General features: G+C 41.5%; 1 protein-coding gene and 1 long non-coding RNA gene across 2 annotated transcripts; both read right to left on the reverse strand.

Moving 5' to 3' along the window:
- Positions 1–23,080: 23,080 nt before the first annotated feature.
- Positions 23,081–25,458, reverse strand: LOC141738851 (uncharacterized). Its single transcript, XR_012585503.1, has 2 exons — positions 25,330–25,458; positions 23,081–23,594 (listed from the first exon to the last, which is right to left on the reverse strand). It is a non-coding gene; the product is annotated as an uncharacterized LOC141738851 (long non-coding RNA).
- Positions 25,459–27,796: 2,338 nt separating this feature from the next.
- BTG1 (BTG anti-proliferation factor 1) lies at positions 27,797–30,733 on the reverse strand. The gene is made up of 2 exons (XM_074574884.1): positions 30,299–30,733; positions 27,797–29,086 (listed from the first exon to the last, which is right to left on the reverse strand). The coding sequence occupies exons 1-2, from the start codon at positions 30,444–30,446 to the stop codon at positions 28,722–28,724; spliced, it is 513 nt and encodes a 170-aa protein (XP_074430985.1). The 5' UTR covers positions 30,447–30,733; the 3' UTR covers positions 27,797–28,721.
- Between the last annotated feature and the right edge of the window lie 41,356 nt (positions 30,734–72,089).

A 72,089-nucleotide genomic window follows, 5' to 3' on the forward strand; every position in this document is an offset into this window, starting at 1 on the left:
GTGCGATTGCTCAGGAGTTGAACACACCTCAATCACCACAGACATACACTGTCAGTTATAAAGCATGTCATAATTAGAAAAAGAAAATTCAATAACTAGGGTCCACTAGGTGGTACGTAGCCATTCAGCACAGCATACAAAGAAATAGCAATGGTTAACAAGAAAACCAGTTTATCTATATTCTTTATCAGCCTCAGCACACATTATGTAGACACACAGACTTGGGCATGGACAAATTCAGTATTGGCTAGCACATTACACTATTATCATTCTTTGCCAAGAGCTACATTTTCAACATAACCCACTAATTGTGCATCAGTTAATTTGGGATCCCAAATATTAGGCACTTTAGCATTTACAGTCAGCAGTGTTTTGCACTTAACTGTCTCCCATTAAAGCCCCTGTTCTGAACATACTGTCCAATTCCCAAAAAACTGAAGTGCTTGCAGACACTGCTGGCTTTGGCTGTTATTGTGGCCATTCAGCTTCTTGCTCAGCTAAGGTCTTGGAGCCCAAGTTTGAGAAATTGAAACACTGTAACCTAAAATTTATAACAGAACTGAAATTTGGTATGAATAATTGGTCTTTGGGAGTTTAGCTTAATTTATGGTATATTCCACCCTTTTCTCTCTCCTCCCAACCTACCCCTGAGCCCAAAAGAAAAACAAAACACATTTTTGAAAAGTATTAGTAGGAAGAAAGTCTCACATCAGAGATTATTGTAAGTAAATTGTAGGAGACCTGGCTCCCCATTAAGGATAAGCAATCAGCAGTAAATGTAAACAGGCAGAATGCTCAATAACTGAGAAACAGTAAAACGTTGTAAATCACCCAATTCAAGACAGAAGCCACTTTATTAGCAGATCTAAAAAAGACCAAGCTACATTTTGTGGTAGATAAAGAATCCGAGAGCTAAGAACCACAATACCTTGGAAAGCTGTATGCTTGGGAAATACTGGATGCATGCATTTATCCCACTGAGCTCCTGGTGTTGCAGGGCTGAGGCCTAAATTTGGGTTTGAATTGCCCACTCTAACTCTTGCAAAGTTAAGTTTAGACAAATTGTCAGAAAGGTCAGGCTATTTTCATATGTTCTGATACTCAGATAAATCTAGACACACAAAAAAAACCCCGTGCATGAGGTGACAGTCAAAAAAGTAAAATATTTTTTATGAACTGTGGAGGATAGAGTTCTATTGTAATCCACTTGAGGTTTTGGGAGAGCAGTACATGGGTGGTTAATATTTTGCCTGACCCATTGCGAAGAACTAATAAAAGTAAAAGCTGTGCAGCTGCTCCTTCTAATCTGAGAACAAATCACAAAGGCAGGCACAAACAAAAGGCAGGTGAGCTCTCAACTGAACGATTAGGAGGAAAACAAACAGGGGGGAAAAAAAAGGTAAAGCAATCCACCCAGCCCCTTCGACAAAATTTAATCAGAAAAGCAGTTCAGAAAGAGGCCGCAAATCTACTGAAAACAAAGTTTCAAATAATAAACACCAATAAAAGTACAATATAAATAATAGCCTCAAGGCCAAAGTCTAGAGATTAGCAGAGCAATCAAGAAGAGCCAGAAACAAACAATCGTAAGTCTGCGAAGCAGTCTGTCAAGCAAACAGCTCTCAAAAACAGATTTAGAAGACAAGCTCTGTGGAAGGACCGGTCGAAGGCTGACTGATAGAGCCAATATATCCAACTGGGCTGGGATTTCTTACTGAATGTCAACCTAAAGAAACAGAAAAGACTTTTCCTAAAAAGCAACTACACATCGCCAGGACAAGGGACCGTAAGGAACAGATCAGAAGTTTGCTGCCAGAATCTTAGTATTAAATAGAGCTATTCCCACTTGGCACTGAAAATTTTGGTGACGTTGACTTATGTTTACTCTTAGGAAATATATTAGAGCTGTACTGCGGAACACAGCACGCATTAGCCTAAGCGACAACAGTCAATGCACCTTTGGCATACAGTCAATGAAAATACACATTGCAATTCAGCAGCCTTGCCCTGAGAATGGGTCTCGGTGCTTATTTGAAAAAGTATGCAAAATGTCCCTTTTTTGATTTTCTGCCCTCTCATGAATTGATGAGATTCAGAGGCTACGGCAGCTCTCAGGCAATCGTGGACTTCTATTCTGGGGATAAAAGTGTCAGCACATGACCATTTGGTCATACATGACCCTGCTCTTGCCTGCAAGAACGTAACACCCAGGACAGTAATATTTCAGAATAAGCCAGACCTTGAATCTAGACAGTTGGCAAGTTGAATTTTATAATTGCGCGTGAACATTCCAGAGTTTAACTGGAATGTTGGGACATTCAATATGGGACAGATATTTTGATGCGGGTGAACTCGGGGAATTGCTCAAAAAATAATAATTTTCTGCTAAATAATATAAGACAGGGCTGACCTCTATTTCCCCCAAATATTTATTCTGGTAAATTCAACTCTTACTCTTTTTATGATGAGACCTGATTTCAAATCTTGCATTTCACCTTCTCTGCTGAGGCGGGCTGCTGCCGCATTTGGCAGTGGCAAGCCCCAAACCTGCAAAGTTTCTGCATATCCTGAACTTTCTGGTGACAAACCGGGGCACTGAGGTTAGCAGAACTAAGGACGTGCATGAAGATGAGTGCACGTCTAATCAAGTATTTGCAGGGTCAGACCCCATTATAATATTATTAACACAGGATCATTTAACGGGGAGACCAAAAACTTTTCTTTGTGTTCGAGGAATAAATACCCTACTGTTTCAAAGCTCCTGAACAAATAGGGTTTTCATATTTGTCTGTGTCCGCTGCCTGTTTTGGATCTTTGTCATTTACCCTGCCCCACATTTAGGCCTGGGGCAGCTGAGAGAAAAGTCTGGATGTGTTTATTTTTTTATTTCCCATGGAGCCGAGCCACAAGATAGTCCTCCCTGAAAGGAAACTAACCCTGATTGCATGACTGACGGGATCGTCGTAAAAAAAAATATAGCTCATTTTAAAGTTTACCCAAGAGCAGTGTCTCTTCAAGCAGCGTGACCCTGTGGCTTCATTTAACATTTCTAGGACAGAGTCTGCAAGGTTAATGTGTTAAGACAGTAAAAACTTTCCCTTTGCCTCAGGCACATCACTTCTATTCAGCAAGGCAAATAATACCCCACCTACAGCAGCCTGCTCAGAAGCCCAAAGGCTGCACAGCAACAAGCCTCCGTTTCTTCCCCGTCGCCTTGTCTCCTTGAGACTGACATTGCCTGGGTGCTGAATAGCCTGGTGGGAAGAGTTCAATGCAGGGTTTGCACTTTCCCAGCCATTAGCCAGCTGCCACCGCATTTCATTATCTTAGGGGGTGCTTTTATACATCAAAGGCACTTCCAAACAGCGTGATGAAGTGGAAGTAACCGAGCTCGGTCCACGTCGCAAGTCGCAGTATTATTTATTGTCAGGGGGGTTTTTTGGGTTTGTTTTTGGTTGGTTTTTTTTTTTTTTTGCGCCCATCTTGTGCCATCTGGCCCGCCGACTGTAAAGGCTGGTGATGGAAAAAAGACTCAACACACCCCTCTCGGTTTCTTGGAGTGAATCCTGCTGAACAACTAGGCCTTGGAGCAACTGCCTGTTGTTATCGGGACTCTCTATTGTTTTGCACAAGGAGCCCTCTAAAAAGCAAGGGGGGAAAAAACAAAGGTAGCGCACAGGATCTCATGTGAAAACAAAGTAAGCAGAGCATGAAAAGCGGCACTGAGATGGCTTTTTCTTTGCTTTCTTTCTGACATAGCCAAGAAATAAAGAGTTGAAAAAGGTTTTCTTTCAGCCTTCTAAAGAAGCTGCCTGTGAACAAGCCAAGGTAGTGGGTTTTGCCTAAGACCGCCTCAGATCACTGTTCAGCTGTTTTAACTTACTTCAGTTTTTGTGTTATTATGGCTGTCTTCTAAGGACAAAAGCCCATATGGCTGGTGATTTATTGTACTTCGCCAGAGTTTGAAACCTGCTTTCCATTACCGGAAATCTCTAATTGATACATTCATAAAATCTTGAGAATTACATTAAAAGGTGAAAAAAGGCGAAATCTCTCTATGTGTTCACAGACTGCTAATGAGTGGCTTCAACAGGAGTTGTCAGTAGATGGATGATTAAGTTGCACTCTTATATGGTGGCTCAGTTCTACAGACCAGGGAATAAACTAAAACACATTTCTACCTCTGCTGTGCCTGCCTGCCACCAAAACGCCCTGTTGCCAGAAAAATAAAATCAACAAGAAATGCTCATACATCCATACTGACATTTTATGGCATAGATATTTTGGCTAATGGTTTATTTTACTTTCATTTAGCCATTAACTTGAGGCTTTAAAAATATAGTAGTTTGACTGTGAGCGAGACAGGGCAATTGACTGTGCCATGTCAAGGTAGTATGGCTTGAAAACATGCCCCAGACGTGCAGGTCGTCACTTGCAGAACATTGATTCTCTCTTTTACAAAATCACAACATTATTTTGCATTCTTGGTTGCTAGCTATGAAAATAAATATTTGGTATGCTGAATTCTGGTGTCTATGGGCCTGATTCCATAAACCAAGCCACGTAGGTAAAGCTTTTGCTCATATAGATTCCAAAGGTGAGTGTGCAAGAAAAAGAGTTTGCAGCATCGGGGTCAAATTGGCAGCCCTTTAGTAGGCATGATTAACTTAATTTGAGATTGCAATGAATAGGGGCTGAGATAGTACACGACTTAATTTCGTCTTGAAATCTTTTTCTGTTCTGCGCTCACTGCAGCTAACCTGTAGCTGTGAAATATCTCCCTGTAAGCTAGCAATTAGATTGCTATCCGAGATTGACTTGGAAGTAGTAGTCAGAGAATTCAAGCTACCGGCAGCCAACATCAAAACCAAAAATCCCTGACCTTGACAGTTCTTAATACAGAAGCCCTTTTCCTGCTGTTTTTGAATGAACGAAGGAACGAGAGCCAGCAAATGATATAGCAGACACTTTCTTCTGAAAAGATAAAGCAAATTTGTTTTATTTCTGTTTACAATCTGCTGCCTAAGCACAAAGGCAGGAAGCAATATTGGGAAATTCTTAAAAATATGATTTATGCTGGATAGAGTCTCTTCCTTCTCCTTTATATCACTTGGAACAAATAGCGAGCCAAGAATTTCCTGAACTTTTGCAATTTACTTGGACAATGTGTTCTCCCTTCCTTGCTACTGCATTGTGAAGAAAGCATTTATTTCTAGTAGTAGGTTTTAAATTTCACTTAAAATAAACCTGCATCTTATACGCTCTGCTCTGTCTCTACTCCTGCCATCCTGGCTTTCTTTGTAATGGGACTGAACAGGTGCTGCGACACAGCTGCATTTTCAAGCTGCACGTGGATAATCTTCTCCATTTTAGAGCACGGCAGGCATCCCTTCTTGGGTAACCAACCCCGTGCCATGCAAATGGAGGGAACGGCCACAAATAAAGAAGTCCTTTGCTCAGTTTTAGAAATATGAGCAAGCCAGATGTATTCAGTAGGTCTCCACCAGACAGATTTGTGAAGTGTCCCGAATGAGCTGCCCGGAGGAGATCTCGGGCTCATGGGACAGATATTTTGATGCGGATGAACTCGGGGAATTGCTCAAAAGCAATATGGCCAATGCACGTAGGTTTCCCATCTGCATAAGGCAATAAGATAGCACTTCTTTTGTCATTTCGATGAGCATTTATTCTCCATTCAGGACCAAATGTGTAAAACAGGGTCCCTCGATAGGCTGGATGGGCAGCGTATTGCCCCAGTGGCCCCACAAGCTGTCGTTCGGGCTGTGGCACCTGGACAAAATCCCCCTCAGGGAGAGCAAGGCAGTGTGCTGTGTCTTTCTGCAGAGAGGTGGGCAGCCAGCATGACCCCCCTCTGTGGGGTTTTGGAGGAGGAAAACGCAGCTGAGTGGGACGAATATGCAGGGCGCAGGGCAACCAGCAGCCCAGGGAGCGGAGGGAAAGTCTCCAGGAGAGGCGAGCGCTCAGTCTTGGCAGTACTTTTGTCTGGGGGAAGAGGCTAATTTCACCCTCTGATAAACCAGATTAGGGAAAAATTCACCGAGTTAGCCTGCAGACTCGGTTCCTCACCTGAGGAAAGTGGGAATGGCTTTCGTTGTCGCACTGGAGCTGAGCAGCAGCTGAGGACGTGGCCCCCAGCGCTTTTTGCCCTCCTGCGGGCTCTGCCCTGGCAGCCATGCTCTCAGCCCCTCGCTGCGGGCAGGTGCACGCTGAGGGACAGATTGCAGCTTGCCCAAACACAGCTACCCCCGGAGAGTGCCGTCCTCTCCAGCCCCCACCTCCCCCTTGCCATCCCGCGCGGCTGTCATATGGATGCTTTTCTTTGCCAGCTGGTTTGGAGCAACCCAAACTGCTCCCGTGGCACAGCTCCGGCATGGTAGGAAGGAGAAAGGAGACGGGATCCTTGCTGCTATCGGGGAAAACAGGGAAGAATTAGAAAGAGAAAATGCAAACAGCACTGCATTCAGAGTTACACGCAGCTCTTCCCTTCCAGGAGAAAGGGGTAAGGTGGAAACACACTGGGGCTCTCAGGATTGCCTGTCAATCCGTGTAGCAGCCCTGGGTGAGAGCTGGTCAACCAGGTCCTAAATCTGATGGTCAGAGGGAAAAGAGAGTACAAATGACCCATCCCATTCACCAAAACAATGATAAAAGTAGGCTCCCATGTGAAGATATGTTTCCTCTTTATCTTTAAATATCATGACAGCAAAGACTAGAGATAATAATAGTTCTCATGTTGCTTCAGATGTGGTAAACTAAAAGCAGGTTTCTTTAGCTTTGTATTTCACTAAAGGTCACCATGAAGTATGAATCTATCTTCTGAGCTACTCAGCTGTTTCCATGTAGTGTCACTGTCTGGACAACCTTCCTAACACATCAACAGCTAACGAGCAATGACAATAAGTTATGAGGCACAATTCAAGGAAACAAAAAACAAAAATGGAAGGATGTGAATTCTATGGAGCACGCAAAGAAAAATGGGTGGGATGCTCGTTTCCTCAAATTGTGTATCAACTTCATAATTTAGCTACAAATTATGCCCCATGAAAGGATGAGGGTATCATCTTACATCCCACCTTTGTGTTCTTTTTCCAGCGCGCCATTGTGGAACCAGATCTCTGCTTCTTCTGTTTGAAGAACTGTAATTTTTTTACACGTTTTTGAAACATAAAGTACAGTTGTTGAAATGATTTGGCACTGGTCTTGCAGCTCAGAAAATCAACAGATGACTTCAAAATATCTGAAAAAAAGAAATCACAGTGCAGACGTACGCTAACATGCTCAAATGACAGTGCTTAGACTATCTTTAACAAGACAACAAATTAAGGATGAATTACAATATCTTGAAAACAAAACAGATTTTTTATACAAAATCTTGCAGCATCTTTCAGTCAGGATGTCTGCATTTCTGAATGAGATACTTTTAATATATATTTTTAAAAGTTCTGGGGTTAGCTTCCTATTACTTCATTGTCTGTTTTTTCCCTTAAAAAAAATCCACTTTCCTCTTTCATTTTTTGCAACTTTACTTAAGAAATACATCTTTTTTTAACCCAGATGTTTGATTTCTACATTATCTTCTGCTTTCAATAAGATACATGCAACAGCTAAAAATGCTGTTGCACTCATATACTGTATACAGTACACAGTATACCAAATGTATGTTTGTTTTAAACACTTAGCAGTTCTCAGTGATTAGGCTAACAGAACTTTTTTTAAAGTTTTATTTTATTTAGGAAAAAAAAGGAAATCTAGGATCCATTTTAAGAAAATAATTTCTCCTCTGCTGTCAAAAGGTTTGAAACATTGGTAAAATGCAAGTTTTCCAGGACACAATGAGAAGTGACTCAGTGTAAAAACAGTGATTTACAGACCTAATTGGTGTATCTTTTACTTGACAAATATGGACTTGCAAGAGAAAACGAATGTGTTGTATCTATAAGATGGCATTTTCAAAGAAAATACTTATGTGTTTAGGAGACACTAAATTTATGTTCCTGTAGGATAGATTAATTAAATACCACCCCGCCATTACACCAAAGAACATACTTGTTTATTTTATTATACAGAACAGATACTTTCTTTAGACCAGGAAGAGCTGCAAATAGATGGCATGGTTTACAAGTATGGTTTTGTATTGAAAGACAAAATAGCAAACATATAGTATAGTATTGCAAGACAAAGCAAAATAAGTATTTTTTTCCATTGTTAGAATTTCATAAAATAGATGCAAATTCAGAGTTAATTAAATCTAGAAACAAATGAAACTGAAAGAGGATGCTCTGTACCAAAGAAAATTTAGTTTGACAATGTTAAATAGATAGCTGGGATCTGCTGGGAATACATACCTTCGTTTCATCTGATTGACCTCACATCATTGCTATGGCACATAACTATACCTGACAGGTCATTGATTTGGCAGTATGTAAAGTGGATCCTTAAGGAAATAGCTTGGCAGAGAGCAGCTTCCCATGTTTTTCACATTCCCACAGCAAAAATTCAAGTCCCTATCGTAGTATTCAACACATATCGAGAGGAAAGAAAAACGACGCTCTTACAAAAGGCTTTACACATAGAAAAGATGGTTAGTGACAGCCTCACGTGTCAATTAACAGGGCTCTGATAACAAAAATAACAGAAGAATAGTAATTTACAATTTCAGAATGAAAAAAGCAATTTTTTTACTCTTTTCAGCCTAGCTTTCAGCCCAGAACTCCAATAATCTTCACACTTTTCATGCTTAGTCCTTGATAATTTTGCCAGAAGTATGCAGCACACACACGTGCACAATAACAAAACCAAATTAGAATGCTATTTATTCTGCTGCCACAAAAGCAATTTTACTCTACTTTGTGCCACTGAATGTACCACAATGTTTTCATCACCAAGTTAAAGGGAGTATGCCTAATGGCTTATACAGTCCTACTGCACAAGAACCCTATTCAAACATTTGCTCAAGTCATGCATGGTTTTAGTCACATGCATAATAGCCTACGGACAAAAGGCACAAGAGACAAGGAGGGCTTTATGTATCGAACTGAAAGTAGTATTTCCCTGTGCTAATATTATGTAAACAACAGAGAGCTGCAGGATATCATATTAACATGATTTTTTGTGAAAGAGAAAGAATGATTAATCGATACCTAAAAACTACAGTACCTATGTCTGGAGAGAACAAACACATAAACAGAAATGATAGTGAGAGACAAACCATCGATTTAGACGTTAACATAAAAAATAACACAAAAGAATGATTTTTATATGTTTACAATAAACCAAATTATATTACTTTAACACAGATTAATCGAAAAGCTTTTGGTCAGGAAATGAAAGAGCCACCTTTCTGGTTTTTTATTAGATACATGGACACGCTCATGATTTCAGGAAGAGACATGAATAGGTAAAACATCACCATATATTGAAAGAAGAGTGTTGAGTGATAGCACAATTCAGTGCCCATTGCCTGCATAAAGCTTTATGCATTAACATGGGACAACTGCTCTGGAGTCAACACCACCCATAAGGTGTTACCCCAAGAGAAAAGAGTAGGGAGAGGGAAATCGCTAGGCAAAATCATCAGCTGATGTAAACTGACAGGACACACGCCCCCCACTCACAGCAGCCAAAGATGCTCTTCACAGTAACAAACAAAGATGACTCTAAAACTGTGAGTGAAGACAGAGTAATCTGATCATATCCATGGACTGCACATGTAACTCTTCTATGAATCTAGAGGGCAGGTCACAATCAACGGGGTTGTCTCAGATCAGATGCCTATTCAGTAACACAGGACTGGTTTCAGAATAAATTATGCCATTTTCCAAGCAAAAGGCAGAGAACCCATAGGTGATGCACTCCTATGGATCAAATTCTTGCTTCCAGCATGACAACAATATAATGTACCTCTTCTACATGGTTCAATTATTCAAGAGTGCCAATAAAATTAAATGTTTAGAAAACCCCAGTCTTTGAATCTTGCTGATACAAAATGTTGCCTTAGAAGATGGATAAAACGTGTACATAAAATACACCTATAGCATTGCCATCTATAGATTCTGAAGACCAGTATGAATGAGATGAGTACCAGTATTCTTATTTTCAGAGGGCAGCAACAGGAAGAGGGACATGAACTAGCCCTGGTCCCTCAGCAATCTGAAAATGAACCAAATTCTTTGTAGACCTAAACTTTCTAAGTCCAAGTACCATCTCAACAAGAATGTGTCACCTCCCTCAACGCCATACTGGGAGCCCAGCTGACAAAGGCCTCTCTATGGCAAAGAGCTGCATAATTCTACAAACCAGAGTAAAATGGAAGTTCATTCCACACTGGAAAAAATATTAATTTATAGAAATGGAAACTTTCATGGGAATGGCTTACTTGTGATAAAATGTTCAGAAATAAATGGTTTCTTAGATCCAGAATAACATTTTGATTTAAAATGAATGAGAGAGGTCCCTAAAATAGCTTCACAGTTTGCATCCCCGTGTACAGTGTGAGTATTTCCCAATTAATATTTCATGCTCGGGCTGTTTTCACACAGCCCTAGAAGACAGACTGGTGGCATGAGGTTAATGGAAGAAGGGCTTCAGCCTTCTGCCTCCCATTGAATGCCTCATCATCAGGCTATTAACTGGTGTTTTTATATCCGGTGTGCATGTGGACCACAGCTTCAGTGTCAGGAGGACTGAATTTTCGAGGTGATATTTTTAAAGTATTCTTCCAAGTGTTAATGCCGGATGATCCTGACTTATTCATTGCATGGGAATAAGAGGTCAAGAAAATCCTCCCCCCCTCAAAAGGAAAACCCAGATAACCAACGAAACACACAAAAAAGCCATAAGCCCTTGTCGGGCAGTAGACTACAGGATGATGCCCCCTAAGGAGGAAGCAGAGCTGCTGATCTGGCAGTTAGATACCAGCGCTGCCCTTTGCGGGGTGTTTTGCAGGATAGCTATCTGGCTGCTGCACACCCAGATACACCCTCTTCGAAGGCAACATAACTTTTCCTACGCCGTGCATTTTTTGCTTCTCCTATCTCTTACATATGGCTACAAAACCTGAGCCTTGTTAACAGATTATCTCTATTTACCACTACGTGTAGCGTGCTGCATTGTCAACATATTTTTCAGACTGGCCATCTGTGTGCACTAGCATTTCTAAAACTAAACAAAAAACTTAACATATGCGAAGTGGCAGTTCCTACAGATTAACTATATCCTCCAGAATTTGAAATATTAGAAAAGAATCAGCAATATTACCTTTAAGGTACCCTCCACAGCCTGAATTGTCACAGTTCAGTCAGTGGGGTTGTGTTTGCAACGGGTTTAAGCTCACACCGGAGCCACCCAGAAAGCCTGGCAGCCCCCAGAAACTGCCCTGCCCACCATGTTATTTTCCTTTATCCTATTTCCAATTGGGAACACTTGATCAATGGTGCCCTGGCCACCTGATACCAGGAACAGACATGAAGCGAAGTAAGGAAAACTTTGCCAGGTCTCCAGATTTCTGGTCTTTCCTCCTGTGCCGGTTTGAGCAAGGGTTACACTGCGTGTGGACCCAAGTCCTAACTCACTTATCAGGGCTGACCCTTGGATGGGCCTCAAACCACCATTTGCAGGACATAAGCCTATATATAGTGTTTGAACAGTGCAGATGGATGCGTGCTAAAGCTTGAGTCTAAGGTTTTGACCTTGGCTTCATATGTGTGACAACATACTCAGATACAAGATCAAAGGCAGCTCCTTTATTTACCATTGTACAAGGCATGCAGGTATATTAACCTTAAGATCACTCCTTTAGTACTGACAGAAACAAATCACTTACTAATAAGTGAAATTTCCCATTAGCTTTTAACACGAAGCTTGGTAGAGTGAAAATAGAGTGTCTCTGAAAGTCAGCAATGAAACTATCATAAGCATTACTGAATTGATCTTCAGGATATGAGAACTATGAAGTACATGAAAAAGTAGTTTTTTATTTTCTTTAGGGATTTAGAGAAAATCATGAGCACATCAGTGAAATTACAGCTGAGGTTTTGTTGTTGAGATTTTTTTCCCCTTTGTTTGCAAAAGAAAAAATAAACCACTTAAAAACCTCTTTCAGAGATACCAAGAGCTTTGCAAATTTGGATTAAATTGAGTGAATGAATTTGACAGGCTGAAATGAGGAAAAAAATCACAAACATAGAAAACTTTGCTTTCCACATTTGCTAGTCAAACCATGTAGGTTTCTGATTTTAGGATATTTTCATTCAGAAAGCTGCTAAAGCTTTTTACAAGCAGCAAGAATTTTAGTGGATTTTGCTTTGGGGCAATTTGAACACTTTTTTCCACTGCGTGGTTTGACTCCTAAATATATAATTTCCGTAACATTGATTCTTTAAATTGTTTATTACGACATAACACTTGTGTAACCCTGAGAAACGAGCAAATTCATGTTTACTGTGAACCTAATGCAGGAGAAGAACATACAAAGCTGGTTGCTTTCTCTGGCATTCACACCTCTCTCGGCGGTTCCTCACCACTACCCAAAAGCAGTGCGAAACTACCAAGCTGTCCATAGAAGGAGCTTTCTACTAAGCTTGGGCTCTCTGCTGATGCAAATCTAGTGTAACATCTGTGGCATTGCTCCCCAGGGCTGCTCCCAAGGCACATTTCTGCAGGAAGAGCCACAAAAAGGCACGGGATCGTGGCTTCTAAGAGGACAAAGCTGCTTCTTTCACCATCGAGATGGCAGTGCACAAGCTTTCAGCTCCCTGAATTCCCTCTAGTCAAGCACACTGATCTCTTTCAGTATTGCGGTTTAAACCCATTTTTAAATGGCTACTTCCACCACTACAGCTGCAGAACGAAGACATGTACCAACATGGGCCAAGATGACTGTTTTGTACCAAGGAACGTGGAGAGCAAAGGATGTTCAGGGCCTTTATTTCAGCCCCCTTCCCCTCACCGTGTTGCAGGAGCTATATCATATAGCCTCTTTCACATAAACTGATGGAAATCTCTATGGATCTTTTATTCAAGAAAAATAATAAAAAGTAATATATCTGGAAAAGAAAATAAGGTGATTTCTGAGCCATCAAAAGGCCTAAACAAAATGTTGACATTAAACCCAACAGCAGCTGTAAGCTTCCGAAATTGACTGCTTCCCAATCATGACAATAAAATGCAGGCAGAAATATCATATGCTTATTAATGCAACATCTGCAGGACTGCATGCAGGGATCACTTCAATTCCATGGATCTGACTGGCTTACAAAGTTGCCCAGGTTACAAGAACTTGGATTTGTTCAATAGTGATCGACAAAGTGTGAAAACATGGACGGTACAGGTAGGAGACAAAAGCCTCTCGCTCATTTAGGCTTTTTGTCTGAATTTGTGTTTAAGCAAAAAGAAATCAAATATGAGTTCTGTAACTGCTGAAATAAGAAATACACACCACACTTAAGACAGCTGGATAACCTGTGTTCCTCTCCTGTCCCCTATAGCAGACCATAATCACCAAAAAGTGATTTGGTCAACATATGCAAAATGATACTGCTTTTCAATCACATCTATTGAGTTTACATATTCCTTACTTGAGGGACCCTCTCCTCCTAGAAGCTAGAGCCCAATTTCAGTTTTCATTTCTAGTCACTAATGTACTTACGAAAATAAAAGACAAGATCAATCAAGCTTGTGTCTCTCAACACTATGATCCATTCTGAAATACTGTACTCAACATAGAGAGGTCCAAGAGCCATGAGAAATCTGATACAAGTAACTAATTTGTCACTATGACGTGGCAACTGATGCTCTTCATTTGTGAGATGCACTTGGGACTCTAACAGATATTTATGGATGCACTGAAACAACTGTCCCTTGTAGACATTCAGTCACTTTTCCTATATAAACTCTGTGCATGTTTTTGTTTCCCTTTTGTGTTTACCTTATTCTCCAGTCACTAAACTGTGAGCTCAAAATTATAACCTAAACTAAGCAAAAAAACAGGCATCAAGGCAATGAAAATGTTATTTTGGAAAAGTAACAATTTCAACAGTATCAAATAAGCAGGAAAAGCACCTTTGTCTTTCGGATTCCTTGAGCACCTCTTCCCTTCCTCCGGGCTTCCTACACCAGTTCAGGTGACCATACAAAAAGACTTCATTTTCACAGTACTATCTGTTTGCTATTTTATGTCTGCCCAGAGCAGAAGTTTTCTTACATTCCTTCACTTCCATAGTAATAGAGGGCTTGACTATGCTCAGGAAAGTGGAGTAACACCAAGTATTTCAAAAGGTACAGTTTATAGGCATATATAGATTGTTTAATCCTGCAACTTTTTTAAAGAATCAGAGCTGAAAACAACTTAGTGATCCTTGAAAACAAAGCAAGTGTCTCTAAATGTGTATTCATCATTGATGTTAATGGAAAGAGGGTTCTTCCTCTCTAAAAAAAGGCTAATCCCTAAATACTCTTGTAAAATATTTAAGATGGGTTTTGTTTTGTTTTGTTTTGTTTTGTTTTGTTTTGTTTTGTTTTGTTTTGTCGGGACAGCTGCGTAAGGCACGGCTTGGGAAGAAGGTACAAAAAATCTGCACACCTTTAATGAACCTTAGACCCATATACAAAGAATGACTACCAAGACAGCATAGTACGGCCAGTTACTGCTCAGGGAATGCAGGGAAAAGGGAGAAAATGTCCAAAATATAGAAACTTACATATTTGTGAACTTAGAACTTAAGGACAAAAAATAAGGGCTCATGATCTAAGATTTTATTAACTGTTTCAACCTCTCTTATATCACAGGCCTCCACATTTCATCCAGTTTTTCTAATGATAAACATACTAATTCATGTTTAACTTAAATATAGTTTCCAGAAAGTCACATGGTCATGTTGTAGACTTCAGGAAATGGGGCCCTTGGTTCCTGTGGTGGTCTGCTGGAAGGATCAAACCCTTTTTGTGAAAAATGTGTAATCTGCTTGAAAAAATGCCTGGATTCAGGCATTTCCCAAACTTCTCATTCTCTCCCTCTCCATAAGGCTGTAGGATTCTTGGTCACCCAGTATTTGATGTTGGGAAGGTTCTTTCATGCTGTTAAGCGGCTTCTTAGTCCTGTCCTTTTGTTATGCTAACCAGGATAGAGAGCTAAGGTCCAGCTGCCAGGAGTTCTTTCAACCCTGATGTCATTGCGGTGGTACTGCTCTGCCCTCTCCCCAGTTTCAGAATTCCTTACACCAACATTGACACCAACACGACAAGCAGTTTCCTAGCATCCATACTGCCACATTTCAAAGTAAAATTGCACCTTTCCTTCCCCCAATTGTTATACACCCAAGGGTCTCACTTTCTGCCCTAACGTCGTGGTGTTAGCTCCTGCTCTTCCTGATCTCCTGAGCTGCAAATTGATTCCCGCCACTGGACAGAGTTTCCCATTGCATAGACAGAGGACCTGTATTTCGTACTCCTAAGTGAATGGATGACTTTGAATATGTTTCAATAAGGTCAAATATAACATCAATGGATAGCTTATCAAGCAATACAGATTACTCAGTATCAGCACTTTATTGTCCTTGTTTTATGCTCCTCCAAACTGTGGCATATAGGCATTTTAAGAGCAGAGATTTTATATGAATTTTCAAAACACTAATGAAAATCCTTAACAGTGCTTTTACAGTGCTGGTCCCTGCAGAACTTGACTGGAAACATTTCCATTCAGTGACGAGTCTCCATTGACGAACTCTCTGAGAACAGCCAGTTCTACTCCATTTATTGTGTTCTATGATACATTACACAGTTCTTAACAAAGCTATTATGACTGGGAAAAATATCCAAACAAATGAAAGCTCTGTATGTTAGAGCACCAAGGGACAAATCCTCTTCTCTCTGAAATCAAGTAGAGCCTGGGAATGTTCTTTGTTCAGAGCAGGAGCAGACTCAATCTAAAAAAATTAAACCACAACTCACTCCTATATTGCCATGCGCACAGAAGAAATTAATTTCCAGCAATCAACAACATCTTTCCCTCTAATCCAAAGTAACAATAATCTGGTCTATAATCTGAATGACATTAGTCAACTGAGAAAGTTTTTAGTGGATTTAACTAAAATGATCCATTAGCATTCACAAGTATAGATAGCAAGGCAAGACTGAATAGCAACTTACTTTGAAAAACAAAACAATGCAAATCAAAATAACCCACAATTCTTTATTCCTAAGTGTATTAATTTACAAGCAGGATAAATTCCCTCCATGACCATATTAAAGAATCATCATGCAAAAAGTATGATATTGCAGGGTTTTGTGCAGTCACTGAATATCCAAATATTCAGCTGAAAGGTGGTGTTTAAACATCATTGTGCAATAAAACGCACAGCGCAAGATAAAAACAAACAGAACCCCTTGTACCATTTAAAGGAAACAGAAGTGAAAAACTGATGAAAAACAATGGAAGTCGATGGGCTTGTGTGCTGCTGTGAAGATGAGCCCAGTGCCTGGTCCTCTTCACCATCACTTAGAAGTTTTAGTTGGACAGATAAACAGGAGTAGGAGGCAGCCCTATTTACGACACATTCAATGAAAGATAAAGTGGAGTTCAGTGCACCATCTACAACAGGGACGCTTCTAAGAGTCTATCTATTGCGCTCCGCTCCTTTAGTGACCCCGGCTGCCCTTCCCTGTCATGAGTAAGCATCTTCCGAGTCATGAGACAGCCCTGCTTCACAAGATACCGATTCAATATGACTGTCCTCCTAGTTTCATGGAGCAAAAAGAAAACAAGCACTTTATGAGAGTGTTAGCAGTCTCCTAAAGAAAGAGAACATGTGGGCAGCCCCTGTTACTTCCAAAACTTATTTCAGTATTTCATAACGATAATGTTAGAGTTGCCTTGGCTCCCCAGCTGCTCTTCTGGATTTTAGAGCCCCAAAACTAGGCAGCAGCATACCCATCTTGTGCAAAAAATGGATGTCTGAGAAGACAAAGATAGCACTAAGATGGAACTGTGTAAGAAAAATCAGTTTTAATCTTATTCTGGCTTCTTACAGTTAACTGTTCAGTTAACTGTTGACACCTTCACCAGTGGGTTACAAAAAGTAAACAAGTATAAGATTTCTAGCTACTACATAAAAGTAATGTCATTGTTAGTCCCTTAAGATCTCCCAAGAAGCCGGCTGTAGTACTGGGAAAAATACCTAAATGGTGCCTGCAGTGCTTGCAAGACTGCAGAGTACCTGGGCAGCATCTATTGCCCGGTGGGGTTTGACTCAGAAAAGCATTCATGTTAAACTGGCAGAGACTCCTCTCGTCTAGCACTTCCCAGGCTGCAGTGAGAGTACGTCCCTTGCGCTTCGGTAGCCACTATCACACAACGCTTTTCTATTCCTCTGGGCCTGTGGCGCCACCTGAAAGAAGCACAGAGACCCTGTCCTACCCTGTGGTTCCTCAAACCGTTTATTGCCAGCCTGGTGCTCCTGTTTAAACCCCGCACAACTGAGCGGGGGCTATAATTCATCCAGCAGAGCTGCACCCCCAACAGCTACCACCCAAGAGCAGGAATCCATCAGGGTTCCCACACAACACGGGGCGGCTGCCTGGCAGCTGGAACAAAACCAAACCACTCCAGTGTGTTTTAGGTGTAAACCCAGAGGAGATGATACAAAAAAACATGTGTGTTTAGGTCCTGTTAGAGCACTCTTTTCTCAAGGAAGCTGCACTTAAAATGTCCAGTTTTATGCTTAGCAAGCTCAACTTGATTAGCAAGTATATTGACGTCAATCCAAAGGGAGAGCAATGATTTCAAATAATTTCATTTTACTTTGACACCAATCAGCAGAATTTGGCCTCTTGCGTTTGGGAACTGACTTTTGAAAACTGAGAGAAGCATGAGATGAGGACTGAAATAAATACCTATTTCTTCTTTACATCAAGAAAATAATACATATAAACTTGCACGTAGTACACAATTCCCTGGGGAAAAGTGTGTATGCCCATGGGCACAGAGCACAGGAAGCTGCCATGGAGCGAGCCAAACCTTGCAACTTCTCAGAAATAAATTTCCATCGTTCCAACTACTTGAGTACACATTGCCGAAATTCAGGAAACATATTGCTAATGATTTCCTCTAAGGTACTGCAATTCCAGTGGATTTCAAAATGAATGTGTGAGCAGAGTAAGCTATTCTTCATTTGTGGCATTAGGAGTTAATAAAATAGTACCTAAACAACCAATCAGGTATCTAATCAATATACTGCAACTTACAGCACATTAAAAAATCACACGTAGGACTATTCAGAAGGAGAGGGTGAAACTCATCTAACTAGATGGAGTCAGTGGTATCTGCATAAGCTCTCACTCTGTGGGAAGAAGAGATTATTCTAGAGTGCATGCTTATTCTAGAGTGCATGCTTATTCTAGAGTGCATGCTTCTAGCCTAGGACACAGAAATCACTTTGAGGATTTCCCCACGAAGGGTCTGTTTCTCTTGATCGACCACCAGGTGAGCCTAGGGACGAGGTCTCAGACTGAGGTTTGGAGATGACTGGAGAGAGTTAATATTGGGAGAGAGAAGCCAACAGGCCATGGAGAGGCAATCTCAACTGGATGGAGGGCCACTTGTAAAGGAGGTGACAAGCCTCTCTGAAAGTATTTTCTCCATCTGTGGATCAGTCTTTCCAACTCCTGATAAAAATCAGCCAAATTAATTTCAACTCAAACTGATGACACCTAGGTCACAGTTAGTTCAGAAAAGGACATTCGTTCATGGTCTGAGCATTTCATAATGAGATTTAACATGCCCTAACCAGACTTTCATTTGACTTTCCACCTTCCAGTTTCTTCAGTTCCCTCCTCTCATTGCTGTTACTCCAAAGGGCAGAACTTCAGATAAAAAGCCTAAGTATAAGAATTCTCCCCATGTTTCCAGGGAGAAGGACACAGGATGCTCTCTTGCCTTTGGTTGTGTCCACCATTTTTTGCACAAATATTATGCAATAATAATTGTTTAACCATACCAAGGTATTTATGGAAGCTTCTCACACATTTTATGCCACTCCAATCTCTTCTTTCATAGCAATAATTTAGGTTCTTGCATATTTGCATGGATGTACCTCTACTGTTGAACATTTTAAGTAACCTGATCATTCTCAAGAAGGTGAGGCAGTGTGCAGACCCACCACGGGAACAATCAACTAACCACAATGACCTCTCCCTGAATAATTTCCACTGAAAAGGGTTCTTTCTTTAGAAATTGTTAGCCAAAAAGGCCTTTTTGCAGTTTATATTACACCCCACCACCACCACAGATAGAATAACTGCCGTCTACATCACTGCATCTCCCCTGGCTGATGACCTTATGTCATCGGCAGCCCAGGCTGGATCCACACTCCTACAGCTACATCTGGATAGCAGGCTGCAGAGAAAATAATCACTTGAGAACCTAATTCCAGCAAATCAGCACTGCCCTTTATCTTGGACTTGAGCAATATATAGTAACAGTGGATGCAGTCGAACACATACCAAACTCAAGGACCATGAAGATGAAGGATAGGATTAGCCCCTGAATTGTGAATGTGCAAAGTCAGTTTCCCAAAGTACCGCTGCCCTGCTACCTAACCAGCATGTACCATCAGCGCTGCAGAGCGGCAGGCACCCCACATTCCTGTAGGTGTCTTAAAAGCAGCTGCACAATGCTTGGAAGGTTTCTAGCGAGCACGCTTAGTTCACAAGTAAAATTTGCCAGGCTTATAAGCACAGGAGCCTGGGACAATGAGATTTAGAATAAATTGAAAACTTCAAATATGCACAAGAAAGAGGTAAGCTTGGGTTTGTTGGTTTGGTTTTTTTGTTCCCCTGTAAATTCCCTCATATGTCCTCAAGGACATCATATAAATGTATACGTTGCAGCCCATGTGATCAGACACTCTCTCAAGAACTATAAACAACGGGACTATGAGTCATTATTAGGCTGGAATTACATTTGGTTCTTTCCCACTGACTCACCATATGGATTGTTTGTCTGGTCCTTTGCTCCCTCCACTCCCTTCCCTCCCCCATGGATCATACACGACCCCATCCTGAAAATGGCGGCACGCGTGTGTTTGCTTCACACACCCCGGCTCTTGCAGGGCTCCCACACGCTGGCGTTGAGCTCCCCAAGTCTCCAACACCCCCAGCCGTCTGCCAGAGGCTGCCAGCCTCCCCAGCAGATGCGACGGTGGAACCGGGGCTCCCACCCTGTCTCGGGCATTGCGGTCTGGCGTGACACAAATCTACCAACCTCGGCGACTTCTGCTAATTTTTTGAGAAAGAATCAGAAGAGCCATTTCTGCCGCCCCACCTACCAGGATGGTAATTTCTGGCAAAGCGGAGGAAAGAGTGGGTTTGGGTAGTCACACATCTTAACCCGCTGCAGCTAGGTCAGACCTAGCAATACATCAGTCAAAGCTTTCATCTTTCATTTAAAGGAAAAAGGTAAAGCTAGTTCCTAGCCTTCACAGTTGTAGAAAAAATGTGTTGAAGTTATGACTTCCAAATCTTCAAAGGCAGATTGTAAATAAAAGTGCTGACATTTATTGCTTTTAAGCAAATCACATACTGGAGTGTGACTCATGAACATTGGAACTGGCAGGCACCGAGGCAATCATGTTGAGAATGAGATCATGATGCGGTAGGTGTGCAGCATTCTCCTTTCAGCCTATTCACTATCTCTATATTCTACAGTAATAAAGAGGAAAGTTTCCTTTCAGTCAATAATAAAGATTTTAATATGCCTTCCAGTGCCCATGGAAATAATAAAAACCACATTTCTGCCTCGCTGAGAAAGCTTTTGCCACATACTTGATCTCATAAAATACCAAAGGGCATATGACGTATTCACATTGATAAGTCAAAAGGCTTCATGGTACTCATAACGGTAAAATTAAGAGTGTGCAAAGGCTAGGGTCTTACATTTTAAAAGTGCAGATCACATTGGAACGCAAATCTTCCTTTTATTGATTGTAAACTGCTTACAAAGGGATGCTCCTGTAGATAGAAGGGTGCACCAAGAAGGGGCAAGAAAAAGAAATCAACATATTTGTACTGCAGAATTAGTCATGGGGTTACATCAGTTTGATAATTCAGGAGACATTTTGTACACAAGCCGCTTGGCTTGGAATTAACTTCAGTTAACTCTACGAATAGTGATTTCAAATTTGAATGCCGCGCACACATTTTTCAACTGAGTAATTGTGGAAACTATCACTTTCAGTATTCAGAGTCAGTGTTCTGCCGTTCACGATGCAGGACTTGTCAATTCTGCAAGCAACAAGCTTTGAAGATAGTCACAGGCACATTTGGATAAACAATCAAGCAGATATATTTGTTCAGCTGTCCTTCTGAAAAGTACTTACACATATGCAACACGGTTCTTCTCAGTTACATTACAAAAGCCTCACCCCTGTTAAATATACCCAAACAACAAAGTATGATAAATATCCCCAAAAATTTAGTCTGGTACCTTTCTTACACAGAAACAGGTCCTTTGCAAACATGGAACTAAATTTATCCTTTGCTTTAATGTCATCATGATTCAGACCGATACTGACATTTCCACCACCTTATTTTTTCCCTACCGATCTGAAGTCCACAAACAGAACCACCTTACACCGACTGCAAGCTGGGGAGTTAGACAATAGGCTGTAAATAACCCAGGAAGCAAGCTGTTAGGGGTTAAAAAACCCAGATTATTATAATACAAGCTAAATTTAGAGATGGAATTGCAAAGGTTGGTTAATGTCACTAGTGTAACTTTCTAGCAGTAGGTGTACCACACCAGCAGCTTGACGTTATTTTGCGGTTATGCTATAGAACCTTTCACACTTGCAAACAAATTTCTAATTACACACTACAGAACTTGAATGTTACCAGGCAGAGGTAACTGTTCTGGTGCACCCATCTAGGAACAGGTGCTAGGCTCAACAGAAACGGACCTTTTGCTGATTGTTCAGACAACTGCCTACCAGAAACCAGAGAACTCTCTCTCTTTTGTTACAAAGTATTAGCATGGTTATACAATTAAGATTCTAAAAGCATCTTAGCTTTATTTCATTTCAGCCTGGTATTGAATTGATTAAGATGTTGCAAGCGTTCCTCTAGTCAACTACAATTTGCTTTAAAACTCTACAGGAAATCCTGAAAATTGACTAGCAAATTCAGTCGAGCTGCAAATTCAAATTCAGAAAAGGGAAAGGGAAAAACAGGAATGTATGTTCCTGACAATACCAACATATTAAGGCATAAAAAGTGAACAAGGAGGATAATTTTTAATAAGGAGGATAATTTTCCCCTGTCTGTGTGAATTTACAATCTTCAGAACACCTGCAGTCACCTGTGAATTAAATCACAGCAAGCAGGGACTTGAGGACAACCCACTGAGAAAGACGCTAAGAATTAAATATGTGTGTGTATGTATATTTATACAAGAAATGTACGTATGTGCCCCTGTGTATATGTACATATAAATAAAACTTGCTTTAAACTTCAACGCGTAGAAGGAATGCTGTCTTCAATATTCTTCTTAAAGTACAAGAAACTCGTTAATTAACCCGTGGCCAGCAGAGCTCCGAAGATACCAATTGTTACTTGTTCTTAGGTTAAAAAAGCAATAATAATTGAATTTTATAGAACACAGAACAGCAAGGGCACACTGTTGGAATTTCTTAATTGCAGCCAATGTCAGCAGATGATACTATTGGTACTAGAAATCTATCTTTTAAGGCCGTCTTGGAATTAGAAGCTGTACCCAAGTGTCCTGGTTTGAGGCAAAACAGAACCAATCTTCTTTTCAGCAATTGTAATTTTCAGTTAAGTCTCTTCTAACTCTCTGAAATTAACGGCATATTTTGCAGACAGTTTCTTATCTCCATGTTATAGCCCTTTAGGTAGGCGTTGCTGCCTGCAACCCAACCATGGAAGCTGGGCAGCATCCCCAGCCCTGCCCCTGTCGTTGGGCATTTCAGACACTGCTGCTCCTTGCATATATTCAAGGCTGCTCCAAGAACACTGAAGTTCTTCTCCCTTGCGTCCTCACAATGCCAACAGATGCATTTGTTTATCATTTTATTCAGTTATATAATCAGCACATAAAACAATCACGCTGGATTTTACCATGCCCCAGAGAAACTGCAAAGCTAGAGGCCATTTCCTGACATCCAAGAGGTAAACGCATCAAATAAAGAGACATCTCTCAAGAAAACTTTAAAAGGTTGCTGCAAGCCATGAGATGCTGAGCCGCTGATCACAGGAATTACAAGGTAAAAACACTTCCCTCTGCAAACATACGTGACACTCCCTCAGCCTGGGATTTTTCTCATCCAGTATCCTCACAGTCCTACTTCCCTTCCTCATGTGTTGTCATGGGTGACTTTCAGCGGAGAAAAACCTCAAGACTTGAAGATGCGGCATTTTCTACTTGTTTTCCTTAGTTGCGAGTCATTTCTCCTTGCCAGCTCTGCAGTCGCAGAATCGCAATACTACAAGGGCAAATCTCTGCTGTCATGCCCGCAGCCTTACTGCTCGTGTGGATTTCTTCCCAGCAGCTGGGAGGAAACGCTCTCCTTGTTTAGACAAAAATACCAAATGGTTAGGAAATAAGGAGTTAGGAAAAGCTGTATACAAGGTTCACGCTTGAGAAACGCAAGGGCGCCGAAGATGTAGCCACTAAGAAAATTCCACTGGACATTAAGTTACAATAATTTAGATCTGTTCATTTATGGTTAAGTCAGCCATTTTACTGTTGACCTACTTTGTATCAGCAATAATTTGTCACAGTGCATTCTCCAACTGCTACTGAAAGAAAGGTTGAAACCATACATTAAGAGCATAGTGTCAAAGCAACTGATGTTAATTATACCCTGCGATTCCTGTGTTGATGAAATTGTCACGGCTAACGATTAATACAGCATTTACTGTCTAAGCCCAGCTTGCTCTACGAACCCTTGAAAGCCACTGAATTAACATCCTGCTTCACAATGTTCACTTTATGCCACACTGGAATGTAAATCTGAAACATGTAAAAATAACCTCGGCTATTACACCAAGAATGTGTAAATATACATTCCTTTTTAGGAGAGCTATTTATCTCCAGTCTATACATGTTTCACTCCAAACTAAAAACAGCTTTAACGTTCTTCAGTCAAGTGGCAGCTTTTGCCAATATAAACTATTTTCCCTAAAAATTATGGCATCAAGTAGAGGAAACTTTGGAAAACGTAGAGCGCTACTTGATTTATGGAAATTCAGAAATAAGCTTTACATGGATACACAAAAAAAAAAGAAAAGCAGCAATGTTCTTCATTTTATTCATTACTAACCTGCACAATAACAAGAGATCATATTCTCCCAGCATAAGTAAGCAAGGTTAATTAGAAGGACACCTTATGCAGATTTAGTGTTCATGTTCAGTGACATCTGCTTAATTTGGTGACAGAAATGTTTACAAGCATCAGCATGAACCAACCACTCCAGGAATATTAACTGGATTCTTTATGGTTTGCACATCAGTAAACTGTTTTGTAAGGTCCAACTGCTGCAGTACAGTTCCCCCTGCTTCTAAATCATCTCTCAAGCTACTCTTTTAGTCATTTAAATGGAAGGCAGTCGAGAGCATACAGGCTTAACAATATTTATCCTTCAGAATCGTCATCACTAGCTATGTATGACACGAGACAGCACAACTTGATCTTCTGATCCAAGGAGACTCCTTTTAGTGATGAACAGGAGAGACTTTTTTATCCTATGAACTGGTTCAATACGAAAGACAACAAAAGTAGAAGCTGGTGACGGTATTTTCACATCAGAAGAGTGCCTTACATAGGTTATTTCCAAATTCTCACGTAGACTGATAGAACAAACCAATAATAAGAAAATCCTGAGGCCTGTGATACAGATCTACCAGAAAATCTTTGCAGTCAGCAGAAAATTAAATATATATATATATATATATAAAGATTAAAAAAAATTAAAATCAGCATTATTAGTAACTGAATGAAAGCCCTCAGATCTCTATTTGGACCTAAGAATGACCCTAGATGTACAGGAAGAAAAAGATCATGGTCTGAATGCCTGCTTAAGCCAGACGTACACCTCCAGAATAAGCAGGCAAAAAACCCACCACACAACTGCAAAGAGAACAGAACAACGGAGATTCTTACAGGATACACCTAATACAACTCTCTACAGGAGGATTGTTACCGAGCACGAAATACAAAAGTAAACTCGAGTGCATAGGATCTGATACCACACATAGCACAGTGGGGGAACACGCTGTGAGAAAAAGAAGCATTTGCTCACCTGGCATAAATTAGAAGGCAATTGTACACTTTGTAAAGACATTCACTGAATGGTCAACAAGTCTTAGCAGACGTCAGTCTAAGAAGAGGTGGAACATTAAAGCTGCGTACAGCTGAGCCTGCCCTCAGAACACCAACAGAGCAACAGGATTATTCAGTGCTTCACAAGGGAAGTCCACCTCATTTAACTAACGTGCACTGGGCAAGCAGGTCTTGAATGTGCTCTCTCATCTCTTATTATTTGCGTTAAAATAAAAGCCTTGCAGGTTTCATAATGGCACCTTAAATGAAATTCAAAAGCGACAAGCATTCAGCTTAGCGCACTGTTTGTTCTACCTGCACCAGAACACAGGATTGGCAACAGCCTCCTCTTACAGCCATACTCCATCTCTCTCTGGAGTCCTTCCTATGCCCTGCTGCCACAGTGTGCTAAGTACTTTCAAAATCAGACAAGGGCACATTGTGTGCACGTTGGGGTATGTTTAAATTCCAGCTGGAAGAAATCCCAACAACTCTGAGGACACAGGTTGTACCAATTACTCGTTACAGCTGCAGTTAAAAATTATGCCATGAATGAAAGCACCCTACCGTAAAAGGACTAAAATGTTAACCATCTAAGGGAGCAGGCTCATTCTTGATTCAGTGTCACATGCCAGCCTCGCAGATGGAATACTTGCTGCCTCCCAAAGCTATGCTTAACTTACCAAAAAGAAAGTACCGACAGCTGATGCTTTCATAACGTGCACAGCTCATGTCAAAGACCAACTACACAGCTACCCTTTCTGCTGCTGTTCTTACTGTGCGGCAGGAAAGAATGCAGGCAGCACCACGATACACCAAGCACGGCTCACTCAGCAGCGAGCTTCATGAAAGTTTAATACGGCTTTACAGGAAGCCAAGCTCAATGTTTTTCTTCCTTTCTATTTGGATATATTTATGCTGTCTGCGGCCGTGTAACGCAACAGAAATGTCTTTGAGTACTCCTTACTGCCTGAATAAATCTCTTGCTTACAGACTTAACAAACTGGAAAGCGTCATCTTAAAAGTAGTAGAATTTTTAAGGTACCAAGATGTGAACATGAACTTTGACTCTACGCATGAGTAACGCCTGTACTTTAAAGCAAGCTCATTCTGAAGCTTTGGTAATAGATCTACTCTTGCCAGATCCAGACACACTGAGCGAGCTCTTCAAAGTTCACTGCTTCAGGAGCACTTATGCTTCCACCGGTCTATGCCAGAAAGTCACAGCACTGGAGAAGCCCTAGCGATGCTTTAAAGTGCTGAATGTTGACATACATATGCAGATCATGGTAAAAATAGTATTTGTAAAGCTGAACTTTCAAAAAAAAAAAAACATGGAAAAGAAAGTGGTAAAAAAGCTAGACAGGTCAGTCTTATGTTTTGCTTATATATAATCAGTTATAATATAGTTCAGAAGACAAAGATTTGAACTGGAGATAAAACGTTATTATTGCCACATGGTAAAGGCTCATAGCCAAGCAGGAGCTGCCACAACGCATGGCGAATCTGAAGCTCCATTCTATCCACAGCTAGCAAGTTTAGTTGGCAAGTAATGATTGTTTTCTTTTCCTTCAGAGCAACAGCAGCAGTTCTCATAACCAAAGTGACCAAGTTGGGTAGGCCTTTTATTAAACACTCGCAGAACAAAGTACACAGGAGATAAGGAACAGAAAGTTCTTGATTTTTACTCCAGCACTTTAACAAGTGCAAATAAAGTGGTAAGGAATTTCTCTCAAGTGTAACTAACCACTGCGCTGTATACAAATGACATTAGTGTGGTGCTTAAGTGAATCACATCTCCACAGCATTCATTAACTTTGAATACACATAAGTATGGGCTTCTCACTTCGCCTCAACCAGCCTTTTAAGTTTGGGAAAAAAGATCTACATACCTTTTGTTGAATCCCATCTTAATGATTTCTAAAGTGAAAGTCTTGCATCTGAAGAAAGCAAAAGGCGAGCAACCTTTCTGTAGAGTGGTTAACCTGCTCTTAAGGCTAAGGGACACTTGTCCCAGAAACTCTTATTGAGCAGGGAATCCATCAGGGAAGAACTGAGAACTTGTGAGCAAGTAGGTCAAAATGGACATTTAGGTTTGCTATATCCTTCATCAGGAAGCCAAGTAAACTTTAATCCTCTGGATTTATTCAAGTCATCTTTGGTGATGTTATTTCTGTACCTTTTCCTCATATCCTGGAATTATTGGCCCTGGAGTTATTTCCACATTGACTGATTTTTAAAACGTTTAAAGTGACATGTACATCATTGTGTTTCCCTAAACTTCCCAAGCATTTATATACGAGGTCTTCATTAATCCATGTCTGCACCAAATGTTCCCTAGCATCAGGGTGCCATTGATGTTCTCAAGCTTTTATAGTACCTATTTCACTTCTACTGTGAGACAAAAATAGTTTAACTGGTCCTATGTAATCACGACAAGAGATTAATTAAAATGCCAAGATAGGAAACAATTTATTATAGAGAGAAGAAAAATTTCTCATCCAAAATATAGAAATCTGTACAACTTTGCCACAATCAATATACATGAACTGTACAAATTTACACCAGTTCATAATTTACCAAATAAAAGATGACTAACAAAGTTCACAAAATAGATGGTGGTTTGTGGAAAAGACTTTTACCCAATTAAGAACAAGGAAATTACAAACCAGACCTCCACTTTCTAAAAATAAGAAGTTTACTCAGTCTTAGAAAACTACAAGCTAGCAAATGTACAGATAGCTGGCTGGTGCTAACACCACAGTTCAGACAGTGTCTTTATATGGTCTTTTTAAAGCCTGTTGCCATGGCAGATTCTGATCACTTGCTACTTTTGAGGCCAATGTAAAAGATCTGACCATTTCCCCAGGTCATACTTACTAGTTTATCTTATGTACATTTATACATATTTGTAAGTGCTAGGTAAAAGTCTGAAAAATAAAATTTCCAGTACTATGGTGTTCATAACAATAAGTCTTGTTACTGAGCTGCCAAAAATGCTAACAATTAATAAATGTAATAGTGCAAATTTACTCTGCAAGACCTACTGCAGAGAATCACTTTATAAATACAGATTGGGGTTGAAAATTGGTGTAGAAATTAAGTAAGATGTCTTGGAGAAACTGAGCCTTCCTAGATCTTCTTCACTCCCTAGCAAGTTGCAATCGTTTTGACTCACAGGCTATTAAATCACTGAAAGGTACTGTCCAAACTATGGCACTGTCACTTTAAAGTATACCACTCTAACGTGTGCCAGATCTTCACAGCTGTGACATGGTTTAAATTCCATAATCCATCCCCAGAGGTGCCCACCCAAAGTAAAAACCAAATTTATCCATCCATTTTTAAGGTGATCCATCCACAGACTATATCTTAACCTGATACAGTCATCATATTGTAGCTTTTGGAAGGGCTAGTTCTGCCCAAGAGAAGTTCCTCCTTACAGCTTATTCTGCTGTCTACCATTTGCATGTTGGTGTTATTTTGGCTACCTCCTGCTGGTGCAGCTTCATACAGCACACAGATTGAGCCATCCTCTCCAATACGATAGGACACTTCATACGGGTCAACCCATAGAGTGAGTTCGCTTGGAAGAAGCTGGAACAGTTCCTGACTGCTCAATCCAATCCGCTGTGCTGCCTGTCCAATGAGAGGATCCATTTTATGGTTGATCCGGATACATCGGTAACCTGATCCCTTGCATGGCTTTTCTGGGAACCAGTGGTGTTTATAATGTTCTATAAAATAAAAAAAAAGATTATCCTCCTTAATTCTGTATTCAAAAAGATTTAACAGTGATCATTGTTCTCTTGCAAATTTCACACCTCAAGATGTTGAAAAGCTTATTATTTTAGCATCAAGTGCCCTGAAAAATCATTACAGCCTTTATTTTTGCTGATAATTTACATAAGTGCAGCAGCCCTTGGGAAGTACTCATGTATAAAGTTACTGTTTTGTGCTACCGTATACAATGTCTGCCATCTGAAAGGAGTGAAATGCAACTTCCTGGCATTCATAGAAACAAATATAAAAATACAGAAGTGATTACATACACAGCAGAAAAACTCAAGGGCTTCAAAATTCCATGAACCGAGAAGGAAAAAAGCTCCTTCCCAGCATCCTCTTGAGATCACACCCATTGCTTGATTCCTCACATTCTAAGAACACCCAAAAATAACTAGGGAAGGCGCTGGGCAGCATTTACCGACTGACTCAAGCTGTATTTCACCACTGCGCTTCCCAGCCTGTTTTCCAGGGCGAGATACCAATGACTTCACTTACCTTAGGAGTTTTTATCCCACCCAAAACCCTACCGGTCTGAGGCTACTTGTGGCCACCACCAAAGCACACGGGGTGGGACATGGGCTCGGGATTACAAAACCCATGGGGTAGCGAAGAAACCCCTCGGTATTTTGACCCTAATCGGGGCTGCCGGCCGGCTATGAGACGTTTCCAGAAGAAAGGGGAAGAGAGACACATCGTCTACCGCTGAATTTTACCGGACAAAAAAAAAAAAGAAAAAAAAGCAACTTCGGAGCGTTTTTCCTTCTGGAAACCGGGCCCTTGGAGCGGAGCCCAAGTCCGGGCTGCTCCAAAAGCTTTTGTCTGCGGAGCCGAGGGTGGGAGGGGGGGAGCTGCCTGCGCGAAACCCGAGCCCCTTTTGTTTACAGCCCGCTCCTGCCGCCCCCACCCGCCGGGACCGGCTCCGCACGGGCGGGGGGGTCCCCGCAGCCCCGCTCGCCACCCCGCACCGGCTACAGCCCCTCGGAGGGGTTGCTCTCCGCCTCCCTCCTCCTCCTCCCCCCCCGCCTCCGGCGCTGCCGCCGTCGGGCGGCCCCGCCGGGCCCGGGCAGGCGGCCCCCACGGCGGCGGCGGGGTCAGCGCAGCTCCGCGCCCGGAGCTGGGGGTCGGGGGGAGAGCGGCTCCCGCCGCGCCCGCGCCGCCCTCACCTGCCAGCAGCTCCTGCAGGCTCTGGCTGAAGGTCTGCAGCTGCCGCTCGTTCATCAGCCCCTTGGTCCGAAGGAACTTGGAGATGAAGCCCACGGCCGCGGCGATCTCGCGTATCATGCTGGCCCGGGTGTACAGGGCGGGATGCATGGAGGCGGCGGCGGGCGGCAGCCAGCTCTCCGGGGCGGCCGGCGCTGGAGCGGGATGGGACGGGGCGGCGGGGCTGAACGGAGCGGAGACGGGACGGGGCGGCTCTAACTGGGAGAGGAGCGGGCGGCGGAGCCCAGCTCACATCCCGGGGGCGGCAGCCTCCGCCTCCTCTTCCTGCGGCAGGGTGGGGGCGGCGGCAGCAGCGGCGGCCGCGGCAGCGCACCCCGCATCTCCTGCTGCGAGGGGCGAAGGGAGCTGCTTGCCGGACGCTGCCTCTTATAGCCGCCGGGGGAGGAAGTGGCGTCAGGGCGCCTTGGGGGGGGGGGAGGGGGGCGCGCCGCCGCCAATCGAGCGATCGCACCATTGTGACGAGAGTGGCGGGGGTGGGGCCGGCGCGCGGCGGGGGGTGGTGGTGGTTGAGTGGGTGACGTAATCGACTGTAAACAAATAGAGCCGGGGCGCACGGAGGCGCGCGGAGTTCGGTGCAAGGGGCTGGCGGGCTGCGCGCGCGGAGGGGAGCGGGAGCGCGAGCGCGCCCGTGTCCGTGTGGCGCGTCCCCGCGCAGGTCCCGCCTGGAGGGGGAGCGGGCGCTCGCCTTCCGCGCAGCGGCGTGGGCTGCGGGGGGGTGCGGAGGCCCGGCTGCCCGCGCGGAGTGCGGAACCGGGCGAGGCCGCCGGCGGCGCGCTGCGGTCGGGGAGCGGAGCGGCGGCCGTGCGCTGTATCTGGGGAGAGTAGGGCCACGTCAGCGCGGGGGCGGAGGAAGGGGGGCCGCCCGCCCGGGCCGGGAGGAGGAAGAGGAGGAGGAGGAAGCGAGATGGCGCTGACGGCCGGAGTTCTCTCCCTGTTGTTTCGTTGCGCCGTGCCCTGCGTGGGCTCGGCCCCCGGCGTGTCTGTGCGCGGGGGCCCGCTGGAACGCGTCTGTCCAGGTGGCGCCAGCCGCCGCAGGGGTGCTCGGGGAGCAGCGTTTGTTTATGCCCGTAGCCGCCGGAGGTGACGTGGCTTTCCCCCTCCTGCCTTCTGTGGGAGCCCCGCGGGGCCCACCCCTGTGGCCAGCGCTCCGCGGGTCCCCAGCGTGGCTTTGTCCTCACGTTTGTGCCCCTTGGCCCGAAGGCCACGTTCACAGCGGGGTCTCCACGCGGGGTCCTCCCTTGGGTGCAAGCCAAGGGAAGGGCTTGCTGGTCGGCAGGGGAGGCGTCTTCTCGCAGGCCACTGGCCAAACCTCAGCCCTCGTTCATAGTATCATGGAATGGGTTGGGTTGGAAAGATCATCGCGTTCCAACCCCCCTGCCATGGGCAGGGACACCTCCCACTAGGCCAGGTTGCTCAAAGCCCCATCCAGCCTGGCCTTGAACGCTTCCAGGGGTGGGGCATCCACAACTTCTCTGGGAAACCTGTTGCAGTGCCTTATAACACCTCAGAAATACCCTTCTTGGACCTCCGTGCACCTCATGCACACTACTCAATGGCATGATCTTTCTTTGGACTGTGCAATTACCCCAGGGCAAAAACCCTGGGTGGACAGGAGGACTGATGGCCAAGGAGAGGGTAAAGCCACAAGCCTCTCAATGTCTCTGTCTCCCTTTCTGCAAAACCAAAGGGGAGATGAAAGAAGCAGCAAAGTCCTTTTTTTTCTTCTTTTTTCCCCTTTTCTTTTTTTTTGTTAGAAACATAGTGTGTAGCTTCTGTGATAGAAAACTCATTCTTCCCCTAGGGTATATGCCCTGCCCCTATGCAAAGCTGCAAAGGAAATGCAGCCTGATATTTACATGTACACTTCTTCCAGTCAAAGATCAGAAATCAGGCCATTAAAGGCACAATAAGAACGCACAATTAAATCCTAAGATTTCTTTTTCAGTAAAAATAATTCAGTGGTGAAATCTATAAAAATACACGTGTGAAATAATTTGAATAAAAGATGAAAGTACACCATTTTTGCTTGTCTGATGTTAGAGTTGTACCTGAATAGTGCTTTTGGTCTTTGCTTTCAGGATCTTTTCTATCTTAGACTCTCAGCCTCAAGGGACTCTGAATCTCTATATGCAAGGGAGATCTGCAAAACACCTTCAAAAGATAATCCTGAGAGCTTAAACTCACAGCTTCACTGCACACTAAAAATGTTGTTGGTGGTTTTAGAGCACAGTCTCATCTATTTTCCCCCCACTAACCTCTGACTTTTCCATTAGTGCTCATGAGCTGTCCCTCTGTCCTGTCAGAAGGGAGGAGCTGCCAACCTGGCCCCTCCTCTCGCTGCTCCATAGGTGCCCGCCATCCTTTCTTCTCAGTGCTTCCACAGCCTACGTGAGGTACATCCAGAGCTGCCATTTCTGCTCTGTTCATAGGTTGGAATTTGCTCTTCTCTTTCAAACCTCAAAGCAGCAGATACTTCTGTCACCCCTTCACGACAAGGTCCATCATCCTACTGGAGAATGTCACTTCTCTTGTGCAAAATCAACATTATTCTCAGAGCATCACAATTACACCAAAATGACTACTGGAAATACTTCAACAAAAAAGAGTATAATGTTTACCACCTTTGCTTGGGCCTGAGCTTTATCTGGGCCAGTTTCTCATCTCTCCTACTTTGTTCCAGCCAGAATCAAATGCTCAGCAGGAGTTATAGGAACTCCCCAGTAGATAAGTGGTCTTATGTAGTAGCACCCCAAAGTGTGAAGTTTAAAAAGGCTCTCCTGAGCTTGCTACAACAACTGTTGTGGACAGCAAGGTGATTCAGGTTTGAATCATCCCCCTTGAATTGTACTTTTAAGAACATAATGTGGCAGCATGCACTTCCGGAAAATTTTTATTTTTTATTTTACTTAAAGCTTGCTAGACCATCAAGGGGTTTCCCTCAAATCTCCTGCAGAGTCAATAAATTCAGAGAGCTTTAGCAGTCAGGAAGTTTTGATAGTCCCTATTGCTTCCAAACAGTTACAGCACGTATAAAGAGGGTCTTGTTTATGGGCAGGGTAAATGGCTGCGCATAAAGATTCAGTCTGCTAGTGACGAATGAACTGCCTTGGTGTTCTTACTGTGCAGCCAGCAAGCAGTTCATGGGTAACTTCGAGGCTCAGCAAGATGCCTGCCAGCAAGACTTCATCCCTAGCTGTGGGAAGGGACAACGTAACAGGAGCTGCTAATGCAGAGAACCGTCTTGTTTTCTCGGTCTAGGCAACTCCGCCTCCAGCCCAGTGCTATGGTGGGATAGTAAAGGAGCTGGGGCCACTTTCTGCTTGTGAAATGCTCCCGCAGATCCTCATCTTTAAAGTACGCAGGCTCTTAGCAGTGATGAAGACTTTGGCATACAGCTCACGGGATCAAAGTCAACTTTGCTCGATAGGACTTCAGTGAAGAACATCAGAGAAATTGGCCATACTTCAGCCTGTTGCTGGTTTGTGCCGTAGCTTCCTGCCAGTATGCCAGCGTGTTTCACTGATCCACTGTTTTGCTCTGAACTTCTTTGGCACCTGTACATTTTGGGATATATGAAGTTGTTCTTACTGTCTCTGGCCAGGTCCCAGCTGTCTTCTCCTGCCTCTGCAGCTCCAGACAGAGGAGGCAGTTTGCCTGGTCAAGAGTGCGAGATACTCACTGATACCTTAATGGCAGGGTGCTGAAGAAGATAAATGTAAACATTTAACAACTGCCTTATTCATCCCATCTGATACTTAAAATGAAGCAGAGGCCCTAGGGAGAGAAAATAAAGAAAAAGAGTATGTGATCATGTAATTAAAGACTAGATCATAATGAATGTGCACAGAAGAGTTGAATTAAGGTTGTACTGGCAACCCGGCTTCTGATATTTCCTAACTTTTAAGCAATACAATGCAACCTTTACAACATTTCTTTCATGTTGTTTTGGCAGGAACTGTTTCTCGCCGTTGGTTTGGAGAGAGCCTAGCACTTTGTGAGTTCTGTCATAATGGAAATAAGTAATAGAAATACAACAACTTTTATCTGTGCCACACACACACATACACACCCTGCGACTATTGCAACATGCTCTTTTTCCCAGCTTTTTCTGAAGGAAGCTGCCGAGTGTTCTTTATGGTAAGTGGGAAGATTCAAGAGTTCAAAGGAGAAGAATTAGAATTATGTGATTTTTTAAAAATTGGTTCTGGTCTTAGAGTCTGAATTAGTATACATTTGTTTATGAAAATAAATATACTACATGTACAGCATGGATTTTTTTTTTCCTGTTTGGGAAATTATTCCTGACAGAATAAGCAAATGCAAGAAAGTGTGAAAGTGTTATAGGCTTTTTGTGCGGTATCTTGTTAAAGCCTTTCAGTGTAAAAAGGTGTTAGGTCTGTTCTCTTCCTATTTCACTGTCAGTTCTAGCTATGGTTTTGCACAGCTTGGCATTGACCTAATAAAGAAGTAACAGTTAAGAAATAATTGGTATTTGTTCCAAAAAAGCTGTATATGTGCCTTAGATGGACATAAGCTTTCACTTACCTGGTGGCTGAAGAGTACTGTTTGCAATGCATAAAATAAAACAATAATCCATTCTATGTATAGAGTTTATTTTTACTGTAGGTTGATGTTATTAAAATGCCACATCGGTTTTATCATTTAGCAATCATTTGAAAGCGTATAGCAAGGCAAGGAGTTGCTTCTTTTCTTTATTTTTTGTTTCTGCAGAGGAAAGCTTACCATGGGATGCATGTATTAATGTTTTAGCTGCTTTAGTCTTTGCTCTGAATATGTAGTCACAGCTGTAGCGACATTAAGTTGCTATTCCAGGAGGCAGATCTAACCCAGAGAGTTGGTAGCCGGCCCTCCGTGTCCACGCTGCTCCCCACATGACCCCATGGCCTGGTGATGGGTTCCCACCTTCTTCTGTAAAGTTTTCAAAGAGGCACCCCTCAAACTATGGCGGCGATACTGGTGTCCTTCTCAGAAAGACTTTGGCTGCACGACTTGCGTTAAGATGGAGAGAGAAGCGTTTCGCCCCCCTGGCTGCAGGGTGGGTGAGTGCCCTTCAGTGCCTGTCAAAGCCTATCTTGGGCCTCAGTGGTTTTTTTTCCCTGAAGCCTTGAGAACACGCTGTCATTCATGTTGTGCCGCCACAAGACATGTTTGGACTGGAGCTGGGGCTCAGACCTGGGCTCAGACATGTCTGACGGATCCAGCCCACCGGTAAAGCGTCACCCTGCAGTGAGGCGGGGGTGAGGGCTCTGCAGCCTTTCTCTCAACCCAGCATTACGACATGGAAAGTAACCGCAGTGTTGTAGCAACGAGTGTTTTATCCTGAAAAAGCATGGGGGTGAAAGCGTCAGTGGCACATTCTTCCAAAATGGAGAAGTCTTACTTTTGAAAGCATAAGACAGACTGGTATGAGTCACAGAAAGGGCAAAAGTCTGGTTTGTGACCACATTGGGAACCCCCCCACACCCTTCAACATGCTCATGCATGCACACACACATGCGTACGCACACACACACAAACTCTGCATTTGGGGACTGGCCTGTCAGGCAATGAATTCCTCAAACCACTTCTCACAGATGTAGAGTCCCGTTTAAGCAAGTGGGACAAGTCCCGTAAGCCAGAGCCCCATGCTGCAGACCAGTGACAGTCGAACAAGCATCTCTGCCGCTGCAGGAAGCTTGAGAGGGGATGGAAAGACTCGGAGGGGCAAGGGGAAGCTGTCAGCGTTGGTAATAACTACGGCACGGTCTGCAAAAGGAGTTTCAGGAAAACCAGCTCATGACACCCTAAAACGACAACCTCTGCTGCACTTATTCCATACAGAAAAAGGCTTGCTCTGTGGGAGATAAGTTGGATTTCAAAGGGACCGCTCACAGAGAAGAGATTCCTTGTGGCATGAGCCTCAGGTGGCAGAAACAAGAATCTGGCCAGGACAGTTTCAACAGAAGGCTTTTCCTATGCTATTGCTTTGATTTCAGCAAACAACATGTGACAGCATGCACACGTAGCAGATAAAAAGTGAATTCAGAAAATAGCATTCTGGTTTTGTTGTAAAGATGATTTTTTTTTTTTTTTCTAGTGGGATAGTAGCAGGTGTGCAACCATAGTTTGGATCCAGCAACAAGAAAAATTTAAGAAGACAATAGAAGCAGATTATTTGCAAGCTTGTCAATAGAGACCTGCTCACAACACAGCATTATACATAACCATTATTACACATCCATTTTTTCATTTGTATGCAGTTATGAATAAAACAGGAGAGAGTAATATAGATGAGATAAACAATCAGACATTGCAATCCTGCATGGGAAAGTTATTAAAAATAATATTAAAGGGAAAGGAGCTTTTAAGTGAAAAGAATGATTTAACCATTTGTTGTCATGCTCTGCAATCAAATGATGTCATCTCAAATTCCAAATTTTTCTCGCTCCTGTAGTTTTTCGTAGTCCAGCTGGGATGGGAGGGATGATAAAGTGGTTTATAGTTCTCTGGTTCCCAGCGTTTTGCTTTTTTTTCTGGCCTGCAGTAAAGCTTTAGGAAGCCCTGAAATCATTTCAGAACTCCCCTCTCCATAGTGGCTGCGTACAGGCTCTTGCACTGACTGGTGACTGCCAGAACAGCCTGTGTCGGTCAGCACGGGGCTGTTGGTTCCCCCGCGGTCAGGCAGAGGGAAAACCTAGAGAGGTAACCTGCTGGAAGAAGAATATTCCGACACCCACTTAGGCATTTCAGGGATCCTACATGTTGCTGGAGCAGCTTAAAGAAGCAGGGAGAGGCCTAACATGTAGTCCCATGTTTAGTCCCACATTAAGTGGTGTTCTTGAAGGGCTGATTTCTAGGTTTGAAGGCAATGGTTCATAGAATCATAGAATGGTTTGGGTTGGAAGGGACCTTAAAGATCATCTAGTTCCAACCCCCCTGCCATGGGCAGGGACACCTCCCACTAGACCAGGCTGCTCAAAGCCCCGTCCAGCCTGGCCTTGCTGGTTCCCAAACCAATGGTTCCCAAAGCAGGGTCATCACCCTCAGCAATGACAGGTAGTGTCTTCAGCTCAACCAAGAGTTGGTTTCTCCTGGTGTTTATCCTAGTAGTTAAGGAGGCATGAAATCAGCAGCAGGCAAAAGATTACAGCTAGAACAAGCTTATCAACTACTGTGTTAAGGACAGCAAGAATAATTATGGATTATAATGTGGCCACCTGCATAATGTTTGTCCACAGAATAGGCATCTAAACATCCAATCCATCTAAACATATGTGAGTACATTCTTTTACAAAGATATTTCCAGAGTGGAGCTGCATGCAGTGGAGAGTCCACCAGCCTAACTCTGCTAGCCAAAACCCAGGAATTTTAACGATACTTTTATAACAGTATTTCCTGTCTGCTGGAATGAAAACTGTGACCGTCTGCAGATTTTAGGTGCAAATTTCATTAAAATAATTAAAGATTTTAAGAAACCAATATGATGGTCCCGCAAGTATTCATTTTTCCTGAGTATTTGCACCTTAGGTACTTTGATTTATGATGTAGTTAAAAAAATCTAGACAGATTTTTTAAAAAACCTTTAAAATATCTGATATAACCCCCTTTCATTTACTTTCCAGTTATGTCATAAAAAATTTCTTAAGAAGCTTTATTTAGGTTTGTGATTTGGAAACTAGATAGACTTTGAAATGGATGGCTCCTTTCGACCAGTTATTAAGTACCGGTTACAAACCTTCAGCAAATCTGCCTGTCTCAATAATACCTCAAAGTAGCAGAACATGGAGACATTGTAATGTCTCCATGACACCAGAGATTTCAGGCTAGGCCTCCACAGACTGCAAGGGAGATTGCCCACTATTCACTTATTAAGACCGAAGAAACAGTAAAACAGTGACTTCAGTATGTAGATAGATATACACACCTGCCTCACAAACTCATAACATCCCTCTGCCAAGGCCAGACATTATTTTTTTTGTCTGTAAATCAGGTGCTCCTGCACGTGTTTCATTCAATTCAGGGTCTGGCTTTGGGGAACAAATGATTTCGGATTAGCTGCTTTTTTTATTCTTTCATTGTGGTCTGTCATATCTAAATCCTGCATATCAATGCAGTGAATACACTGCTGTAAAAACAGGCACTTATCATTTTTTTCCCATTTTTCCTAGCCAACACTTACCACAACTTATTCTCGCTCCCATTGTCATTTGTAGTCATGGCACTGCTCCTGTTACAGCTTTTTCTCCTCCTTGCAGTGGTATTAACTCAGGCATTTTAATCAGTCTCAGACAGAAATTTAGCCTGTGAATTCTCAGGACAAAATTAATATAATTAGTTCTGTAGGACAGATTTGGCAGGCTGAGGGTACATCACATTGAGAGTCTGTAGATCACCTTCCTTCGAGTACTGATAGATTTTCTGGATATAATCAGGCGGAAAAAAAATTTAAAAGTCACAGATACACAGTTCTTATTGGTTGTGTAGCTGTATATATATTTCTCTTCAACTACATTTATGTGGGAACACTACAGGCTTGCTTGTGTGAAAATGTAGTCATTCGTCCCTCTAACAGGATTGCATTGCATTTTGCATGCCTAAAATTAATCTGTTTGGCCGGTCCCCGTGCAACTCGAACTCCTTCCCCAGAAGCAATGAACAAACCTGAACACTCCGTAACTTACTTTCCTAAATTCACTCATGTGAGTAATCTCCCTGGCTTTGATGAGATTATCTATATAGTTGCAAATGAACAGGGTCATGTTTTTAGGGCACATAACCGAAGACTTTGCATCTCAGAGCTCCCACCACATGCTATTTCTCCTTTCTGAGAGATGTGCCATAAACTGAGGAACCTGCTTTGTCCTATATTGCCTATAAATTGCCAATTCCTACCAAAAAAAAAAAAAAGGAAAAAAAAGTTCCTGTTTTTTAATAGTACTGTTTTTACAGAACACAAGAGCTATCTGACTGTTAATAGAAGTATCTTATATGAACATGCTTGATAACACTGGAAAAGGGGGGAGAGGTGCTTAAATAGAAGCAGAGGTAGTATTCTACTTTTATCTCACCAAAAAAGAATTATTTTTTTTCCTCCATTGTTTTTAAAGAACATCAGAAAAGACTAACTAAAACAGAAACAAAAATCTTGACAGCAGAAACATGCACCTCTATAAAATTAGGCCATTAGTTCTGATTTAGATTAACCAGATGTCTCAAACAGGCCTGCAATGATAAACAAGAAAAGCACAGCTTTTTAATTTAAAAAAAAAAAAGAGATGCGTCGCATTTATGAATCTAAAAAAGCACAGCCTTGTGATCTAAGTCTTTTTGTCTTCTGCCTCCAACACCACCTTCAAACAGTGACCATTTTCCCCCCTCGTGTTTGTCTCTGATGCATTTCCAGAGACAGAGGAACAAAAAGCTGCTTGATACCCCTGTTACAATAGAAAGGAGATGTGCCTGGCTGTGTGGGAGGAGCCGCTCGATTCTTCCATGTAGCGCTGGGTACACATGCTTCGAGCAGCATTAAGTGTTCCTGGGAGCAGGGAACAGAGTGTTCCAGCAGGATCTAACATACAGGCAAAGATAGAAAGCCATTTTCTTCACAGCAATGCAATGCATTAGTACAAGATCCCAAGCTTGCAGAGGATGAACCTACTGTTTCAGAACTTTTTCTTTCCTTTTCTTTTTTGCATCTTAATTCACTTTTAAATTATTTAAGAAGGCTCTGATTTTTTTCAAACATGATTTTTTTTTTTAAATTCACTGCTTCGTGAAAGTCTGCTTCTAAAGAATTACATAAGAGATATAGCAGTCACATAAAGCATCCCTTAAAGATCTGCATAAAATGTCTTTGCAGCAACATTTTCTTCACCTTGGGTTTTTGTGCCCCACAACTCAACTAGCAGTCAGTGGAGAGGGGGCAAATGGAAATTCGTATGAGATAACAGGGGAGAAGGGAGAGCTAAAGCCATGTACATCTACACAATGGAACGAGAACATGGCGCTGTGCTCCGCCATAAGCAGGTGGAGCCCCGCCAGCTGTCTTAGCCCTATTCTGGTGCCACGTCATTGCAGCCGGCTCAGGCCCCAAAACTGCGCTACTTCATACCAAGAAACCAACATGTGCAAGGCCAAGGCGGGGAATGTCTGCAGCGCATTCCTTTCCTCCGCGTAGACATGCCTTCATTGTTTCCACTCAGTTTTGTTACCCTGGAGCTGTAGGCTATTTCCTGCAGAGTCATCTCCTCCCACCGGCTCAGAGCTTCAGTCTCATCTACCAGGCAGCATGGTTTCAGTAGGGCCATGCCAGAGTTGGTGCTGGCAGCACCCAAACATTTCTGTTTCACATTGAAAGAAAAAGCAAAACTAAGAACAACAAAAATAGCCAATTTTTTCCTCCCCAAGGATATTCCAAATCTGTTCACAGCTACATCCAAGTTTGGGTGCATACCCCCTGGATTTTCTATATTGATATCATAGTTTAAAAAAATTACTAGGGATGTCCAGGAGTGATCATAAGAGTTTCTTCAGTTCCTACAGAGGAAATGATCTGGATGTCTGTTATGCAATTTCCTACTTAGTATCAGAGGCAAAATCACTCATTTATATAAAGATGGCTTAGTAATAGCTGATATTTCCTGAAGGCTGGTCATCTTTTTCTTTCTTAAAGTAGTGGAATCTACAGTAAGAAATAGTGATTGAAACCTGGATTTTTCGTGTACATGTTTTAAGTTGCTAGATTACTGCAGTGATTTCAACACAAAACAGAGAGTCTCAGAATGATGAACCAAATCTTTCTTTTCTGCTTTGTTGATTTAACCTCAACATTTTAGCCAATGGCCAAAAGTATAACAAGGATGAACTTCAGTTGCTCGAGATTTGAAGAGGAAGAGTAGTTACAACCCGCAGACTAACACAACAGTGATGAGAGCTCAGTACCTCAAAGAGCTTTGATGATGTGAAGAATCCCACTTTCTTGGGGTGCAAATGGAAATTTCGCCTTTTGCCACTTCACAGTGCGTTTGATAACCATGGATCTCATTTCATTTTTAATCTAATCGTCTCAAATCACTTTGACCCTGCATTTGTAAATGCCAGAAACTTACCGTACCTTCCCCACTCCAGCTATAAGGTAGTTACATTGACCACAGGAGTGCTTATGTCCTCAGTGCAGTTTTTAGAACAAAGGCAATACAGTTTTACTATTCCTGATAAAGGTAAACACCCTCCTCTGTGAAGACAGAGACATAAAAAATACCTGGAGTAAATGAAGGTATGGATGGTCACATAAAAATGCAGTAGTGTTGCTCATTAACTCCAAACATTGGAGACTAACCAGATGTTTAATGGAGGGTAGAGGAGAATTTTACATGTACTCATTTCTGAAGCAAATGAAACAAAGGCAGGGGAATATTTTTGTTTTATAACTGCTGTGAGTCGTCTCCAAGTATTTTTATAGTTATCATTGCTAACTTCTTCATTGATTTTATATCAATTGCACAAACTCCTTGGAAAGAAGGTGACCAGCCTGTTTATCCATACCTTCCTGTTCTGGAAGCATAAGGTCAACACATTATTATGCACTAATGTCAGCTCTTTGCTGGTACGTACACTTCCCAAAATCAACAGGCTTTCTTCTGATGTCAGAAGAGTTTTTCTGTGGACTTCTGTAGAAAGAGGGTAAGACTTTACAACATTTTTCACTGTGCTGAATGATTTAGAAACCTTTTATTTAAAATTTACCAAGCCAATTTTGTTTTCCTTCACCTGGCTTTTGACCTATTGCCTGACATTCGTGCTTGCTGCCTTTCTCAGTTTTAACTGACTGTCCTGGTTTCAGCCGGGATAGAGTTAATTTTCTTCCCAGTAACTGCTGTGTTTTGGAATTAGTGTGAGAATAATGCTGAGAACACATATTGTTTTAGTTGTTGCTAAGTAGAATTGTAGAAGAGAATCATAGAATCATCCAGGTTAGTAGGAACCTTTGAGATCATTGAGTCCAACTATCAACCTAACACTGATAAAACCACCGCTAAGCCATGTCCCTAAGCACCACGTCTACCCATCTTTTAAATACCTCCAGGGATGGCTTAATATAATGCTTATATTAATGACTTTTTCAGGTTCCCATAGAAGCTGAGAGGGAACATAGATGGGACAAACTGGCCAAAGGAATATTCCATACCATAGGCATCATGCCCAGTATATAAATGGGGGTTGGCTGGGAGGCAGGAATCTGCGATCGCTGCTCAGGACGGGCTGGACAATCGATCATCAGGTGGTGAGCAATTGTATTGCGTCACAATTTTGTATATTCTTTTACCATTATTATTATTATTATTATTATTATTATTATTATTATTATTATTTTCTCTTCCATTACCGTTCTATTAAACTGTCTTTGTCTCAACCCACGAGATTTTTTTCCCTCCTTTTTCTCCCTCTTCTCCCTATCCTACTTGAGGGAGTGGAGGCAGTGAGTGAACAGCTGTGTGGTCCTAGTTGCTGGCTGAGGTTAAATCATGACACTGACAAGGCATTAAAATATTGGGAAATAAATTAGTTCTTTCTTGCCAATAGCAGAGTATGAGATCGGGTGTTGTGGAGAGGCAAAGTCCAGAGGATGCTTGTTAGGAACGGTATCTTCTCTGTAGCTTAGAGCATGTAGCTCTAAGAAGTCCTAGGACTGGAGAACTTTGGTTACCTCATGCACGCGACAATTGAGTTTAAAAGCTGCCAAAATTATTGAAATTCTGAAGGGTCACTTCAAAGGGAGTTAGGCATATACATTACTGTAAGAGCAGTTATTTTTATTTCTAGGGTGGTTGAAAGAACTGTTTCTCCCTTGCAGATCAGGCAACACAAACAACAACGGATGTCATCCTTTTCCTAAATTGAATTATTTGAATCCCTCTACCAATACAAAAAGACCTAACCCCCCCTTTTTTTTTTAACTTGATGACAGAATAAAGTTTTGAATGACATATTTTGTTATAAAAACAAGAAATGTTAGACTTTAAAAACCAGTAGATTACCACATGGATTACAGCACTGATAAAACGCAGTTTGATGGACACTTTCCTCCATAAGTCATTTGTGATTTAGATGCAAAGAGAAAATTAAATTCTAAAGAAGTTTGAAGATGTTTTCAGTTAACAGACTTTAAAGTTTTACTATTAAATTGGAGCCATTGTATTGACACAAATAAAGCCCTACTCCATAAGAGAAATAAATCCATTTCTACTTTCAGTTTCATATGCACAGGTCATACTTTGAAGAGAATCAAGGATGTCCCCTGAAAAAAACCTAAAATGTAAACACTCTTCAACTTGCCAGGACAGGAAGCAAAGACAATGTATAACTGGAAGTAGTGCAGCATTTCAAATGTATTTAGGTATATCATTTGTACATCACAGAGCTCATAGAAGATGGGTAATTGTTTTTACCTCCGCTTAGGAAAGCCTTTTATGAGAAGAGGAGAGGGGAGGGGAGGAGAGGTCAGCATTTTCTTCCTCTCAAATCTGTGCAGGCTCTCCCATACCCCTGGCTCTAACTGGCTCCCCCCAGAGATGAGGGGACATTGGGCTAATGACCAGTTCCCCCCATCTCTCTGCCTCTGGGGTAGCTGCAGTGGGCTTGGATAACAAAGGCTGCATCCACAGGCATGCACAGAAGGAACAGGCAGGACAGGAGAGTCTTTTTGTTCCTGTATGATTCCCATTTAACCCCCGATTAACACCCCTTTAGCCTGTTACGTGTTTCCTCACCCTGAATTATAGCACATGGCCCTGTCCTCGAGGCCACAAAGTCGCCGTGCCCGTGTGCCCCAAGAGAAGCAAATTTACAGAGTGAAACTTTTGGTGTTGAAAACTGCAATAGACATCTTCTAGGGGTCTACTTCAGACCACTCACCTCCAGTCCGGTCCCATGGGCTGTATGTGCATTAGTGGATGGAGCACATTAGTTGTGTGGTCCTTCACGAGGACTGTGTACATCAGGCTGTTTATGTGTTGTGAGCCTGTTGCTGCAGTGGTAGGAGTGGGCTCCAAGTGTGGGGCCCACCATGGAGAGCCCCAGGACTGACGGGACAGATGGACATCAGTCATCTCAGAATATTTTCGCTGCCTGCTTGTGACAGTTACACCAGGCAGAGCGCTGGTGCGATGGAGGGTCTGGGCTCTTAGCAGCAGTCAGGTCCACCTTGCAGCTGATAATGTGACTGTCTAAATATATCAGTGATTAGGGCCACCCTGCATAGATTAAAGTCACAGCTCTGTATCTCCCATCTGAGGCACAACAGTTGGCCTGATGACAGCACAAACATGAACTCTGTGACCTGTTTTTCCAAACTGTTTTTTAGAGCATGCTTTAAATATTCTGGGTCACTGACTGTAATAGCGTATCGCAACAAATGCAATCCCTTCTCCAAGGACAGCTTCCTTAAACTCCATAAATTGCACTAGGGTGGAGCAGGCTACATGATTAGGAGGTCATCTCTTTAATGTTTCAGATGCCTCTAAATGTGCCACCTTGTATTTAAAAAAGCAAAAGCTCAAATTCAAGCATTTCATTTTATTGCCACTACAGCAATAATACATAAGATACCCTGTTTTGTTATAATGCCAGCTCTTCTTCTAAAGGGACCTCTGTTATCTGCCTTAGACATTTCAGGGGAAAGAAACTGATCCTGTGATCCTTAACAAGCTGTTCTAATTGCTTGTCTACCCAGAGCTGAATTTAAGGCATTGCTGCCTCAACAAACAGGAGTCCCTTTGCTCTCCCTCAGAAATCCCCAATATAATTATAGAAGATTCAATTTTTCCTGTATTTTTCCCTAGGCAATGACCTGCTTTGCTTGTATGGCAAAATCAACCCTGATTTTATCATCCAGAGGATAACAAAGTTGCCTTATCTTTTTCAAATAAATACAACTGGGGATTGCAAAAAGGAAAAAAAAAAGACCTTATTCCTTTAATTGTTCACCATTTTAGCATGAAGAAGTTACACACAGGGGAGCCTTGAAACTTCTTTCATGTTCATACCCTTTAATTCAATTAAGGCCCTAAGCTAAAGCAAAGAGCTAGCAAGAGTCAGATACTATTGCTACTGATAATGTAACTGCCAAAAAAATTAATGGCATATAAACAATTCAAGTAGCTGTTTTGTTATGAGATTCTCCTTCTGAAGCTGGTTAGTTTGCCTAGTAGATAACAAAATTATGGATGAATTTCTGACTCTCTTTCTTCAGTCTTTGATTTAAAATAGGCCACTCGATTTAGACACTCGAGGTGCAAAGAAGTATTTATATTTTCTAAATGGCCTTCTGTGATCTGAAGAGATCAATGGCATACATTTTACTTGCATTGCCTGCATTTGGAGCCTAGGGGGAAAACAAAAGCACAAATAATAGATTGATTTAGATAGAATTTGAGATTATAGTCTAAAGATTTCAGACACGTTTTAAGGATGTGTGAGAGGTCACGTAAAGACCCAACCACATGTGGGGGTTTTGTATGGTAAAGGTATTGGCTGCCAAATGTGTGACTTTAAAGAAAATTTAATTTACACTTAAAATCGTTAATGTAGTCAAAGGGAAGGATAGCAGCCTGATCCTGAGCCCTAAAGAGCTAATAACAAAAAATGGGCAATAGGAAAGCAGAAAATATTTTACTGAATTAAAAAATAAATGTTCAGTCATGATGAATACGTCTACACTGACACATTTTCATGTAGTACCAACTAAAGAACTCAGAAATACATATTCTGATGCAGAAAGGAAAAAAAAAAGAAAATACACAAAATGAAACAAAGCTCAGAAAAACATCTAAGAAATCCTATCCCCTGAAACCTATGAAAATACCTAAATCTGCTGAAAATACACGAAGAAGTGGATTTCATGATCAAGCAAAGGTACTGAAATAATTGACAGTGTATATTTGAAGAGCTGCACTTTTCTCAGCCGTATTGGTTAATTAAATAATGACAAAAAAAGAGAAGCATGGACAATGTTAGGTGTACACATTTGGGATGACTGGATTTTAAAAGGCATCTAATTCTCACCTCCTAACAGGAGAGGTGAGGTAGCAGCTGCCGCTCAAGTACGTACATACAGATCCTCTCACAGAACAGGGATTTTAAAAAGAGATAGGTTTATCTTCTCTCACATGCAGCTCTCAAGCACTGCATTGGCTCAGAAAGTTCACAGTGGGGAGCTCTGAATGGACTTGAAGGCAATGAGACGTTGGCAAGCTGCTTTGCTTGTCATCTTCTCCCAGAAACTCTTGAGTCACAGAGTATCTCAAAATAAGGGTGAGGTGGGAGGGAGGAACCTTCTCCCGATGTAATACATGCAAATGCCCAACATCCAGTTTTGGTATGTTCTTCCTAGGAAACCCGTGTGGGTCCTATGGCTTATATGAGTTTCTCCCGCAGGAGCGTTGTATGAGAAATAATTCACCTCTAGTGAAAAAGCTGGCTCTTGGACTTCATTGCTCCTCCTTAGGATGTCCACGCTGCCTGACCTCATTAATCTTGTTTTTCATGGTCACTGTACTGTGCAGTTATTCCATTAACATATTGTAGTGCTGCCCGAGGCTGCTTTAATGTATGCTCTATTCTATTTTTGCCTAATTTATTTAGGCATTTGTAGTGCATTGACCACTGTAGGGTCTCTCTTTCTATGGGCAAATGAGGAGAGCATATGGCATGGAACTGTGAGCTATTGACTGTGCTCCTGGGAAGCCCTGTAAAAGGGCACGGATACTTTGGCACGGAAGTTCTACACACCAGCTCAATTTAAAAAAAAATAATCAAAAATTGCAACAATTTTCTACACAGGGAGCACTTTATGTACATTTATGCCTATACATACTGTGCACTGAAGGAGGGGAAGGGAGAAAGTGCCTACAGCCTGTAATAGGTGTTTAAATCCGCTGACAAATTTGGGATCCAGCTCAAAAAGTCGATGTTGCAGAGCTCAGAAGCAAACCATGGTATATGGCAATGCAGCGAGCAACACGCAGTTCACTCACGGTACATTCTATTTTCTGTCATTTTTAGAGGGAACAATAAAACTGGCCAGATTCGGCAAACAAAGTAAAAAACTGTGACAAGGCGTTAATAGAACTAGGGCTGCTTTCCATGAGATCATCTCTTCTGCATTTTACGTACATACATACATACATGCATACATTTCCTTGCTTGAAATAAAGGTCATAATTCTTTTACCCTTTATGCTTACTAAATGTATACATGGCCTCTTTCTTTAGGAACACGTAAAAGCACAAGACGCCAACTGGCAGAACCTAAAAAGCATGTGAATGCTTTTTTTTAATTACACTTAGGTTTAATATATGTTGGTGCAAGTTGTGAATCAAATATAAATTGTTTTGTTTTGCAAGAATACATAAGCATCATCTAGTATTGAAAAACATTTTTTGTATTGAATTGCTTCACATCCAATCCTTATTAGCATCTTAGTTTTATTATTAGCTGTATTTAGTAGAACAAAAGTGGAGAGAGAGCCTGATACGTTAATGTGTCATTCTTTTATCATCAGTGTTTAATTCGTATCCCGTGTTTAATCGATAGTCATCAGATTACCTGTAGTAATTTCTGAGTTGTTTTCCCTATGTTAAGAAAAATATTATAGATTTTTTAATGACATTATTCAGAAATGGATGGTGACTTTGGGTGGCCCATTTGAGACCCTTTATCTTTAACAGATGTACCCATGGTTACTGTGAATACAGTTCACACACTAAAGAACTAGCAGGATAGTAACAGCAAGAAAGAGAAACTAATTCACTCCAAATCTAGCAACATTAAAGATCAGGCAGCCTGCCTTTTGTTTAAGCATTAAAACATCCACTCGTCTCCAAAGTAAAGCTGGGGCAGCACCGCTCGAAATAATGAAAAGCCAGCCTGAGCTTGAACTAAGTAGCCGTCACCTCTCTGTCGCTGTCATTACAGGAGCAGCTGCTGTAGATACAGAGCAGACATGCTTGTAGACGAGGGAGCAGTTGTCAGCTCACAGCCCTGCCTGGACCATTTGTCCCTCAATAACGGCAAGGAACAAGGCAATTGGGAGAACACAGCTGAGTGCTGCTAGCAGGGTAAGGCTATCCTAAAAGGCTCAAAAGCTTCTTCAAATTGTTTTATGGCAACAAAGTAGCCTTTGAAATCATTTGAATTACAAACAGAGAAAGTTTATTGTTAAACCAGTTATTGTTTCTGAGCCACAGGGGGCATCTGAACAGGGAGGGAAGAGCTGGAGCCGGATGGAGGAGGGAGTTTCGTACCATCGTGTTGCCTGCGTGGCATCTCAGGCAGCACAAAGAGCAGATATTTGCTGGGGGAAGGAGAGCCCTGACCTGTTCAGGACCTATTTAGTTACCAGCACTGATCATCCCGGTCCTGGGCGTAGGTAGGCCGCAAGGGGAAGGGGACACAATGGAAATACGAGTGAAAAGAAGTGGAAGTATTTTCCTTCCAGTCCAGATCCATTTTCATCTACAGTATCACACATAACTTTATCTTCCCATGTGATTCTGACTTCGGTTCTAGGTGGAGCTTCTGGAGGTGAGGAAATACTGAGAAAGTGCTGAAAGTCAGAAAGTGGTGTTTATACCTTGTATGTCCTGGGGGAACTGAGTTCATCTTCTCATAGCTGTAAAACCTGGGAGAAGAGTCCACAAGTGGATAGATATGTGCACACCGGAGTGTTCTGTGTCCCCTACACCATAGGGTCATATGGAAATAATTTTGCTGGAGAACTGATCCTTCCTACTGATTCAGATAAAGAGGGAAACCATCCTCTTGGGGAGAAGTCCCAGATTCCAGAAATAATGCAAAACCTAAGCTCTTGCCATTATACTGTATAGAGAAAAGAAGTTTAAAAATTGCTGTACATCACTGACCAGATCTCCAGAGCAAATCAGCCAGTCCATCGCCCTATCTGCAGTTCCAGCCTGAGACAGACTGGGTCATAGAAGAACCCAAATAAAGCTACTTGTCCCACTGATAGGCACGTATCAGCCTTAAGTCCCCGACTTTAAACTTTAGTGTGTTCTTGAAATGTATTTACTCAGAAACTGATGTCCATAAGTGTCATGAGCACCAGCTGATCCAAGCAAAAAAACCTGCTATTCCCAAGTCTTAATAACTAACTGCCTTACGCCTCTGCTGAGGGGACGCTCCAGGGATACACCGTGAATAAAATTACATCTTATTTCAGTAAGACTCCTGCCTCCGAACAGCTGAAAGCACATTATCAGGGCAACAAACGACAGCTTCAGCTCCAGATAGAAGGTATTCTATAAAGAAACCAACTCTGTGATGAAACACAGGAAAACCTGTATAACTGCATACGTTGCACAAAGTAAATTAACAATTTATAACTCATTCACATAATGCAGTTGCTCACAGTAGGAAGCAGACAATACCATATTCACTGAAGCTTTAGGAAGACGCTATTTTCACTCTTCTTACAAAAAAACAGTTGCTATCAGAGGCCTAAAGGAAATTGTAGGTGTTAGCTAGGCTAACCGTCGTGGATTTGGCTGCCGGTTTTGTATCCTATTGAGATTGTGCATGCTTGCACGCACATCTAAATGTCAGACTCCTTACACGCATTGCAACTCAACTGGGTCGCATTAACGAGATCTTCAGAAGTGTGTCTTCAGGTGTTCTCCCAGCCAAACCAGCTTTAATCAAAGTCTTTCCTCAGCCTCATACTCAGTAACAAAAATACACCTGTACTTTCCTCTCAGCGTTGTCAGAGCTCTGACTTGATGGTCTGAGATAAAATGCGTACGCACACGTTCTCATGCAAAACAATACCGGCTCTTACTTCATGAATGTCAGAATGTTTGTCTTTGGAAATTTGTTTGAGTTGCTTGTTTCCTGTCTGGGCTTTGTGGAGGTGTCTCACCGTGCGACTTGGGGTGACTGAGTGATACCGCATGCAACAAATACATGCCCAAATCACCGAAATATTTGCAAACATCAGCATGCCTACGCCCAGAATATAAGAACTTAGAACAAGTTCTCTTTCTACTTACATGGACTTTTTTTTTTCCTTCTCTTTCACCTGAACTTAAGTGGTACCGAAGTAAAAGAGCTGCTTGCACTGTAGAACTTAATGTAAAAACAAAGAATTAGTTCCATGACATGTTATTATTTTGCAGGGTATTTAAGTTACTGAATGATTATACAGGAATTTAGACATTCATACAATATTTGCCAAAATGAATTTCGTATTCCTTTCTCTCTCTTACATTCAGTACACAAAGAAAAGAATTTCTGACCTATATAAATGGCATACAAAAATACTCTCCCCCCGCCTTTTCCAAAGTTTAATCCAACAATCAAAGATGACAACAGCATAGATAAGCACAAATGTCCGCCAGCTGCACCACTAGCACAGACATGTTTCATGAAGGAAGTGGTAACAGCTCGCACTTTTTTACAGAGAGAAGGCTGATGGAGTCATGTTTGCTTTCCAGTATATATGTTCTTAAAAAAATTTGTATTGCTCATTTAAAAACAAAAAGCAAAACAAAACAAAACAAAACAACTGCTGCTAACACGAAGACAAGCTTCAAGTGACCCTTCGATTTTCTAGATCATGGGTTTTTATCTTGAAACAACATATGCACGTGCGCACACATGTGCTGTCATACACAGGGGTAAATTTTCTAAATACTATCAGATTTTCCTAGTGCTCAAGTGCTCTTGTTACAAAACGTGTTCTCTAAGGCAGAGTTAATATTTTGAATCAAATGTAGTGATTTTTCTCAAACTAGACTGAAACTTCCCCCTCTGAGCCCAAGCACAGGGAAAAGCGTGGAAAGTGAAAAAATAAGGACTGCTCTTTGGGGAGGGGGTGGCTGGCTTCCAAGGGCACAAAGAAAGTACATGTCAGAGCAGCTGCAAATGCTTGAACTGGGATTCAAGCACACAACCGCAGCCCTCATGGTGATTAAGGAATAAGTTAACTCTCTGTAGAGAGATCTATTATTTATAACGTGCAGTGCTCAGCACTGTACAACCGAGGAGGGAAGCACCAACTCGGCTCCTTTTCTCCAGTCTTTAAACTTATCAGCAGCTCTCGGATGGTTCCCAGCACACACTGCACTTAAAGCTCAGACACCTGGTTATACCAGCTTTCTTAATCATGCATTTTAAATGTGTTCCTCCTCTGATTTTGTACTTTCAAACCAGTTCAGCTATCACCTGATTGCAGTTTACACACAACCTTAATCAACATATTACAGCTTGGGAACTGCTGTGCCGTGTCATTCCATTAAAAGGAAACAAGCTGTTCCTGTGATGCATCCGATTGCCTGTTCACAAGATAAAGTTAAACCCTTAAAAAAGAAAAAGAAAGAAAAAAAGAAAACAAGTATTAAACGCTTTTTGAACCATGCAGCCATATGAGGTTAAGCCATTCCCACCCCCTGCATAATGCCGCTCACATTATGCCTCTGGAAACCCGTCCAGGTGTGCTTCCCACTGCCTAGAATCACGGGGTTGGTGGAGACAGGATCTTGAAACCGCTGACATTGGCTTTCAATACACTCCTTATTTCCAAGTAAATATTCTGCAAGCGTGTGATTTTTTGGCACTACCTTAACTATTGTGGCATTGCCCCGAAGGACAGACTAACCCAGTTTGAAATAAGTGTATTTAATAGTGCAGAGCTCTATAGCCTGTCTAGTAGGACTTTAACCATGGCTTTGTAAATGATTTCAAAACCAAGTTACAAACCAGAGTGAATTTTTTGGGTGACTATTTTTTTTAATAATAATTTGAAGGTTGTGTTGCAGGTTTTATTTCTGCAAAGTGTACAGGTTTGCCTACCTAACTGCAAGCATATTTGTGAAGGCACAAAATGTAATTTTTGCTTTTGAATCAGAACGTAAGTTACTGTTTTAAGAAAGATTTTTATATTGAGCTTACTCAAAATACATGCAGCCAAAACGAAGACAGACCGACCGACTGACCCTCTCTCCCTCCTACCCACGCACAGAAACCCATACACTATGGCCAGAGGTAGTAAATGCTGTTTCAGGGGGAGTTCATTTCAACTTCTTTAGTTTATGTCCAGCACGTTTGTTATGTTTTATGTCAATGGCCATGCAGTACTGGACAGGAGATTCAAATGTTTAATGGCAAATACTTAGTTGTGTTGTCAGTAAAGTACTAGGTTGTTAATGTACTAATAATGAAACATGCTTTAAGTACATCCATTACTCTGTCAGTGTTTTAACACAGTAAGAAAAACATTATCTTCAGGAAGAATATAGCCCTGAAATTATTCAACATGGGTAAAAATTACCCAAATAGAGTTGTAAGACTGTTCAAAGGGTTTCATAACGAAAACAAAACTATGCCCAGTTTGGAATTTCTTCCATGACCAACATTCAGACTGGGCATGCTGTAAGGTTCATATGCTTCTTTCAGAAATTCCACACTGGATTTTAGCTATGCTTCTTGTGAGCTGTTTCATAACGAAATGGTGGGAAAACTGTGGCTCTACTGTCTAAGACAAATATAGTGATTTTGAAAAATGATGAGACCAAGACTCCAAAAACTGACCCAGGGTCAGCCTCCAAGTGCAGAATACTAAGACCCAGCATACTGCTTCTTGCGGGACCCAGATTTTCCTTCCTTCCTGTTTGTGGTAAAGGACAGATAGCAAGTGATTTTGGCAGCTAAGTTAGAGCCATTAAATATTGTATTTGTCACAGTAATCTTTCTTCCAACCATTTTGTTCTGGTGGTAATGTTGCTGCAATTCCCGCATTAATCCTGCATTTTTGTTTCACATCTGGTGAGGGGATGATGAGGTAACCCTGAATAACATGCAAATACGAGCTCGTATTTGGACACCACTGTCTTCTTTTGTCCATCGATATTCTTTAAAATGGAAAAGGATTTTTCTTTGTTAGCACATTAATCTACAAAAACGCAAGAATGGAACAATATTGCTATTATTTGGATTACATAAAGAGTTCAGAAAAATGCGTGAAGTTGTCCTGTTGTCTTGTGTATGCAAGATACAAACTAAATTTTGTTCTTAATTGACTGGTGTTCTATGTCTTCTTTGAAGGGGACTTCTAAGGACTATTAGAAAACTACTCAAAGCCACTTAAAATTGCAGAATGGTCTAGGCTAGTAAGTCAAGGAAACATACAGTTTTTCTCCTTGCAGACTCAACTTTGATGTAACTATGTTGGCCTAAGTATGGCCTTGACAATTTAAAGTGTTTCTCCCCCTAAGTGAGCCCTTGCCTCCGTCTACAAAAACAACCAAGTGGCAATTGCGCTATCAGAGCTCTGGTGTTTGAGAGACTCTCAAATACTTGTTGATGGTTATGGAGACAATAAATAAGATGAGAATTTGTTTTCCCAGTATATTAAGGGAAAACCAGTCCTCAGGAGACAGGCGTCTAGACCAGGGAAACAGCATTAGGGAACCTACCATCTGACAAAGCAGATAGCATAGGCATAGCCCCACTCCGGTCAGTCAGACAAAGCTCCACAAAATCCTAATTTTGGCCCATCAGCAAGATATTGTTTATGTCAGGAGACAGACAGCAGAAAGGTGGTACACAGATGGAAAGTGGGTCAATCAAAGGTGAAGAGGCACACGAGGAAGTGTTTAGCTGCTGTTGCTTCTTGAAGATAAGATTACCTAAAGTCTTGCATTTTCAGTTGTTTATAGATGCATCTTACTATTTGGTTCAAATATTTACTAGACCCCATCAAATAATCAAGCAAGTGAGATTTATTATTGTTGTTTCCAAAGCTGATTACAGAGGACAGATATTGCTTGTTAATCTTTTCCCATTCCTTGATTATACATTTAGAATATATGCTCCTGCATCTCTTTCCAGAGCACAGATGCTAAAACCACAGGACATCATTTTAATCCTCAGGTACTGTCACAGCTATGGATCCAACTGGTTTTATCCCAGGTAAAGTGCAGCCAACTGCAATATGCCTACTTGCAAAACCATAATTGGGGTAACCATCATCTAAGCAAATAATGTTTCAGCTGACCCATGCGCAAAATAAATCCCTCTCCTTTAGATATTAAGTTTACAGTCTCTTATCGCCTTACATGATGGGAGGTAGGGGCAGTTCAGGAGTTTGTCCTGTTTTGGTAGCAGGGCACAAAATGTGGAGGTTGTCTGACTTAAATGGAGCCAGACTTTGACCCTGGCTAGCAGGGAAACACAGCTATTGCTGGAGTTGCAGGTGACTCTATCACTTTAGCTGTGAACCCTGTAGAGGGAAAAAAAAAATAAAAAAAAATCTCCTGAATTAGATAGAAAGTTTGAGCCCCTGAGCTGCCCCAAGACTCCAGCCAGCTTTATCTAGTGATAGAGAGCAATTTGTAAGATAGCAAATGAGGAATGCAAGCGCATTTAATGCATTTGCTTCAGTTTGGAAAGGAAACCTAAAGTACATACTTCTCCAGTTCAAGCCTTTAAAGGAGATATTTATGGCTTATGGCTGCAAATGGGTAGCACATTTAAAAGTATTTCTTAAAATAACATGAGGGAAGCAGTTGTAAAATTGATTGTTCATTAATTAATAGAGCCCTGGAAATAAAAGTATTTGCCAAACAAATAAATAAAAAATACAAGCAAAACTATTTTTGAAACACAAATTATTTCTTGTTTAAAGCTAGCTGATTAAAGAGATGGCAAGCTGCATTAGAGCATCCCAGCTACAACACTGCAAAATTCACGGGGAAGAGTAAATCTTTACTGCGCTGGGCAGCGAGGGATGGGCATCAGCCAGCAGCACGTGTGAGCCCTCTTTATTTACTTTCTGCTCCCGCAGGTGTCCACAGAGCATTGTTCCCCCATCAGCTGGCAGAAAGGGCTGAAAGCACCCCAGACACTTCTGTGAGCACGTATTTCCGCATAAGCACAAGCCGCACACGCGTGCACAGCAGGCAGGTGCCTGCCTGCCTGTGCACACAGCGGCGTTTGGCACTGGTTTGGTTTATCATCACAAACCGGCTCCTGATAGTGTAGGGTGTGAGGTGTGGATCCGGTACCTCAGGTACCCAAACAAGGGCTCCTTTCTGTGCACACTTCCAGGCAGCAGAGCCGTCCACCTGCCGCTTCAAGGGCAGCAGCCCTGTGCAAACACCGGGTTACAAACATCACATACCCTGGGCATTAGTCACGGCACGTCGCGGGCTAACGTGTGTTCACGCAAGCGGCATAGAAGTCAACAAATACATAAAAACCCCGTCAGTTGGTCTCAAGTGAAAGTATCCAAACAGGAAGATGCATTTACCATGGGAGAGGAAGGACTGCAGAGCAGCTGCCAAGCTTCATCCAGCCTCCCTGGCTACCTGCCATCGCCAAATCCTCCCTGCTGAGCAGACCTACTGAAAGGCCGGTCCCAAAGCCACCCATGACCTCCAGCTCCAACCTAGCCCTCTGTCCACTTGGGTAGAGTTATGGGTCACACACAGGGCCTTGCCTCAAGAAATTCCCTCAGGGCCGTATCAGAGAAGAAGGAGATGTTTCCACTCAGGTTTCCCCATATAATTCATTGTGCAGAGGTAGCATCATACACTTGCTCCGTGCGATCACCAGCTGCACCCCAAACAATTTTCTTGGATTCTTCTCAGTTCCATTGGCATTGCTCTATGTCCTTTCCAACGTGGGGCACTTGGTCTTTCATGGACAATTCCACAGCAAAAAGAAACTTGGATTTCTCACAGGGTTGCTAAAGGTCCCCAGCTTTACTTTTTCCCCTGCAGTAAATCAACCATCCCTGAAGACCCTGCGACAAAAAAGGCACACCCAAAAGATACGTTGCAACCTTTTATTGGCAAAGGGTGTTTGCTAGCTAAGATTTCTCCTGAGAAATGGAAAAAAGGGTACAAGCCAAGAACATAAATTAGTTTACAAATGACAATTTATTAAAGCAGCAAGCCGTTGGAACCCTTTCACTAGCCTCTGTGACTCATGTCTAAATAAGCTGATAAAGTGATTCAATCCTGCAGGAGAGTCATGTTTAAATACACTGTTGCTATCACACTTCCAGCCCCACAGCAGCCAGTCCAATGGGTTTTCTCATCCCAGGAGGCACCACCCGTCCAGACAAGGAGCAATACAAATTTCTTCACACTTGCAGGCTTGACAGTAAGCAGGCTGACACTACAAGGTGCACGGATAAAAAACGAATCAAAAGAATGCCCTTTCCAGATGCCGTAGGTGATGGCAGGGGGAGGAGGAGGAAAAAGGGAGAGCTAACTGGGCTTGCTCCTGTGTTTGCTTTAGGGTGAGCCTTTTGTCTTTACACTTCACAGCTCACTGCGAGACCATTCCACTTAAATGTAGAAGGGCATCATCCAACAGATTTTAGTCAGTTATGGAGTCATTTAGTCAGTAGTACCAATGCCACAGCTGGGAGATCTATAGCCAGAGGGCCAATGTTTTAGGCATACGTCTGATTTTCAAAAGACAGAGAGATACTACCTATTTTATCGCTTCTGATAAAAAAAAAAATCTTTACCTGCAGAAACAAAGATAAAAAGACTTAAAGCTGTTCCAGCACTGATTTTATATGGTTTTAAAATATTCCTATGCTTTATTCAGGATCAATAGAGAGAAATATGTCATATAACTTTTCTGGGTGTATTTCTTCAGAGCAGTAGCAGGGAAGAATGATTGCGTGGTCAACAGTACCGAAATCATGTCGTTTCAGCAGAACATTAATTAATTTTTCGACCCTTCAGTCTCTCTGACCCAGTTCTGAGAAGCTTATTGCTGTTGTCAGGTCAGAACTTGTTTCAAAGAGCCAAGTGTTAACTTTCCCCTTACAGATTATGCTGGCAGGAGTCTGTCTGCTTACACAGGATATGTCTTTGTCCTTGACCTGCATTATTTCTATAGTTCCCTAGTGCAGAAACAAGGAATTAGCCTTCCAAAACAATTTATAGATGACATTGATCTGTGGGATAAACATCCACAGCTGATTAGTTCTGCCTTCTTTAGGAGTTAATGAGAAAATAAACCTTACCTTTAATGAGATGGACAACATAAAAAATGTTTCCTGGGAAACAGATAAGATGCCCTATTGCAAAAATGATACATAAAAGTAAAGTGCCCCAAAACCCGTAGACATCACAAGGCTTAATAAATAGGATGGATAATCAGAGCCCCCTGGAGTTCTCCTGTACGATGGAGTAAGCTTTTTCTCGCTTCCATAACAGACCTACACCCAAGCCTATTTTGTTAGAGAACGCTAAAACAGAACTGAAGACAGTAAAAAAAAAAATCACTTAGTCTTGTGGTGTGTTGTGGTAATTTATAACCTTTAGCCTGCATGGAATATTATACAGGAAAACCACATTTGTTTGTAGAGCTTGCCTCTTAAATGGGAGCACCAATCGTAAATACTTGAAGTTTATCTCAAATGGCAAGAGAGAGAGTGATGTAGGCACAGGTAAAGGCATATGCCAACTACCTATATTTTTAGAGAGCACAAATACAGTTATATGGTACATACAGCCCAACACCACCACCGCTTCCCCAAAAAACCCCAAAACTAAGAAGTTTGGTGCCAGTTAAGCCATTGCTTTCCAGAGTGAGCTCTCTGCATTTTCAGAAACATCAAGATCTCTGGAGAAGTGCCCCAATTTGGAGCCCAGTATCTGAGGCATTTCTCAAGTTACAGAGGTTATTGAAACACAGACCACTTGTAACTCCGTGTATTGCATATGCTTTTTTCCCTCTCAGGCCAAATACATTGCTGTAGATTTGTTGTCATTAACTAAATAGTTGAAATGTGATATGTGAATTGGGAAAGTAAATTGTTTCATACAAAATGACTTCCTGTTAGAGATGTATCTGTATTTGTACTTTCTTCAAACCTAGAAACAGAGGACATGTTTTTCTGTGATTAATTCTGAGGGGAATCTAAAAAATTGAGATGCTGCACAGCAGTTGCGTTGCAGCGTGGTATTTCAGGGAGCACAGATCAGGGGAGAAGAGACAATGGATTTATCTGAGGTTCAGCTGTACATCCCTCTGTACCATGACATCAGTCTTACTAGAAGACGTAGTGAGCTCCTTGGATGTAGGAGTGAGACCACGCACAGACGCAAAGAAAAAGCTGTTATTCTCTTCCAAAATGACAATCTGTCCTGTCACTACTTTGCTTGCAGCTTCCCTCAGTCCCTTTTTCCTTCTACACACATTTTTTCATCGTTAGGCTTAAGTGCAGATTCTGCTTAACCTGAGTTCACTAAGAAAGTTGTGCCAAGTCAGCCCTTTCAGCTTTCATGTCTTTGGCCAGAGATCAGCAGATCGGTTTGCTTGCATTTCTCCCCCAGGGATTTTACTTACGATGGAGACCTAAAGATCTCATTTCCAAGAGACATCCCTCTGCAAAGACAGTTGCTGCCTGACACAGCTGTTTCAGGACACCAAGGAAATCACGCCATGAAAATAATACTGCCACCTCTGGGTATACAACATATATATCATTCACGCAGTGCTACACGGATGATGGAATGGCACGTGGGGGTAATTTTAAAGTCCATCTAGGCTGTAAAAACATGCCCTCTCCAGAATGTAGGGCACATCTGCATCTGTGTGCCTTGTGGCAGGGTAGGATGGGAAAGGGAGCACTGAAAACAGTAAAACAGAAAAATAATAGCCCTCTTTAAAAAACAGACTTTACACCCCATATGGTAGTGGACTATCTCATTGCCATCGTTGGAGGCCTTCTCTTCTCTGTTTGTTCTGAAGTCATCTACAGAGAGCCAGGAAAGGACTGGATTAGCTAAGCGTGGCATGTTCCGTGCTGTCTTGGGAGCATTACTAATCTCGTCATATCAACTGCAAGGCATCCCTCAGTGGTAAGAGAGAGTGGAGCTAAAACAGACAAAGGGAAGAAGGATCACCAACACAAGACTGAGACATCCAAACAAGAAATGAAACAGGATCAAGAGGCAGGAAAACCAGGAAAGAGGAGAAATATTAGAAGATGAGAAGGCAGAGAGAATGTAGAAATAGGCACAGGAAAAAACCCACAATTTTACACCAGAGTAAAGGGCTCATGACATGCCGAAGGGCCCCCAGTTCTTTTGGCACCTTTTTGATGGCAGTCGGACTAACTACAGCGTCACATCAGTGCTGAGCTGCAAATAGTCATCTCACACCGACTTTTAATCACTGACACCTCAAATTCAGAATAGCACAGCAAGAGAGCACCAAGAGGTCTGCATATCATACAGTGGCCATACAAGGACTTAATCACCTTCCTCTGGTGAATTTACGGAGCAGCTGCTCTATAAGGCCTCAGTGCTTAAGTATGAATAATGTGTTTTTAAGAATACTGCTCAGTATTGAGGAGATTACCATGCATGTCCTTAGCCGTGAACACCAGGAGATGAAAGAGCTGTTCTGCTTGACCCTTATTGTAGAGCAGAGAGGATTTTGGGGAAGAAAAGTGTGATTACTTGTATGTCCCATTTTATAGCCTATAAAATTTTCCCGCTCATGCAGCTGTGTTTGACTGTAGGAGAGAGAAGCTCTCAGACTTTTCATACCTAAGGGAATGTGGTGTTGGTCTCCTTGGTGCAAATATATGTCTAAACAAGAAATTACCAAAGATTGCTTTCTCTTCATTTTTTTCCTCCTAAGTGACACATTTAGCAAAAATATTAGGCAATATGTTCATGTACGCTTTTTCCCTGTTCTAGTTACCATCACTTAGAATTGTGCAGAAGTAGGGATATCTTTTGGCAGTTTCAGAAGGGAGGATAAGTCTTACGTCTGAAAACCAACCTGGAGAGAGAGAAACTTTTCCCCACATATTCCATGGAGTTTTACATTTACCCTGAAAGATGTCTGCACCCACTTAGGGCAGGAAGAAGCCAGCTTCAGGGCTTGGAGATCGTTCCTTTAGGTAGCAAGAAATAAGAAAGATTTACCTAAATGTTTATGAGTACTAAATCACTGTTCTGTTGGAGAAATTGCAGGGAAAAAATCCATTGAGGATTTTTCTCTCTGTTTTGCTGTATTTCATACTACGCTAACAAATACTATGTATGAAAACAAACCAGGAACTTTTTAGTTTTGTGAATAGCAAAAATCCTCCTCTGGCCTCCAGAAAAACAGACAGACAAAGGGAAGTCCAAAAAGTAGCATCTGTCAAAAATATATCTTGTCATTATTTGAGATTTGGAAGGATCAGTACCATCCCAAACTCAAAACCCACAGATACTGTTCCCAAAATGCTCTAACAGCTTTAGGAGCGATGTTACTAGTTGATTAAACAGGGCACTGAGAAACAAGGTCAATTGGTCATTTAGAACAGCAGAGTAGAAAGTCTGTAAACTGTTGGGAAAACCATATCTCGAATTTCAGTAAACCAAGGGTTTTGAAAGCCCTGATTGAGATATCTTAATTGAGCCTGATTTTGGGAAAGTGTTGGTCCCTGAAAATAAGTCCTTTTGAATGATTTGTAATGCAGCACTCATTTTGAGGGTTAAACTCTCCCTCTCTGTAATCACTGTGTCTAAACTCCGTAATATTGTAGAGACCTTCATATTTTAGTTGCAAAATAAGCACTGAACCAAGCTTTGCAGTCTCTTAGTCACAAGTTGTCTCCAATTTCCAAAAGAAATTGAAGGTAATGAAACTATTTGCAGGAGGATGAGTTGCCGGAGAAGGTTTTAAATTAGAAGGGTCAGTAACATCTTAACAATTTTTATGCTACATTAAGCCAGAAAATTATTTCTATGCTTGTCATGCTTAACTTATACAGAAGGCTTCAATGCATATCTAACATAACAGTTTTAAAAAAGCTTTAAAAATGTGGGTAAAATGAAAGAGTTCATCATCAGCCATTATTAATGATTTTCCTAAATAATAAAAATAAACATATATTTTCACTTTAAAACAGGTATTTTCCAAATTGGTCTCCAGCACAAGTTAAACAAATGACAGAAACAAAAAGTTTTGAAAATGATAGAACAAGAGGGAATGGGTTCAAGCTGCAACAGGGTAGGTTTAGGCTGGACATTAGGAAAAAATTCTTCACAGAAAGAGTGGTCAGACACTGGAACAGGCTGCCCAGGGAGGTGGTGGAGTCACCATCCCTGGATGTGTTTAAGACTCATTTAGATATGGTGTTAAGGGATATGGTGTAGGGGAGAACTTTGTAGAGTGGAGATGATGGGTGAACTCGATGATCCCAAGGGTCTTTTCCAACCTGAATGATTCTATGATTCTATGAAAGTGTGAAAAGTTAATATAACTACATTGTCTACCTATGGATGTTGCTAAGGAGAGCCAAGATTTGGTCTCCATTTGTGTATGAAGAAAATAAGGAGTTATATCTTCAAACAGGCATGTCTGTATGTTATGAATAAATACTGGCAATTGAATAGATTCATGCTCACGACTAAGAATTTCTGGTTTAAGCATCCTGAGATATACCTGAAACACAACACTGCCTTAAACAGCTTAGAAGAACTGTTTGCCCTAGAGACAAGAGAAAAGAAAGATGAGATGCCAGACACTGATCATATATTTTAAACCTCAAAAGATATTTAGCACCTCAGACTTCACTTTAGCCAGAATACCAGATCTAACACCTCTGCTTTAAATGAAGATGCCTTGGTCTTTCTAACATCTTCCCTTTTTTGGTCATCCAAATGACTTTGTCCACAGTACCACACTGTTTGCTGAAAAGGAAGAGTGATATTTTAATAACTTAGTCATCTACATGATGTGTCAGTTTCATGTAGAAACTTCCCTGAAGAACTTCCCCCATCAAGTATTAGTCAGAGCTGAACAAAACATTTTGTAAACAGCTATGGTCCAAGCTAAAATCTTGTTCTACTGTCAGCCATATGGATCAAGTGAGGACCATAATATTTGCAGTCCTTGCTTACTTGCTTGCAACAAAAAATAAGACGGCACAACACGTGGGCTGGCTTATGTCAGTGCAGCTGTGTATAGGAGGGTCATGGCAAACATCACCTCCAGCCTGTTGAAAACATTGTCACTCTACATTATGGATTGAATCTATGACTGGTGATATCTTGCCATAACTTCATTGATTTCAACAGAGTTATGATGATCTATGCCACGGGGAATCTAATTTGTTGGACTGTCATAGCCAAAATAATGTTTCCTGTCCATTATCCATGCATGTACACAAACAAAATAAATACTATTTAAAGAAAAAAAAAAGGAAGAAAAGAAAAAGAACATGCGAAACTTCACATGATCTAATTTGGATTCAATTTAGAAACACTTTTCTCCTATTCGAGGTATGTATGGAGGTTATTTTCCCTCTCTCCAAGCCTTCTCCAAATATACAGGAGCTGCCTCATCTTAGACTCAAGCTTGCATGGGTGACAGCTTTACTGTGATTGATTACCCTAGGGTCACACTTGAAACAAAACCTATAGAAGCATTTGTTCATCAATGACACAAATCTGCATTCTTTTTTATCTTCCTGCCCTTTAAGTGTTCTCATTTCCTTCATTAGAGAACCTTTATCTGAGATCGCATCTTTCACTTTACAGTCTGAGAGACGTTTTCCCCTTCTATTATGTTAGTTATCCTTTCTCGTCTACTATTACTCAGAAAGTATATAAATAAAGATTACGCTTCCCAAATAATGTACAACAAAGAAAAATAACAGACTTTGCACTTAGTCATTGAATTATTTGCCTTCTTCAAACTGTCAACAACTTATTGATGGAAATATTCTGTGATTCATTGCTTCCTTGTCATCCCAGGGAATAAGTTCCTTGCTCTCTTTCACTTGAAGTTACAAAGCTCCCTTGTTTGTTTAGAGGGGCTGGTTGGCTGGTTTGGTTTTGGATACTGTGCCACTGAAATACACTTATAAGTAGATGATGTGATCAGTTCTATGAAGCAGAGAAGCATGAAGATCAATGATTTAAAATATTCCACTTGAGGCCAACCAGGGCTTTCAGAGTGTCATGGGTGATTCCAGTGTGTGCCCTTGGCTTGGGCCTTGGTACAGATGCATCCCTGCACTTTCAGTAGTTATGCCAAGAATTCAAGCTCAGAAATCCATCCTTTTGCAAATAAGTGTGTGCAACTCCATCCATTTCAGGGGAGCTTTACTTACACTCAGCGAAATTTTGAAGGTCTGAATTTTCAAATTCTTTATATGCTTCATTTCAAGAGCCATCCACTTGGATTAACTAATTAGCACTGGGGTCTTTGGTGATGACTGGGTCTTCACAGATTTTCACGTAATGCCATTTGTCTGCAGTTGGCTAGTGTCAATAACATTCAGGATAAATTATTTGCCTGTAAATATTTTTATGCCTGCTTATATCCAGCTCCGAGAGACCAGCACATTACAAACCTTTGCTTTGGACTGGAGAAGTCTATGTCTGCCCCGACAGTTCTTCATGAGTACCAATCCAGAAATTTCCATTAGATATAGCCACACAACTGTTTCCCTGAAATCTGTATGAGAGAGACTCATTGGAGATTTGTTTTATGAAAGAAGACATGCACAAACCCCCTTAACAACAAATATATTTTTTCTGTTATTTTCTACTGAACAAAAAAGCACATTTCCCATAATAAGGGGAAAATGTAATATAATTTTCCTAAGTACTACTTAGTCCCTTGTTGATTTTTTCAATAGGAATGAGAAGAAGAGCAGCATACAGCAGCACACACGAAACAAAGACTGCTGTAGTGCTAGGATGTTTCTCCAGCTGCTGCTTTATTGAATCCGCTCTTTACGAGGCCTATTATCCATGCATCATACTTCTTGTTTCCTCTTCTTCACCAGCATCTTCCCTACCGCAGGTGGCCACTACTGGCCCCAAATTGAAATTTTCATGTGCAATAGACCCTGTAAGCTCTCCTTTAAACTGCACACCCTCCATTCAGTTTGCAATATACTAAGAAATACTGCTCTTTCTTTCAGTTATTGTGCCTTCCGCATTATATTGGGTCATTATTTTTCTCCTTTTTTCTCTTTCTTACCTCTTTAAAATGAGAAAATAGTGTCTCTGATCATTGCAGATGTGTAATAATAATAAATAATCATAATCGTCAATCAGTCAATCATCAATAATAATAATCAGTAATCAAAAGCAGTTCCTGTAAGCTGAAAAGATAAATTTTAGAAAATCAGAGCACCTAAATGTAAAAGTCTTGGATTAGATAGTTTTCAACATGTTTAGATAGATGTTTCTAAGCATGTGTCTTCAAACGATGCAGATCTCAATAGACCCTTCAGGCCTCATGTTTTTAACACTAGTTCAGAACCCGGTAAGACAGAAAATAGAATATATCCTTATAACGTTAAGCATGGCAGTAGTCAAGCCCTTTAGATTGAAAACCAGAAAATTTAATGCACGTTCAAGGACAGCTGTCCACAGGTAGAGAAAGAATGTGATCTGGTAGCTGGGTAACATTTGGCTTCAGATGAAAATTGCTTTTCTTTACAGAGTTTTCTGGACTAAATCCCATTGCCTAATTAATTAGTACAACTAAATAGGAGCATTTTTGCCTTTTGCAGTTTTCTTCATTTAGATATATGTTACATTTTGAAAGGATATACGTTACAGTTACTAATTTTCTTCTTAAGGAAGAACATGCAGAATGTATGTAACAGCATATACATTGACTTTTTGGTTTAATTTGAAATATGTCTAATCTGCTTTGTGAACTATCCATTCTCATCCAAAAAAAAAAAAAGAATAGTTAGAAAAAATAAGGATCACCTCTAAACCATCCTTCTTATGGGACCTATCAAATTCTGTCAAATCAAAAGTCCAGAATTACAAGATTTTGATTAATACAGGCACAAATAAGAGAAAACATTTTAATTTGGGACTTCCATTTGCTAAACTCAGGTCTGAGCAGACAGAGCCCTGGATTGATTACTCCAGCTGTGTTCCATGGATGCAATGCTAAATTGACTGCTCTGCAGTTAGTCCAGCTGTAAGCCCTGCAGAGCACTCCTCTACTTGGTATTGACGAGCTGCAGGAATATTTGGATGATACAACATCTCTCTGACAGTTTCTTTTTTCCACCCTGACCATCACCAAAAAAAAGTGGTATAATGGAGATGTCATCTTGCCCCAGCAGACTCTAATGGTTAGCTAACATCTTTGGGTCAGCAGATACACCACCTATCTCTTAGCTCTAATTTTGAAGCAGATTGACTGTATGTCCACCTTCAGCAGTGGTCCTCATGAGGCCCAGAGTATCTCTGAAACTGAGCAGACACAAATGTGAATACGCACAGATTTGACCCACCTGAGTGGAAACAGCAGATCACAAACCTCTTTTTGCTGTCCTCTGCATAAATTCCATGTTGCAGTTCCCTGTCCTTGTTCTTCCCCATCATCGTCCAGTTCAAGATTAGCTGATACATTTCCCTAAGAATTGACAAAATAAAATAGGAACATCTAAACTAAGACCAATACTTTCAAATCAGAAAGGGACAACAGGAAAAGTTCAAGTGAAAAAACAAGAATATATTCACATACATCACTTCAGTATCATGGCTGCTTTGCCAACACCACCGTTTATTTAATAAAGAAATGTTGACAGAATCTAGGATTCCCAGTTATGGCTGAGATCTCGTTGTGCTAGATTTTATATGTGCAGAAAAAAAAAGATAATTATTTTATTCAGATGTTGCCAATCCCATACTTACACATAAAACCATGCATATAGTACAAGAAACTCTATATATGAAGACAGATTTTGTCAAACTACTGCTTTCCAAGATATATGTTAGATTAATATGTTAGACTGACATTTTAGCATGCTGCAGATCATAAGACCTGTTTTATGGTGCATTAAAATCTCATAATAACAATTTCAGAGAGTTAACATAATATATTATTCAGAGTTAAATACTGCCTTGAATGATAAGGGCTAACACGCCATCAGGCTATAATAAACTACAGCTTTGAAATATCAATTTTCATTTATCAGTAAGGTCATTTACATAGCTAAAGCAAGAACATAATGATGTATTTTTTTGCTATCTAGGAGAAAAAAAATTGCACTTCTTTTCCAACATCCAGAAAATACGAAAACATTCTGAGAAAGACATTATTAAGTCATTTAACTTTTCATACAAAATAAATTGTCATGGATTTAGTTATAAAACTGAGAGTAAATACATTCTGGTTTCTTACATTGAGTGTAAGTAAACTTACTTAAACTCTAGGGGAAATCAGGCACAAATGTATTACTCCACCTGGGGTTTTGACAAATTACATCTGTTTATCTGATATTTCTGTAAGTAAGTGACACAGAAAAGCCATGCAACCTTGCAGCACTCCTCTACAACTTCACCCCAAAGACGAATTCATCAGCATGAGTTACTTAGAGCTGCACATTGCCCTTAATCCACATACGAAATACTGTATTTTAAGGCCTTTAAGCTGATAAAAGGGTATGCTTATACAGTTAATGGGGTGGAAAAAAGGGCAGCTGATATAAGAGATGGTGAAAGGGGCACTAGATTAAAAAGTACCTTTATCCTCAAATCTCAGTCTAACCTCCCCCATCCTCACATGCATGGAGAGCCATAGTAGTCACCTCTGTTGTGTCCACCACTCTGGAGAGCTTCAGGCTACCTTTGACTGATTTGATGGCCGAATTTCAGTGTGCAGTAGCCCTTCCTTCAAAAAAACACACAGCCAGGCAAGGCAACAGGCAACCAGGAATGTGTCTGTCCAGGCTGCCATGTGCATTTTTGCCATAGGCATCCCAGAGCTCTGGTCACCCCATTTCCCATGCTGCTGATGTCTTTTTATTTAGCAATGAACTTCTGGCATGTAGCAGCTTATGCACATGCAATTCATCCTCTGCCTTCAGGACAGATACACAGTGAGGACACCAAAGCCTCTGGACATGAGCCACAGCCCAGAAATGGCACATGGACTTGCACACAGGTGCTAAAACCATTGCTATGGGAATGCAGTGGGACGAGGATAAATCTGGTACAAGGAGGTTTAACTTTGCCTGCCACAACATGCTGAGAGACACAGACCACTAGTCCAGGAACAGACATCATTATGTTGCCCAGAAGTTCCTCTCCACCTGGCTGTTACATGCTTGTGTGGTCATAGAGGACAGTCAGTACAGAGGTCCTCCTGAAAACTCTGCTAGAGAAGCTACGGAGAAACACCCCCTGGGCACAACGGCTCTGCACCCTTAGAGAAAGAGGAGTGATGAGGCTCCCTATCCACAGCGGCACTTGACCCAGATCAGACCAGTGACTCTGAGCCACTTGTGCCTGGATGTGAACTAGTTCAAACAGTCCTTTATCCACTGGCCTCCGCGACATCTTCAGCATTAGGACTAAACTGTTATTTACACTATAATCTTTAATCATAACAGCAGGCCAATCAGGTCTAAAGCAGTCATTTAAATGGGTTCCAGGGCTTACAGCTTTCGAGTCTGCTGTAAAAACTCACCCATTTTGTGAACTGCACGCCTGAAAAAGGACATTGTGCTATCCTGTTTGACTCGCCAAATTGAACGTGTGTCACAGTCAGTGTTGATTTTGTAATGTAATTTTAAAAAGCTCTCAACTCACAGGAAGCAGTCTACTGTGTGTGCACAAAGTTCAGTCATTTAAATAAATGGGCCACTCAAGTCACAGTGGCAGCCCAGAACGCAGCAGAGCCTCTATCCTCATTTTCCATTGCATGCCAGCCTGAAGTTTGACAGCAAAGACAGGTGTATTTTGCACCAAGTCTAATTTAATTCTAGAGTCAGGGTAATCTTTTGTAAGATGCTGTTCTTCATCCACAACATCCATTGTTACTGTCAAAGCTTTCTCTGCATCAAGGTTTCCTTGGAATTTCTCCTCTTTTGGTCCTATATAGGAGCAGTCCTCCCTTCCCTTCCCTTCCCTTCCCTTCCCTTCCCTTCCCTTCCCTTCCCTTCCCTTCCCTTCCCTTCCCTTCCCTTCCCTTCCCTTCCCTTCCCTTCCCTTCCCTTCCCTTCCCTTCCCTTCCCTTCCCTTCCCTTCCCTTCCCTTCCCTTTATAAAAGAGAGAGGAAGGGCACATTTAATATTTCAAATAAAAGATAATGCTAGGCTTTTCTTATGTATTCTATCTCAAAGTGTAATTGCATGTGCCAGTCACTGTTCACGTGCCTCTTTGGAGGTGACAAAAAGGCCTGCAATGGTAGAGCAAGTTTAAATTAGTATTTAAAGGATATTTTCTTTCTGTCCCTTTAAACCTTTAACCTTTTCTATTTTCCCCTTGCTTCGTGCCCCTCACACACACTAACATTGCTGTTCTTCTTTTTTCTTTTTTTTTCTTTTGGTCACTGGCCCTATTAGCAATGTAGCAGAATGAGACAGTGACGGGCCTGTATAGAATAAAAGGATGTTGTCAGGCTCGTGTCAGGTCAGATTGGACTTTGAGGAAAGAATCAAACAGTCTCCTTTCAAAATCATTGATGCCTTCGCCAGCTTTAGCTTAATAATTTTGTGCGTTCTTATCATCACCTTTGGGGCCACTGCAGTGAAATTTCCAGGACTGCTCTTGTCATCCCTGCTGAAGTGGATTGTCAAGATTTTCACTTGGCTTAGGCGAGTGCAGGGGACCAAGATTAAAACCCTTGCAGTCAGCTCCTGCAAATTCCCTTCAGTGTTGCCAGCCTACGGCTTAAATATGATGGGAGTGGGCAAAGGTAACATTACTACTCTGAATTTAGCTCTGGGTGAAAAATAATATCCCTGCTTTTAAAATACAAGGATAAGACTCAAATCCACATTTAGTTCAGTGTCCCGATTTTCGATAGTGATAAGAATTACTAGGTGTGCAGTACACTGAGGGAAAAAAAAGGAAGAAAAATAGACATTGAGGTGCAGAATTAGGAGCCAAATTTTTGCCAGCATGGTGAGGTCGGAGTTCCACCCCAGCTCTGGGGCAGCCCTTGATATGAGAACCAGAAAAGTGACATCACGCTGTAGGTTTTGATTCCACCACATTTGTTTTCAGACTCATTTGTCAACAACAAAAGAACAAAGTTCAAGCAAAATGCTAGGGTGTCATTTCTTACCAATAATGAACAAGACTAAAGACACCTCCCGCAGATTAATGACTGGTTGGAACCAGTTAATCACCTCAAGCCATTAACCCTAAATGTTATTAAGCTCTAGGATCTAAACCAAGTCCTCAATCATTGTGGCTGCTATTCACCCCTCCTATTCACAGACCCATCCCCCAACCTCTCCCCTGATTCCCACTCAAAAAAATCAGCTAAAAATTGTATGTGGCGATTTGGATTACATGTGTATAGAGAGACAGAAGCCAGCTACACAGATAACGAAGTGGTCCATTTCTCACCAATTTCAGAACAATATTCATTTCACGTGTCAGCACAAGGTATTTGTGGGCATTGAAAACCCGACACATTAGTTAATCAGGGCTCACTGATCATTCCACAGGGTAATTTAGTTTATAACATAGCGGGAAACCAGAGGAAAAGAGCCTGGAGAAAGGAGCTGGGGGGAAGGAGGGCAGAAAAGGGGGAGGGAGGGGGAATCACCTGCGTGAGATAAATCCGACCATTCAGCATTCTGAAGAGGAACCTATTCATAAAGTTCATTCTTGATGTATTCTGATAGGCTTTTGTTTCGGTTTATTTTACAACCCTATTGTACAGTAGGCAGCCTGTTGTTTGCTCTAATCATCTGTTTCCATGACCTTCACCTTTATTGATTCAGCTTCTTCCTAAATTTAATGCAGTCTCTGAGATTAAAGCCATTTTTCTCCAGGACGAGTTGGTTAACAGTAGATTTGCTTTAAGAAGTAGAAATCATTTTGATTACCAAAAAAAATGATTTTTATCACAGAAGGTCTGTTTTAAGCAAATAAAACTTCTTTACAGAGAAAAAGAAGGGGGATTCTAGCTCATAAACAAAGTCAGCATTTTTAAAAAGTGTGAAAAAGTGAGTGAAATAAATAAAAGCAGAATTGCTTATAGTATATTTACGAGTGCTATCAAATACTGCAGATTTGAAGAATAAGGTACACAGGATTTTATTCTCCCCTCCCAGATGTTATTTTAATCAGGCTTATAGTTTCAATAGGTAGAGAATCACACAATGTGAAGTAATTTTCCCCAACAGATATAGTAATATAACTCAGTATTTTGCAAGTGCAGCAGCTGACATTATAAATCAAAACCGGAATATACTGCAAGAATATAAGAAACCCAATCCCATTTTCCTTTAACAATTTATAGTTCTGATTTGATTATACAGCTTATTTGCCTGGCTTTATTACCGTATTAAACTCCCTCCTCCTTGGTGATGCTTCATTCTCTAATGTCTACCATCAACCTTCAGTCACACGTTTTGATAAGAAAAGCACCCAGTTACTTCTTGCACGTAGTATATTAAACACTGCAGAACTGCCTTTCCATAGTCACACATACACGGGTTTGATTCTGCAGCCCCTTTCCCTCACTTGAAACCATAATGAATTACCAGAGATAAACAGACTGAACCAAACCCGCTGCAGTAAATGGAAAATCGTCTGTTGACCTCGCAGGGCTTTGAACCATTCCTCCCCTGACAGCAGACATTCATTTCCTGTTCCCAGCCTCTGCCAGGGTAATAATAAATGTATTACCCAGCTCAGCTCTAGCGCTCAGTAGCAAAATGAACCAGAGAGAACATGCAGTACAAATTAATATACCTAATTTTTTTCTGTACCCTACATAAAATTCAGAAGGAAAAAAAATGTAGAATTATCCTCATCAGAGAAAAAAAAAAAAAAGAATTAAAAATGAAACTGCAGGTAAGTCTTCAATAACAATGTTTCTCAAATACTATCCGAAAAAAAAAAAGAATTAAAAATGAAACTGCAGGTAAGTCTTCAATAACAGCGTTCCTCAAATACTTTCTTGCCATTATTTTTCCATTACCACAATGATTTCTGTTTAAAAAAAAAAAAAAAGAGACTCTCGTGAATTAATTATACATTTATCTTATAAATATTTGAACCACATATTGCTTTCTGTTAAAATGGTACAGTTTTACTGGAATCGAAACCGAAGAGCAGCTACAGAACCACCACTTCCTGTTGACAACAAAACCTGAGCTCTGCACGCTCACAAATTAGCATCTGTTGTCTGGAGTTTCCCCTATAGTGCTTCAGCTGTGTTTTCCCCAGCTATTGTTTTGTTTTCATCCCTGGGAGTTCTCTAAAATTCCTCTGAATTTGAACAATTGGTGGGGGGGGGGCAGGAAAGAAAGAAATTATTGAATGTTACTATGGTAACAAAAAAAAAAAAGGAAAAGACTGTAAGCAGACGGATGACTCAGGGCACAGCTTCCCAACGGACACCAACGCGCTGGTGCTTTGTCCGTGAACAGAGCAATCTGGGGGCCTATTTAAAGGTGTTGAACTCAGGGGAAATATAAACACTGTATTCTTCTATTTAGAATATTTTTCTCTACTGAGCAGCAGCATTGCATTATGCGTGGCATGGATTAGCACATATATCTTTGAATAATATATATGCTCCACAGGAATTATTTGAAGATAACATTAAGATCAAACCATTACGTGCTCAAAAATTAAAGCCAAAACTGAAAAACAACAACAGAAAATCAATTACGATTGTATGTCGGCTTTTTCACCCCCTCACACACAAACTTAAAAGACTTTTTAATTACTGACT

The sequence above is a fragment of the Larus michahellis genome, chromosome 1, assembly GCF_964199755.1.
Source record: "Larus michahellis chromosome 1, bLarMic1.1, whole genome shotgun sequence".
Classification (NCBI taxonomy): domain Eukaryota; kingdom Metazoa; phylum Chordata; class Aves; order Charadriiformes; family Laridae; genus Larus; species Larus michahellis.

Bases quoted from the DNA above. Each gene is read 5' to 3' on its own strand.
- BTG1 (XM_074574884.1), bottom strand. From the start codon at position 30,446: ATGCATCCCGCCCTGTACACCCGGGCCAGCATGATACGCGAGATCGCC. The intron at 29,087-30,298 runs GTGAGGGCGGCG...TTTATTTTATAG, and splicing joins CCTGCAGGAGCTGCTGGCAG to AACATTATAAACACCACTGG.